This window comes from Harpia harpyja, chromosome 10 (genome assembly GCF_026419915.1).
Source record: "Harpia harpyja isolate bHarHar1 chromosome 10, bHarHar1 primary haplotype, whole genome shotgun sequence".
In the NCBI taxonomy this organism is placed as follows: domain Eukaryota; kingdom Metazoa; phylum Chordata; class Aves; order Accipitriformes; family Accipitridae; genus Harpia; species Harpia harpyja.
In genome coordinates this window covers 27,309,240-27,360,839 of record NC_068949.1, presented here as the reverse complement: position 1 = coordinate 27,360,839, position 51,600 = coordinate 27,309,240, and the positions used below count along the sequence as shown (strand labels likewise).

Genomic DNA, 51,600 nt, shown 5'->3' with positions numbered 1-51,600 from the left:
TAGGTAATGGGATTCACGTTAATTTAGCAGGAAGGAGAATCTGTGAGCCTGAAGATCCGAAGAAATACTTCAGAGATGACTGTGTTGGTGGGGGTAGATCTTACAAGAGCGGCCACTATTAACTCCCTAAGCAGCAGCCGGGGTCCTGCCGGACCCGAATCTTTCAGCACGCGCATTCCGATAGCAGAGACGGAGGCACGTCTGAACCCGCCGATCTAGAAGCCGGGCTGCATCGCGGCGGGCACGCCGAGAGGCTGTCACCCGCCTCCGGCCGGAGCAGCTCAGCCTGCGGGCGCTTCTGCTCGAGGCGCGTCCACCCGCCCGCAGCTTCTCGGGTGCGACCTGTATATCCGTATATGTATATGTATACGTATATGTATATGTATATGTAGGGGGTCCCGAAGCGTCCCCCTCCGCTTGGGGCGGCCGCGGAGGAGAAGCCGGAGGAGAGACCGGCGCCCGCGGCCGCAGCGCAGACGGGCCGTGGTGAAGGGGAGCTCCCCGCCAGCTGCCGCTCAGAGGGGGAGGAGGGAGCGGGGGGGGCGGAGCGGCTCCCACCCCGTCCCCCGCCGCCGTCGGAAGAAAGCAGCCGCGGGTGGGAGCGGGCGGTGGGCGCGGGTGGGCGGGGAGCGGCCACCACCCCCGCCCGCCCGCCCCTCTCCCCGCGGGCTTGGGGCGATGGCGTCGCGCCCGCCCGCCGGCCGCCCGGGGGGCGCCGCGGGCGAGCCCGGCGGCTCCGGGGGAAGTTGAAGGCTGGGCCCCCCCGGCGGGCCGCTCCGCCGGCTGCGAGGGGGCGGGCGGCGCCGGGTGCCCGAGGAGGAGCCCGAGCAGCCCGGGCGGCGGGGAGAGCCGGCGGGCGGGCGGGCTGGCGGGCGGCGGGGCTTCATGGGCAGCTCACGCCAGCATGGTCCTCGCCCTCAACGGCAGCCACCTCTACGGTAACCTCCGGCCCGCGGTCCTGGAGGACCCGCGGGCGCTGAGCGGCGGCAGGATGATCGCCGGCTCCTGGCCCCCGCGCAGCCTGGCGAAGCTGGGCCCGTCGCCCCCCCCGTCGGCGCTGCCCACGGCGAGCCCCCTCCCCGCCAACGACTCCCAGTGCGGGGAGCAGATCCTCAGCTACGGCAACGTGGAGAAAGTTGTCATCGGGGCCGTCCTCTCCCTCATCACCCTGCTGACCGTCGCCGGCAACTGCCTGGTGGTCATCTCCGTCTGCTTCGTGAAGAAGCTGCGGCAGCCCTCCAACTATCTCATCGTCTCGCTGGCCCTGGCCGACCTCTCGGTGGCCCTGGCCGTCATGCCCTTCGTCAGCGTGACCGACCTCATCGGCGGCGAGTGGATCTTCGGGCGCCTCTTCTGCAACGTCTTCATCGCCATGGACGTCATGTGCTGCACGGCCTCCATCATGACTCTCTGCGTGATAAGTATCGACAGGTGAGACCCCCGGCGCCCCGCGGCCCGCTCTGCCCTCCCGCCGCTCCCCGCACTCCGGGGGGGGGGGGGCGCGGGACACTGGCACCGCGCCGCTGCCCGCCGCCCCGCGGACCGAGGGCGGCCGCCGGCGCTGGGGACCTGCCGCGAGCGGTTCCTCCAGGGCTCCCTTTTGCCTCCTCCGGGTCCCTTGGAAATGAGCTGTAGACACGCTAAAAGCACGGAGGGAGGCGAGCGCAAGCCTTGCAGCCTCTCCCGTTCGAAGGAGCCCGCCGGAGCAGCGCGTGCTGCCTGCCGCTGCCCCGGCCCAGGTGCCGGTTGTGCCCCCGGGTAGCTTCCCGGCTATCAGAACAAAACTGGAGCTAAACTGTATACGTTCGCTGTTGCTCTGGACAAAGAGTGGGGCGTCTGCAGCCGCTTTAAAATCTGCAACGTATGTCTTTAAACTGCTTTATACAAGAGCTAGATTTGAGCTGATTCTTCTGGAGCTGGTGCCGGTGTAACCTCACTGAGTTCAGCCGAGTTTTACCAGATCAGAGAAGGCGCAGGCATTATAGCTTATTAGGGTTTTATCATTATTCTAGGACAATCCCAGAACAGCTCCATTTCAACTAACAGAACCACTTTTGACAAATAGTGTGTTGTTTGAAGGAAAAATTGCTTTCAAATATTTGCTTTTTAAAAAAATTTCTTCTGCCCTCTTAAAAACGAAGCTATGCTCATTGACATTTAGATCCTTCCAAAAGATACAGGCACTGGAGCAATAAGGAGGTCTATACAGACTGCAGAAGATGATCTTAGGCATTCATTTCTCATGTTAAGGCCGCACCTGAGATCCCGCATTTGCCCACGTCTAAGCTCTCCTCTGCAGAGGAAGGCTAACAGATTCCTGTATTCCGTGCAGGTCCCGTTCTAAAGTAAGTTGCAGCCCGTAACTTCCCTCTTCCACAGCCTAAATCCATGCCAAGAATTTTAGCATCTAGAGGGGGACTATTTCCATTACAACTCAACGCAATTAGCAGAAATTGAAGAACTTCCTAACTACACTGTAGAAGTAGTTTATCAAGTCTGATATCCAACAGTAGCCTTGACCGTCTACTTCAGAAAGTTTTTGGAAAGAACTCTGCCTTAGGTTTCTGCAAAGAAACAGTCTTTCAAAAGAGTTTCCCACAATAACTGGAGGTTGTTTCATGCCAAGGAGCATCACAGTTTATATTAATTATTTCAGAACTTTAATTTCTGTATAAGCAGCCCCTGCTCTGGTGCTCTTTATTTACTGACTTCTATAATGGCTAGCAGTTATCTGAATGCTGCAAAGCATCTTGTAGCAATGAAATCCACATACAGACTTTAACTGAGTATCAAAGGGTGGGATTATTTTGTTGTTGTTGTTTCTGTTGCCTTGAAATTTGCTGTCTTTTAATTTAATTCCAATATTGTAAGAAAATATGAATAGGATTATCTACCTTCCCAGTGTTATTCACTGGTTTTCTATCCTACCTGTTTTTAAGATAGGTGATTTTGTTTTTTCACTCTCTCCACATAAAGTATTTCCATTCTTTGATTGTTCTTGATGTCCATCTCTGAGCTCTCCACCTCCATTTCTAATAACCTTTTGAAGACAGGTTAACATAATTAAGCTTTCTCACCCAAGTAAGGATGTGTGACTGATTCACACTGTAGCACTGGAGTAATTTAATTTTACTTTTTTAATCTCTTAACATTTAAGGTGACTGCTGTATGCTGAACAGGGGCTTTGACTGAACTAGTCACAGTGATGATTACGTCTCTTTCTCTTGCGGTCTTCCTTCCATTCTCCCTCCACTCCCCTGTCCCCCCAAAATACCAACAAGAGATATGGCTATGTATTTAGAACAGAATATAACCTATTATGAATGAATGGTTTTCATTAACAAGTTCTGGTTTAAACCAGAATTATTCTCCTCTTGTCTTTGCATTACTACTTCTATCCCTGAAAGTTTATTGAACAGGATCTCTTCATAATTCATTATATTGTTGTCTACTCCCTACTTGAAATTAAGATTCTGTGAATCATGATGCTATAACCTCTGTCACCGAAATCTGTTATATAGTTAAGATAGGTGATATCATAAACAAAAGGAGACAAGCCAGCAATTCATTAGCAAAATGTCTCTACCACTTGGCAATAAAGAATTAAAAAATCTCCATGATTTGTAATCCTCTTTAAAAATAAATAATCTTATACTGTTGTAACGCTGCTCAGTCAGGCCAAAGATTAGTTTGGGATGTTAACTAATCTTTGAATAGCATATATGTACAAAATATGCAAACCAGGGAGAAATGATGAAAATTAAATGTGAATGATGAAATGTTGCCAGTGTAGCATTGATTGTGATGGTGCTCTTTTACCAGCAGTTGTTCTTACACTTCTGTAGTTAGGAAAGCCTTGAATGATCAGTGAGGGAGATTTATCTCTGAAAATGAGTGCCTCTGGATAAAGTATTGTATGTGATGCAGGAGCTGCAAATCACAATGTATATAGTGCGTTAGAGGGTCAGACCATTTTCACGAGGACCATTCTTCATGGGTTTGATGGAAACACTTGCATGTCTTACATTATCCAGAAGGAGAAGATCTCTGATGATAGAGCCCTTATTAACTCAGTGCAAAGAATACAAATACAAGATGAACCAGGAAATCCAGAAGCAGGGAAGGAGTGAATGAAATTCACCATCCTTCATCTTGGCCACTGTCCTCGGTGCCATTTAGATAACTTAAACTTTGTAGCACAATTAAGTGTCCTGAGGTCACACAGGAGACATTTGTTTAGGGAGAAGGGTTAATACAGAGCAAAAAGGAACATTTTTGAATAATAATTATGAATTGCACTGCCACCTGGCTCTTTAGGACAGTTTAGGAAGCCTTTGTTGTGATCCAGTAAAGTCTCTTCTGAAGAGAAAGATGAGGCTGTCGCAGGCAGTGCAGAGACAACAAATAAGTTGGATATTTTAAATTTTTCTTTGTTAAACCTCTAGGTTCTTCCTGAAGCAGATATGAGAATCAGTTGAAGGTAAATAGCTGAAAGAATGTTATTATTCAATTAATCTTTAAAAAAAAAAAAAAAAGTTTGTTACAAACTGTTAGGCAAGGTTTGTAAGGAGAGGTAATATCTTTGGTAAACAAACAAATATAGCTGGTAAAAAAGAGGCTTTGAGACCCTTCCAAACAGGATAAAATGAGTAAATTGAAGAGGCTTTTTGATTTGTTTCCCTTGCACAAATATGTGCTACTCAGCTCATGCCACTGAGAGCCCTGAAATGCCAGCAGCTGGCAGGCCTATTGCACACAGAGATATTTTGCTGTACAGCCCTTAGTAGCGGATGCGTTTTCCAGCTGAATTTATCAGTTGGAAAGCTCTGAAAGATGCAGATTAGCATGGAGTCCACAAATGGGCTGGTTTCATGCTATTGAAAAAAAGCCCATCTTTTTTTTCCTAGTCAGACACATCAAGCACTACTCATGCTTTTTCGGTTGCTTCTACTCTACGTTGTGTAAATGTTAAGACTGCAAAGTAGATGCTAGTATGCTTTTATGGGGATCTCTAACTTTGTACAGGATGCACAAAAAAAGCAGCTAGTCTGAAAAGGTCATTGTATTATCCACAAAGAACTAAATTCTTGGAGATCATGAGACAATGTCCATAACGATACCAAGATTTAGACTGTTATGCTTTTCTTCAGATCATATCTTTCCTTTTATTTCACAACACGAAAACATCCACAGATCTTTATCAGGGTGACCTGAGATGAGCATCTTATTTTTGAGGTATCCCTATCTTATTTAAGCCTCCACTTTGGAAGAAGACTGTCTGCCTACAGGCAGGTCTGTCAGAACTAAAACAGATGTGATGGAGAGACAAGAGTATTTCTCCCTTTTCAAATTTCATAAGGATTAAACAGGCTAGACAGCTTGATACCTGGACAATCAATACTACCTTCACTGTACTCACCATTCATAATATGAGAGGTAGCTCTGGTGAAAGGTAGGAGTTATAGAGACTTTGGCAGGATAATTGTGCCTCGGTGAATAGTAGCCTTCTTTAAGCATTTCTTATTAGTGTGTTTGTTTTTTTTTTCTCTTAAGGCTCCACTTTTCCGGTTCTGAATTAAATAAATTATACCACATTTAGATTCCTTTACATTTAAGAGTAAGTGAACATTGGGAGTGAACTATGAGGGACGGATGCAAACCACATCTTAGTGGGTGAATGAACATATAAAGGGAATTAATTGAATTTAAACTGGTGGTGTTTGCATGCTGATTCATCATGTTCTTCTGACCCAAGATAGCTACAGAAATCCTGTTTTGGAGAGTATCCACTGCATAACTGCATAAGTAGCAATTTTTAATTCAATTTAAAAATAGCTCTTTGGCTTAGAAAGTGACGAAGTAACATAACTACTCAGATACAGTTGACGAATTATAACACTTTCCCGACACCCACACAAGTAATGAAACGCTTTTTGGGGAACTTTTCCAGTCTGTATCTTAGCCAACAATTTGTGAGTATTCCAGACTTCCATTAAATTGATGAGGATTTAGAATTTGTATGCAAATGATACCAAAGCGGGCCTTTTTCTTGATCCTGAGATTTTATACACAAGGATCAGTTCTCTCTCTCTCTCTCCCTGTTTAGTATCTTTTGCCACACTCCAGGTAAGTATGAGTACCTATGCTTCACCTTAGAATATGTCAGTCCCTAAAAGCTCACCCATTTCCAGTGTCCTTGGTGCATGCCTGGGAACTGAACAGGCCTCAGAGTGTGCCTCACAGGAAGAACTTGGGACTAAATTTAAATAAAGACTTAAGCACTTTCAGTAGAATCCAGGTGTCTAAATTCTGCCTACATCCAAAACTGATAATGTGACCTGAAAACCCTGTCAGCGATTTCCTAAGCCTAATGGCACCTAAGAGCCCTGTGTATCTTCCCATTCAGTGTGAAACTCTTCTTCTGCTTTCAGGCCATGGGTGGAAGAGGCTGCGGTCTGTTCTGCCAGCCCTGCTCAGTTCCTTCAGAATATACATGTAGAATATACATATAGAGATAGATATGAAAAGATCCAGTATGTAATATATTTTGGATCTAGAATATAGGCACCCACCAGCAGTGCCCCCCATGAGATTTTGTTCAGTATATATATTTAAACAGAAATAACTGAGGAATTAGGAAAAACCTAAAAGGAACTATAGAAAAAGTGTGTGATGGAGTTACTGCAATTAAGGTCTATATTGCAGAAGAAAGTTTTGGAATCAGTATGGCAGCTAATTCCTAACCACCACCACCAGCACAAGAACCATTCTTTCCATTATTCAGCCTGATAAACAACTCTTTCTGAGTCTGTAAATAACTTGTCTAGCTTATGAAAGACACAGAAAGCATTGATACACTAAAGTGGAAAAAAACCTAGATTTGTTCTTATTCCTTTCCATGTAGTTTTTCTAATTTAGTCCACTTAAAGAATGTTCCTCAAGTTGTTGTAGTTTCTTTTTGCAGAGAATTGCTTGCTGAACACTTCTGCAATCTGTATTTTATCATTTACATTGAAAAGAGGTACAACATAAATTTTTGCTCCCAAATCCTCGGATGAAGAAGTTGAATTGGAAGTTGGATGCATTAAGTAGTATAAGGCAGTGCAATGCATATCTCTCACTGAGAGCCAGCTCCAAAAGAGTAAATGAAGCTGGGGTGTTTTGCTGTACTAACATGATCATACTTCTTCAGGTACCTTTCTGTGGCATCCTCGGGTATCTTCTCCCATGTCATACAGAGAGCCTGCAAGAGATGCAGTTACCTACACTGTAACCTGGTCTTGGCCATAGGAATTGTTTTGTTATGTCTTTGCAGAGACATTATGCTTCATGACTAGACTGCCAGATGCACAATAAGTATGATGGGAGGTAGCAAATAAAAGATATTTTATCAAACAGATGGACTATTTCGTGAAGACATAACTCAGGAGTAAAGGGGGTTCTTTTACCACCAAAATGAGTGGAAGTTTTGTCCTTCTGCAGTGGGAACAGGCTTAAGATCTGAAGTTTGGTAGGTGTGTCTTGTGGCTGCACAGTAGAAGCTGACAAAGTTCGGGAAGCTAGAAGACGTTATGCAAAAAAAATCTGTAGATTGATTATTCTACTGCTGTTATATACTGGATGCATTTAAGTAGTGTTACTGAAAGGGAGTCATGAAGCGTGGAGATGCAAGATAATCTAGAGGTGGCAGTGAAAAGGTGACTGCCATTGGTAACATTCCAAGGTATGCATGAATGGGTAGTTCAGTCAGTACCAGGAGATTTGCAATTGCACCGCATTTACATGAAAGCCTTTTTTTGAAATTGGATGTTGCCTTTTCCCCCCGCATTTGAAACTATCTTCTGTTTGCTCCTACCAGGATTTAACACTGGATGAGTTTTCAGAAGTGATTTTGGGGTCTCTAATTCTTGGGGGTTCATCCAGACATTTCAAAGGAGCCTGATAGTCAGAGGTAAGGGAACACTAATTCACATTTTTGCCAAGCAGGGCATTCTGGAGACATTTAAAAAGTGATTTTTTTCCTGTCAGGGTCACAAAAATAGTTTCCGTAAGTGAGGTTGGATTTGCTTCAAGATTCACAGGAAAAATACAGTTCTAGAAACACTCCTTTTAGTTTTTGAAGGGAGCTTTCAGAAATATCTCCTAATGTAAATCACAAAAATGCAAATACATATCATACTGGCATGGTGTAGTGTAACCTGTGTACATTGGTATCAAACTATATTTTCCTGGAGTGTTTTTCTTGAACTGAATGAGTATCATAGAATGAAACATCAAAGCATTTGTAGTCATTATACTGTGTTTGAAGCAAGGTTATTATATCACTGGTAGCATGCTCTCACAACCTTCTAGAGGAACAGAAATTAATCAAGGGATGTTCTTTGACTTTTCTAGAATAATTTTCTCTGAAACTTATTGATAAAAATCCCTGTAAATTATGTAGGGAGAATATCTGATTTCTTTAAAAGAAATCCAGTATTATTTTTCATATTCTTGTTGAGTTTGAAACATTTTATCAGAAACATTTGTGGCAACTTTTGAAACATAATATCCCATTTCATCTGCAGTTGATATTGTACATATGGTGCTGTCTTTCATCTACAAACACCTCTTTTTTTTCCCTCTCAGTATATCACACAAAGATCTGGTCCTTCCTCTGTGGACTAGGAAATCTGAAGAGCAAGCTGGCCATTGTAGGTCTTACATGAACATAAAAGAGCTTGAGAAACAGTTTAGTCTGCCAAGGCACAGTTGTCATACAGGAAAGACTGGGGAGGAAAATTACAAGTTCTGATATCTGAATGTACAAAGCACAAGCATCATAAAGCAATGCTCATTGCACTTTTGTCCTAATGGTCACTACTATTTGTAAGGTGAGGATAATTTCTTTCAGCTGGAAAGCTTACAAGTTTTAGTTTTCCATGTTGTACTGGATAGCCAACTATTTCTAAATGATTGACTCATAGTATATCTATTCCTATGTATACTGAAGATAGAAAAAAAAAGACAAAATTTTCCGAGCAAACTCTTACAACGAAGGTTAAGTTTTCCTTTCCAAAAGACTCCAGTAATTAAATATGTCATAGGGAAAATTTGTTTCTATTCTGTTTGAACTAACACAACAATATTAAAGAGTGCAGCAGCTTTGCTTTTCTTCTTGTACCTTGCTGTTTACTCAGGAGGCTTTGTATAGAACATCTAGATTGTCTGATGATATGGGTGGTTCTGTACATGCTAGCATGTATACAAAACAGGCAGTGATTCACCTCTAACAGTAAACAAGTTTTTTGGGTAATGTACAGACAAGAATGAAATTTCTAATAGTGCCAGCTGTTCTAATAATATGCAGAACTGAGATGTGCAGGGAAGTCAAGTCAGTACTGAGTATATTCTTTCTGTCTTTATCCTGGCCCCTGCTATCAAATTGTAAGCTAGCACGAGACCTCTGAGGGGGGTTAACATCATCGTGGACAGCTATTTCACTGCAAAATGGTCATGATTGTTAAAAAACAACCCCAAACACAAAACCAAGGAGGGACGTTACAAAAATAACTTTTTTTAAAGTAAAGAGAAACCAGGGTGAAGTCTATTCTTAGAGGTACATTGTGTCTTGATGAGAAAGCTGGCAGCAAAGTTTTTTCCTGAGATATATCAAGGAAATGGGTGGTTTTTTGGTACTGTCAAAAACTTGAAACCAAGTGTTTTAGCTTGTGGAAGTGTAGGTTAAAAATATAACCACAAGGAAAGTTGGTTATCCATTTTCGTTTGCAGTTTTTTATGTTCCTTTAAGGACATTGTGGGAAGTGGAGGTAGAGCCACATGAAAGGTAACACTTTTCTGACATTGGGAGATATTTGTCCTGCAGGGTGTAGCAGGTTGAGGAGCAAGCAGCAGCTTGCCTTGTGTTAAGTGGTGGAAAAGCTGCTCAGGGACCAAGGGAGACTGGGCAGAGTTTGTCGTATGTCAGACATTCACTGAGTTGGGTAAAATCAGAACTGGAAGCAAAGGCTTGCCTGCAAGGGCACTGTTCTTGTGGGAGAATTGTGTACAAATCTTTTTACTCCTAACTCACCATGTGATGAGTTTTCTGTATTTAAACAGACCAATTTTCTAGTTTTCATTTAAATAAACTTTGACTTTTTTGAGTTGAAAACTCTTCAGTCTTTTGGGGAGAGCTTGTTATTGGAGATCTAGGCAGACACATCACGAGGTCTCCTCCCAATAACCTGGCATACAGCTGTGCCGTCTTCACTCCCACTGAAGAATACTGATCAGTAACCTTGCTGCCATTGGAATCATCATTTCTCATCAGCTGTACAAGTACCTGCAATCAGAAATATGGCATATTGCTGCTGCAAGTTAAATTGAGCCACAGATACAGAGCTTTTTTAAAGTACATTATTTATAAAACTGCTTTTCATGAGAGATGTGTTAGAGACTAGGGACAATGTATTTCTACATATGGTTTGCAGATCTCCAGAGAGGGACACGAAAGGCAAAAACCCCAAGTCTGTTGTCAGTAGTGTCTGTTACTAGTTAGAGGACTGTTCCCATACTAGAAAATGTAGGGATTTTTAAATCAAAGTAGAGAATAGTGGCCTAGAAGATTTATTCTGGTAACATGTGTTTATAAATTGGCAATAGGCATAAAAATGAGAAGGTGAAAATGGAAGGCATGAGCACAGATAACGGAAGTATATGCTATTATCTAAACTTATTGTAGAATTTGCAACATAACTATCATCATGAATACAAACCGTGAAAACACGTCGTGATTGTCATGAAGTATTTCAGATGCACAGCACCATTTGCCAGAATAATTTTCTGTAAGCAGTTTTCCATGTGGGGTATTAAATTTTGTTTATTTGCTGTAGAAGTTGACATTTAACAAATAGTTGAAATACTAAATCCCTGAACAAAATCAGAGTATGTTCTCTGGCCACAAATTACTTGGAAATATTTATACCCATGACCCAAAACAGCTGCTGACAAGATGCAAAGCTTTCCTTTAATAGTCTAATAAGATGTTTTGATGCTAAAAAAAGCACAGCTTTGGCTCTAAAGACTTAATTTTTGAATTGTTATGTACTGCAGTTTCCCTTTTACTTTAAGAGTCTGCATTCAGAGACCCACTTCTTAGCACAAGCAGTTTTAGCAACAATACCGATTGTAGTCTCTCAAGAGTGTATTGTCCCATATTAAAAAGCTATTTTTGCTAAATAAGTTTGGTCATTAGCAGAACACAATCTTCATTTTTTCAAAAATAACTGAAATTAAAATAGCACAGTGGACTGTTTGCCTGTGAATTAAACAACACAAGAAGGAGCTTAACATTTCCAAAGCCTGAAGCTTCTACACCACTGCCCAAGTGTTGAATTGAAGGGAGCATCTTATCAAATATCCCAAACACCTGCAGTTTGCAGTGAGCTCCCTAAGATGTCCACAGGCTAGCTGTGGTAATTCATCTCACACTGGTGCCAAAGTTCTGCTCCTTAAATTCAAATGCATGTTTGAAATTGTCAGCCTGGCAATGAGGACTGATATTATTGGAAGCTGTAGGCATAGCAATAAACCTTAGGTATTTTAGTCTTTATCCACATAAAGTTGATGCCAACACATCTCAGAAGAACCTTAGAGTTGCCATCTTGCTGCTCAGAAAAGCAAAGGAAAGACATACTTGCTGAGAGATGAGAAGAAGGTCTTCCTTCCACTGATCCCACTTATTTCACTGCTTTCCTGTGTGGTGTAGCACCTGTAAAATGAACAGAGAAGAGAGGTCTGGGATCCTTGATAATATCCAAATCCCGTTATCTTTAAAGACTTTGGAGGAGGAGATGGTTTATCATCAGCTCTATCTATTTCTGTTTTAGCATAAAGGTGTAACTCTAAATTCTGAGGAACACGAAAAGGCATTGTAAAAGAATTGTGACACCCCCCCCCCCCCCCCCCCGAGCTGGACAAATGGTCATCTGTGGATAACCAGTAGTTGAATATGGCCTCAAATTTTGTCATTCTGTACAGAAAGCCCAGGGGAAGAGGGCCAGAAACTCCTTTCTTGACAGGAGAAAAGCAAAAGGTTTATTCTGTAGATTGGATGTACTATGTTTTCATGCCTGTGAAGTTGGTGGTAGCAGTTTGTGTTGTGTTGAAATTTGTTCTATATTTTTAAAATATTTAGTGTTGCAGATTTTGCATGATTTTAAGAAGGAGGAAAATTACGAAAGATGCTGCTGAAGGAAAAGAAACTTGTTGTGGGCAGGCCCTTATTCAACAAGACAGAGGACACATTATCCTGGCTAATCTCCTTTTTTCCAGGTTTCCTGTCTAGCGATCAATAAGCTTACTTGGAGCTGCCTTTGCAAAAGTAGACCTGGTGACATCTAAAATGGGGAGTATGGACTTCTGGATTTGGATTAAATTTTACTGAAGCAGCAAGCTGGAAAAAGCCAGCTACATGGAACCACAGCCTGGCAGGTCTGAGCAAGATCCAGGAGGTTCAAAGTTCATTAGAGTAGAGGACTGGCTAGCTGGAAAGAAGTAGTGTCCGTTTGGCCATTACGTTCTTCATTCCCAAACCTGCTGGTAAAAAATGAATAAATATTGACAAATGAACTATTAAATACTGTGGTAGTGAAGGGCTGAACATACAGGTTTATCCACCGCAATTTGGGGTTTGCTGCAGTCATTTTCATCACTAGATGTTTCTCCCCTTCAATCTTCTCCTCTAGTTAAAGGGCACCTGGGACTGTGTATTTAAGGATTGAGTGATTGCAAAGGGAAGAAATATTTGTGAAGTAATATTAAATTCCTACAAATTTTCTATTTCCAGTTTATAGAGGAGAGCTTGATCTGACCAATTTATTTATTGAAATTAAATTCCAAAATATCACTGAATGAGACATTTTCTGAGGAAAATGACAGCAGGCAGGAGGATTACATGTGAAGGGAGAACTTGGGATCTGGTATATAAGTATGCTGTAAATACATATGTTAGTTAAAATGAGTGCTAAGGAAATAAATGACATATGGTTAAGAGATGTGGTAGCTACAGTAGACCTCACATTGATTGACATGAAAGATGATGAGACATGATAACCTCATTCTGTACCACATACGGAGCAGACAATATACTGCTAAAATATCAAGAAATGGTAAATAAATATCTGTTTGTATAAGTTACAGGGAAGGAATCACCTTATTATCTTCTGATAAGTCCCCATTCCAGAAGTTTCTGTTGGAAAGGACTGTGAATAGCAGTTTTCTAAAAGGTTCGTGAACTGCAGATACAGAATTTGATCTAACTTCCTGCCTGCCTTCCTTGATACCTTCCCCTCATGCTGTGCTCTCTCCAACCCACTGCCTCCCCTTCCAAAACAGGTTATGATTTCTTCCTATGATAGGACCTATTCATATTAGGAAGCGAGACATGCTTTTACTACTGTGGAGGACAAGCAACTCCAGAGTCTGCATCTTTAAAAAACTACTGGTATTGTAGGGGATCAGAATGGGATGTTCTGTTATAAAAATATTTTATGAAATTGAGATGATTTTGCTAGAATTTTTTTTTTTTTTAAAGTAACGCAATTAGAGTTACTTTCTGATGATGTCCTCTTCTGATATTTCAGAAGAAACTAGTTTTGTATGTGAAAAGCAGGGTTCAGTGCACCATTGTGGTTCTAACCAGTCAATTCAAGATAAAAAAAACTTTGGATTTTTCCTCCATAAAATTCAGAATGAAGGCCAGTTTTAAAGCTTTTCTGAAACACGGCGTGGCTTTTTTCATTGTTCACACAGCACTGCTAGATACCTGTCAGTATGTGACTTTGAGCAGAGGTAGCTTATTCTTCTAGTGCTTTGACTAGAGTCGTACTTAGTCACTCATACTCTGGAAATTTATCACAAACTCCCTACCTCATGTTTTGGGTAGTTTAGTTGTTCAGTTGTTGTTTTTTTTAATTGACTCAGCCTTACAAAAATTCTTTGCTTTGCTTGCTGCTATTCTCAAGTAAAGCATCACTGATCTAAGTTAGTCAGCCAGAATATATTGGTGTTTGAGGAGATAGTGTCCTCTTTCACCTTGGACTTTTTTATGAAACAGAATTACTTAGATGCTTTGGCTGCTTCAGTACCTCAGCTACAGTCCCAAAGTTGCCATTTTTCACTTTTATTCCTTTAGTGGGTTTTCTTTTTGCTTTCAGACCTATTTGCATTAAGCATTCCTTTGTGAGAGGATTACGTTAGTGAAAAGTGTATTTTATGCTGAACTACAATGACAATATTTAAAAAATGTTTTTCAGGAAAGGAGTGAAATTAAAACCCACGGTGCCCACTTTCTGGGAACAGTAGGTACCTCTAGCTGACATTTCGACAGGTAATATTATAGTAAAACCCAGACTCTATACAGACTCTATACAAGATGCTTTGCACATCCCAAAGTTTTAGAAATAAGACTTCTAATTAAACCTACTTTGGACTTAGATTTTCCTGTGTCTCTAACACAGTTTATTGATATACTGTGGGTTTTTTCCTGCTGATCTTGGGCAAAAAAAGTAAAACTTGAGGTGAACATTTACAATTTTTACATACTTGATCCAGCAGAACATAGCAAAATCTTTGTGTGATTTTTGAGAAATTCAGATCTGCCTTCAGGCCGATACAGTTATGGACAAAGCCAAAAACATCCAAGTAGATTAATTCTGTGTTGAGGTTCACCCATAGTGACCATAGAGGTGTTCATTAGGGCTTTTGCAATATTACTATCATGGAGAAGCAAAGAGGAGAATTTGGACCAGGTGCTTCCAGTATTTTTCCTGTCTCTTCAGAGAGAGGAAGAGAAAGAAGGGGGAGGAGGGAAGAAGTATTCTAGAGGGGGTTGTTCCTTATGTGCTTTGTCAGGAGATATTATGTTTAAATTGTTTGTATTCAAGGAAGGAAGAGAGGGGACATAAATATCAGCACATTTAAATAGCTATTCCCTGAAGATACTTTGTTTTAATATAGTGGTATTATCAGTTCAATGGGCTGTGATTTTTCATTTCATTCATCACTTATACTGTGGAAGTTTCTGAAATGCTTCATTTAATTGTACTAAAGACATCAGTCATGATTTTCTAGTTAAAGTTGTAGGAGGCTTTCATTTTGAAACACCATTATAACTTTCAAAATAATTCCTTTTAAGCTGATGTTTAGTGTCAATCCAAGCGTGACTCATGTAGTGAAGCTGGAGAAAATCACCTTAGCCATTTCTACTTTATGGGAGTCTGATGAGGATTTTCTTTTTTAAAAAGACAGTTTTTCATAGCTCTGAAATCAAGCCCCCTCACATTTTAGTTGAAGGTATCTGTTAGCTTACCTCAAGTAACACAGAAAACGCTGGTTATGCAACTGAAGCACCAACCTTGGCTTGTGATGACCCAATGATCAGGGTCTATAGGTTTATTTTGTTGTTCTGGGTAGGCCACTTAAGCTGCTTCTAAAGTGACAGCCTGGCATGCTCAGGGCAAACCCTGATATTCAGGTTCCCTGATCACCCAGAGCAGAGCTCTCTGCAGCTCCCTGTGTTTAGGCTTTCTCCTGCAAAAAGCAAGGGGCACAGGAGGCCTGGCTCTTATGCCAGTATGGTGCCAGGGAACAGCCAGAGCGCTCGGCTGGGCGCAGGGACTTGGGAGTGCTGCGTTTTTGTATTGTTGAACTGGACATCTCTGTACTGTTTTGGCAACCTCCTCCTCCTGAGAACCATCTAAAGGCCTGGTGTCCCGTCCCCAATCTGAGTCTCCACCGCTTGTCCTGAGAAACTCTCCAGGCTGCCTCAGCTGCACCCACATAGGCACCCTCCCACATGCAGGCATGTCTGCAGGCACTTCAGTACCGTTTCTGAAGGTCCCTCCTAGACTTTGCTCTGGTTTCAACTTGTTTGTAGCACATACATCCTGGGATCCACCTCGCTGCCAGATGCAAAGGAGTCATCTGGGGGGTGTGTGTGTATGTGCCCGCACACACATGGAAGAAGAGGATGGCAGACTGATATATTGGCCAAAATATAGACACAGATCCTGCAGGCTATCAGCCTGCCTCGTTGCTCACCTAAGGGATATTTGTGCTGCTGTCTGGCAGAGTACAGAACTGAGAGAAAACACATTGCAATTTTTATTACAGCCTACTTTTGTGCTTGCACAGAACAGGACGGTTCCAAGACTGAGGCATGTCTGGTGGTTGTCTCCTGGCACATCTCCTCTGGCCTGGCTGAAACCAGCAGGCTGGCCTGGAATCATGAGAGCTCATCTTTGCCACAGGGCATGACCTGTCAGGATATGGGAGGTTGAACGATCTGAGCTCTGTTAATAAGTTGCGAGTCTGAGAACTAAAACCCTTTCTGAAGGCAGTAAGGGGGAAAAAATAATAGGTAAGAAGTACTGCAGACTCTGACAAAACCCTGAAATCTTCATTGGCTTTGGCAGTACCCCTGGGCATGAGGGAGGTAAGATGGGGGGAACCCAGAAGAGGAAAATGAGGACTTTCCAGTTCCTAATCTGCAAAATGTATTATTTTCCATTGCTCTGTTTTCTTTTGCTCAGGAACTGCCTTTATTTAACAGAGTAGGGATTTCATCTCAGCTGGTGCTTCAAGAAACCACATCTTTTCTTACTCTCCCCCACAGGAAAGGCAAAGCAGCAAATAAACCTTTTCCTATCAGCAAATATCAACTGTATGGAGTGCTTCTGCCTATCAGCTGGGCAACTTGGGTTATCCTTATGACATCCAGCTCTCATGCTTTTCTCTACTGGTTAGCCCATAGGATCAAATTAAGTTCAGGGACTTGAACCTTATCTTCAGTTGCATAGGTGGCTCAGGCCAATGAGCAAATGAATCATCTAAGGCTTTAGATCCTCTAAACATGTAGGCATTCAGCAAAAGATTATGGTTAATGCCTGTCTTCTGGCAGACTGTAATTGCCAGAAGGACAGTGAGGTTTATTGTACAGGAGAGAGAAATGCTTGGGAGTAAGCATCAGAACATGAGATTAACTCCTCAGGAACTAAGGCCATCGTAAAGACTTCTGGTGTTAAAGCATTCCTTCCCAATTTCTTTGTTATGATGAAGAAAGAATAGAGCTATGTAATTCCTCCTCCAGTGCCTTACCAGCACCCAGTGGTCCACTCCTTCATCCAATCCATTCACTGTTTCAGATTATCTAGACTGATAAAAAGAGGAAAAACGTTAAGTAACTCCCAGTACATCTCTTTTTCTCTTGAGTCCCATGTAACACCATTAAGCAATATTTCAAGTCAAGCCTCATTCCTCCTCAGTAGCTTTTGGACTATATGCATCCATGCTCAGGGTCTCTTCTGCTGCTCCTCAAGCTCACTGCCAGCGCCATCTCCCTCCAGTCATGGCAAATCATTTACTTGTCACCCTCAGATTAATTTTTCCTTTTCAGATTCAACCAGTTCTCTTCTACCATACATGAGATAAAACCTCTTTCCTAGCTTTCTGCCAACCTGAACTTTTTTACTGCACACCCAAACTCAAAAAAACATTGCAACACAACCAGACAGAAATAAATGAGAATGTGACTTCTCTCTAATTCTTTTCTAGAACAAAGCTTTTCCTGTCTTAGTCTTCTCAGATAGTATCAGAAGGCTAAAATATCTTCTTTACTTCCTCAAAAAGGGGCCAGGCATCTTGTAATAACTTAATAAAATGAGATACTGCATCGTACACATTAAGATGAAAAAAAAGTCACATCAGTGACAGACATTAGTCTACATGTAATTAGATACTCAGACAGGTACAACAGGTGATATGATGCAAATGCACTGCATTTGTTTCTATGAGTCTAAAATATTTTGGAATAATGAAAAGGCACTCAATGTGGAATAAACTGAAATGTGAATTTTAAACAAGATAGTGTTTTCTGATATAAATCACCTTACTGAATATAGCAACAAACAGCCATTTTTGAAGATGTTTTGCTTTTCCTTTTTCTCCTTGATTGATAAAATGACTTAACAACTAGTGTAAATTATACCATAGAGTATGAAGCTGTAACAGTGTACAAGGGCCTGGCCTTCTGTACTTGTGAAGCAGTTGTGTATATACTATGATGAATACCATGAAGAATTTTTCAGTGAAGTGAGACATTGCTTAAAAAGCCTGAGAAGCCCTTCTCTAGGGAGTATTCCTGAAATGTTAGTAATATGTATTGTGAATTGTACTTTATCCTATATTTTGATTAATATAATTTTTTACTTTGGAAAGAAAGAAAAATTTAGGAAGAACCTTTTGACTCTCTTCTCACTTCTTCTTCCACAAAAAAATTAGATCCATGTTAAATAAAGGGAACTTGCAAATCTATGGAGGGGTGAAAGGGCAGAAGTGGGTAGTGTGTCCCCTGACACAGTTACACATTTTCTTTTAGAAAAGCATGAAATTATTTTTTATTTTCCCTCAGCCTTGCACATTGTTGAACAGTGTAAAGAAAAATGGATTCTTCCTATGTGTGACTTGCCCAGATTTAGAGAGCTTTTGAAGTGTTACAGATTATCTATCAAGAAGTGGGGTGAGAAGCACTTTCGAGCTCTGTATATAATTGATCCTATTGCACTCAGTAAGCAAACTACACTTATATACAGGAAACCAGAGATGACGAAACCCACAAAGATGGAGTTCAGACATTTTGAAAAAATTTAAAAATAGGAAGTCTTCCATTACAGTATGCAACTTAATTCTAAATATTTTGTTGCCAAAACCTTTTCAGTTTTCAAATGCATTTAGATTCTAGGAGGCTGGTGAAGGATGGAATGGGCTGAAATCCATTTCCCTTCTTATGTGTCCTACCTTTACGTCACTGGTGAAGATAGAAGAAAGGAAAATATACAGGTACTGTTTTCTTCAAAGGCAGTTAATGAGAGTGTTTAGTCTATAATATAAAATATTTATTTGGGTAATTACAAAATATTGGCTAGGAAATACATATTATCTAACATTCAGGCAGTGTTGCAAGATGAACATCAGCAACTGCACGTTTCTTCCAAAAAGCATATTATTTGCAGTGGAATTCTAAAGGCTACTGCACTGTTTTGTCAGGAAGCTAAGAACAAGGCGGTGACCGGTGACAAATAATTTGACCGTCATGCAGGGGTAAAATGAAAGACAAAGGGTGAGGACAGGTAAAAGAAATTTGCCAAGGTCTGAAAGGAAAGAGGACTATGGTTTCAGAAATTATGACTAACGTAATAGAAGTTGAATGGAAAGACATTGCACACCTCTTTCTGGCAATACAGTTGTTATGTATTTCTTAGAATGAGAGCAGAATACATCCCCCCATCTATGGGATGGATGTCTTAGATCGGTAGGCAAAAAACAAGAGAGAAAAATACAGAGCTAAGAGAGAAATAGAAATAAGGCAGGGCAAGAAAGTGAAGTAAAAATAGAATGAGTTAAATACAAGAATGAAGAATGATCTAAAATAAATAAGAAAAATATGAAGCTGTAGAGTTATGCAATATGAGAGGAAGAATGTCCATGCAACTACAGAGAAACTGAAAGAAATGTAAGAGAGGAGAGCATAATCTTCTACTATGCAAATTACATTCCTTTAGAATGAACAGATATTTAATTTTGATTGACTTAATCCTCCCCCACTGCCAGAAAAGCCTACACTTCTTGAGTTCCATCAAAAATAAACCCCTACAATGATTTCTGAGAAAAAGAAAAATCAAATCAGAACATTTACTGTGTACAACAGAAGTATAGTAGTGTGTTCAATATGTATCCACTGTAACAGTGGGAATGAATGCCTTCCTCTTGTAAAGAGAATTTAAGGAATTACATTTAATTGAGAGCAAGAAGGGGGATAATGGAAAGTGTTAGCCTTGCTGAAAGCAAAACAAATATTTCATTCTTATTCTTCCAAGTATCAAAATTAAAGTATCACTGTTTCAATAATAAGAATCATGTTGAAATTGTATGAAACACGAAGCATAAGCATCTAAAACAATAGATACCAAAACACACTTTTAAGATCTTTCACATTACCGCATTCACCATCAACTGAGAAGGATGAAGCTTTAACCGTTTCTAGCAAATGTAATTAAGATGTGGAAGCTGGCCACTGTGTTAAGACTTTTTATAAACTATATACTAATTCACTACATAGAAAAGATGCAAAGTTTAACTAGGTGGAGCACAGAACTAGTTGAACAAAGTCTTCTTTTCTCCACTGAATAATAGTTTGATTTTGTTAGTTCTGCTGTCTCACTCTAACATTGCACAATATTTAATGTTTAGGTTTTAAAGTGATCTAATTCATATTCTGAAAGCTGTCATATATGCAATGAAATCAGTAACTTTGTTCACTTCTGGGAAGGAGAAAAGTATTTTACTGCCTCTGAAATATCCTCCTCTTCCCAGACAATAAACTGGCAGTTATCATGATGTGATTATGAGGCCAGTCTGTATTGCAGAAAGGCAGGTATCAATACTATCATACAATAATTAACAAGGTAACTTTTCACATTATAACACCATAGTTGTGCACTATAATGCTCATGTCTCAGCACTTAATTTTTTTACGTTTCTATCCCTTTCCTTCCATCTCAGTTACTGAAATATGCAATGGGAATAGTATTTCCCTGATCAGTTTGTATACCTTACTCTATTTAAAAGCAGGTCTGTGGGACAGAGCATCTCTTGCTTAGTGTAAACACAGTATCTTTGAAAAGAAGAGAACAATTTCTGTTAAGCGGTTTGACATAGCCATAACAGAAATAATACATTTGATCACTGTTTCAACATGCTACATTTACATTTAATTTGCTGTTTAACGCATCAAAGTATAAGAAAAAAAAATCTAGATTGATCACTATACTAAGGAGAATATTTCTGAGCGCTGGATAGCTTTTAGGAATGGCATCATGCTCCTATTCTTGTGAAGCATCTCTTAATGTTGCACTGAATTAAACAGAAAAATTATGAAAGATCATGAGAGAATCACAGCCACTGAAGGAAGATCAGTAGATTAGCATAATTCTTCAGAATAAGTTATTATTGCAGGTGAATCATTAGACAGGATTCTATAGCTGTGGGTTGGCAAAGAAACTAATACAAGGAGTTACGTATCAAAGCTGGAAAGCTGCTGTAGAAAAAGAGCACAAAAGCAAAGAAGTAAGCATTTTTGTGTCTTTGAAATAAAACAGTTTTATGATGCTCTTAAAATACAATAATAGGAAGAACTGAAAGAACCTCAGGTTAAGCACAACTCCTAGCCAAATTGTAAGTGGTAACAGAACAATATGTTGAGACTCCTGGTAGAAATAGCTATACTTCACATCTATATCATTTCCAGTGCAATGTTTCTAGTTCTATTCCCTAGTAATCCAATCTTCTTCGTAAAAGCAAAGTCAGACAGTGAAAGATGCTAATCTGATTTTGGAATAATAGTCTGTTAGATCAGGTCAGTGAATTCTGAGAAAGAAATGTGGACTAGTTAGAATGGAATTCTATCTGCCTAAATTTGTTATTGGGTTGAGCAGGAGTCTTCAAAACAGTTTTAATGCTTTTAGCTGTTAGGTTTTCTATGACTCTGTGACTTTGCTCACAGTGAGAAGCAAGTCCTTTTACTTTTTTTCTTTATCTTTTAGCCATATAACAGAGGTAATAAAGAAAGATTTTGGACACAGGATCCCAAATTGGACCTTGCTATTACTATTTTCTTTCTGTTGTTGAAGTTGATGTAGCTGTTAAGTCTGGGTTTGCTTTCTGGATATGTCAAAAGGTGTGAGGACTAGGCCCATCTCAAAGTTTCCAATGTAGCTATGAACAATTCACCATTTTTACAGCTTAAGAATTACAGCTATGTTTAGCTTCCTCAGGAAAAAAAACACAAAGAAAAGAAAATGAACTTTTCTGCTACTGAAAAAAAGTCAGGTTCACACCACAAAAAAAAAGTCATGCCTGGTTAACCTGAAATACTACCATGCCTGGTACTACTGATTTTTTTTTTTTTCTTGGGAGAAAAACTGTTATCTTCTTCTACATTTATAGAATTACTAATCAATTCAGCTACAAATGGAGAGTTATTCATGTGAAGGTGATGAGAAAGATCTTCCTGAAAAGTTCTTCTAGTAGATGCTAAGTAGATGGCTATGTGAACTCGCTTCACGGTAGTGCAGATAAAGAAAACTACTCTTCACAACTTCCTAGATTAAAGTATGAAATAAATATATTTACAAGAAAAGAAACCATATCAAACCTTCCATATTTTTAAATATAGTAACATCTAGTGGGACACAGTGGCAGTCCAGTTTCGAGTTTGATAATCACTGTGCAAGCAGTAACATATGACAGCCATCACAACAAGAAAATAGCTAAGACAAACATGAATGGGAAGAGGGAATACAAAGAGTCACAGAGAGATAAAATGATGTGCCAGAAACAGACACCAGGGTCTGTGTATGCCTGTTTTTCCTCTGCCATATACCATTCTACTTTCCATATGCATTACATCTCAACACTTGCTGTAACATTTAATATATTGAGCACACTGTAATAAGAAATGCCTGTATGATCTACAGTTCAAGTGACAAAGGAGACTTTTTTTAGCCCTATAGAATAAAAACTATTCTCTGTGGTCGTTGTAATGCATCAGTATCAAAAAAGCCAGAATGAAAAAAAACCACAAACTGAATGATCCCAGGAGCAGTCCTATATAGTTATAATGGTTTTACATTAAATTGTCTATAACAGTTGCCTGTCATTAAATGGTAACAATTTAGAGGTACTGGGAAAGAATACTGGATTACAGGGAGCCAGATTTTTATTAAGCAAAAGGAAAGAAAGGACTTATTAATTTACCTTTTCCATTGTTGGTGGTCATTGGGTGAAAGTGGCAAACGGCAATTGTGCATGATAGCTGACGACAGCACCCCAAGAAGGAGCGAGTTCTTTACCCCCCACCCACGTTTGAACAGAGCTCCAGAAATCGGTCAGCAAAGGATAATTTTTCCTCCCTGGAGCTGAGCACACTGCGCATGCCTTACACCCGAATGGGACTGCGGCATAGGATTCAATTTCTGGTCCTCCCACGTGGAAGAGGAGACACTGAAGAAATCATAAGAAACCAACCCGGAATGGGGACATGCTTGCATATTTACACACATCCATTTTAAAAGAAATTTACTTCGTCCCTCGCCATTTGCCTCGTTTTTGGTCTCTGTTGTCTGCTCTTATTTTGAGTTCTTCAAGCAAGGGCCTGTTTTCCAGATTTCAGTGATGTAGTAAAAAAAAGTTCCCATCATCTTCTTCTTTGTTGTTGTTGTATAGATACTAGTGCCAGGTTCTCCCTTCTCATTTTTCTCCACTCACCCAGCAGCCTTTCCTCTTGGAATGGCAGCAGGACCATGACTGGAGTTTGTGTCGTGCTTCTCCTAGCGTTGCCTGACAGTCGTTTGCTCCTGCACTTTGATGTTCCACATACAGCATCAGGCAACACCGAATAAGAAATGCCATGACCAGTTTATAAGAAATAAGGGCTGTGCATCTGCAATACTGTGCTTTTGGGGAGTAACCTAAATATAGTCCTCACTGTGCTGGGTGTAATATGGATAGATGCCCTGTCTGGCAGAAGCATGTAGTCAAGAAACTCAGAGGAGGAAGAATAGGAAATAGCATTGCCCTTCTTTTATAAGTGAGAACTGAGGCACAGTTTCTTCCCCACCAAGGTCAAAATGAACATCTGTGGCACGGAAAGGAAACAAATCTCAGAATAACAAGTCTGAGACACTTCTTTCTTGTGGGGGATAGCTGAGAGACATGAAATGGGCCTTTTAGAGAATTTGACTTCATTCTTTCCCAGCAGTCAGGCCTCAAGGTGTTACATATTTTTGAATGACATGTGAAGTTCAGCTGATTTACCTTTAGTCTTTTTTTTTTTTGGAAGATAGTAATTAAAGTTTAAGCATTACAAAGCATATTTTTGCAATGAACTTGACACAATACTTTTGAAGTTCATGAATCTATTAATTCTTGGACACTCTCTAGTGTATTAGACAACAGTAGTGATTTACATTATTTTGAAGTTGCAAGTAAGTTTTCAAGGGTAATGGATTTCATATATAGAGATAAAAAGATAATGTTCCTCCATCTATACCTGCTGACTTCTTTTCCCTATCATACTATGTTTAGCAAAATGGATAAGGCAGAAAAGATGCTGGTGTATTTTTATGTTAATTAATGTATTTTAATTTCAAATAGCATTTTTGAAGCTCAGATAACTTCCAAAAAAGTGGTGCCAGGGCAAAACTAATGAATTTTAATTCTTTTCAGTATACTTCTGCTTTCATGAATTATTTTTGTAATATTCTGATGCATGAGAACACATCAAAATAAGCATTCAGAGCATGCAACCAACAGATCTGATTTTTACAGAAATCCCATTTAATTTTTTTAGCTACATAATAAAGCTCACCTCATAAGTGTGTTATTTTTAATGACCAGTTGGGTCGTAGCTAGAAGAATACATACCTCAGGAAGGTGGACCAACTTTTAAAAGATTTTTTTAAAACAACAAGTCATCTTTCTGCACAAAGGATGTGTTTAACTGTTTTGTAGCTAAATCATGCTATTCAGACAAATTTTAAGGGTGTGCCACTCTTGTCCCAGAAGGGCTGCAGGTAATAACTTACCCTTGCTGCAGTTATGTTACTTAAAGCAGTACGGTGTATCCCTTAGGTAGTTAAACTCTTGAAACTTCACTGCATTAACCCTGCTCTTCTACATCATGGAGTGCCTCTGAAATCTCTCAGCTCCTTGGGAGCGCAGTTTTGGCCATGATGCTGTAAAGCAGAAATCTCCGTGGACTCTACAGTATGCCCACGGTCGCCAGAGCTGGTCTGGTGACTATATTTTAATGATGATGGTGAGGGGCACAAGAAACAGCCTTTTTTTAATAGCATGGTCCATGTATTGCACTGCTCTAATCCCAGACAATTTTAATAACAGTTCTTAGCTCATTGCCCCACCAGGCACAGCTTCACTGGCAAAATACTGGCCTGCTGTAATTCACTTCTGCATGCTGTAGAGAATAGGGCACAATAAACCAGTTCTGTCCTTTGTGTAACACTTGCCATAGCAGTAATATAAAATCAATGACATTGTTGAGAGGGGTTGTTGCTACTCATCAGAACAGATCATGAAATGATGCTTCTTTTTACTTCCAGAACTGTAGCATACCTGGGTGCTTGTATAAAGCAGCAGCACTGGCTATGATTTACTGCATTGCAGTAAAATCAACAATGCAGCATTCTGCAGAGCCAGGCAAATACTCATATTTGATTTGCTAGGTGAATAGAGAGAGAAAAAATGCTCCCCCAAAATATTTTTAATCATGTTCTTGTTTGTAACCCTCCAAAACCTTCACTGTGTAACTAAACACTGGTACCTCTTTAAACCATAATGTTTTTCTGAAACCTCATTTGAAACCATTTCTTTTACGAGTAACAAAGTGAATCACACTGATTTTTCTTGATATTCTTTCTTTTGGGGGGAGGAAAAAAGAAGAATTTGAGAAGTTAACAGTGACTTATAGGTAAGTTCCAGTTGAGCAGAAACCAAATTTCAAAGTGAAAATGTTAGATGTAAAAAAAAAGCATCTAATTCCTTCTAAGAGAAACTTCCCATAGCTAGAGAGGAAATAAATTTTCTGTAACTGAGGATATTGCTGTCCAGCTATATAGGGCCACAGTGATATTTTTTTTAATTAGAAAAAAAATACATCATTTATACTATGACAACGTGGGAAATGTAGAAGTTGTCAACAGACTTTTTTTTTTTTTTATGAAAGCTTGACACATTATAAACACTTTTCTTGTCTGTTTAAAATTTACCACTCTAAACTTAGCTTCTGGTAAAACTATGTGTTTTCCCCCCGGTCTTCTTGAACTGACACTGTGATAGATTGTTATTTTCTTCAGTAAAAGTTTGGGTATTGAATAAATATAATTTCTTTCTAATTAAATAATGATGAAAAGAATTATTGTAGTATTGAAATAATCTACTCTTGGCATAAGTTTGCAGTTTGTTGTTCCCATCCAAAACATGAAGGTAGGAAAGACAACTCATCATCTCAGTTTAGTGGCAGGGATCTTCATAACTGCTGAACACAGAAGAAGAATGAAGATGAATGCATGCTCGTTTTAACTTAGCCATGCACTCAATAGAAAAAGTGGTAGGCTTTGTGGAGCAAGCATTCATCTATACTCCAAGATTTCATAAGTTAGACAAATAAAATTTAGGCTTCAGAATTTCCTTAAAAGCCAAAAAATGAGTTATCTGCGTGAAGATTGTACAAATTCATTAAAATCACACTCTGTTATGGCTAATGGGAGATTTCCTTCTAGAATAAAAGAACTTTTATACAGAATATCAGCACTATAAATTTTAACGTGAAAGACACGTGAATTTACAAGTTTGAAATAAATGCAAAGAGAGGATTGAAAAACGTAAAATAGAAACCTTAGCCAAAGATGTTTTGCTTTAGGGCAGACTATATGAAATAACTTTTATCAGTTAACCACTGCGTTATATAGTAACTCTACATTATCATTCTAGGTACCTGGGAATAACAAGACCTCTTACGTACCCTGTAAGGCAGAACGGGAAGTGTATGGCCAAAATGATCCTGTGTGTATGGCTCTTATCTGCCTCTATCACTATACCCCCGCTCTTCGGTTGGGCCCAAAATGTAAATGATGAAAAAGTTTGTTTGATCAGTCAGGACTTTGGCTACACTATTTACTCCACAGCAGTTGCATTTTATATTCCAATGTCAGTGATGCTTTTCATGTACTATCAGATTTACAAAGCTGCCAGGAGGAGTGCTGCTAAACACAAGTTTGCTGGTTTTCCCCGGCTGGAAGAAATGGAAGGGATTTCTATGAACGGAATTGTAAAACTGCACAAGGAATCTGAAGAATGTACTAATTTTTCACGGCTCCTAAAGCATGACAAGAAAAACATTTCCATCTTTAAAAGAGAACAGAAAGCTGCCACTACACTTGGGATTATTGTTGGGGCTTTCACTGTCTGCTGGCTGCCCTTCTTCCTCCTCTCAACTGCCAGGCCCTTCATCTGTGGTACAGCATGCAGCTGTATCCCACTGTGGGTTGAGAGAACATTTCTATGGTTGGGTTATGCAAACTCTCTCATTAACCCTTTTATATATGCCTTCTTCAATCGGGACCTGAGGACAACTTATCGCAACCTCCTGCAATGCAGATATAGGAACATCAACCGGAAGCTATCAGCTGCAGGGATGCATGAGGCTCTGAAGCTTGCAGAAAAGCCGGAATTTGTTCTGTAAGGTCACTCATCCTATACTATGATAATTTATTGTTTTATCACATTAGTTTTTTCCCCACAGATTGGAAAGAAGAGTTATGGGAAGAACCAGTCTTCTTGAACACTGTTAACACAGTCATCAAGAAACTGGGAGGTAGCAAGGCTAATTCTTGTACAGCCCACCAGTCCTAGCAAGCCTGGAGAAACAAGACTACCATCTAAAGAATTTGGGTGTAAGAAGAATACTGAAAAGGGGGAGGATAAAAGGTGGTGCGGGATGTTTGAGTTGCTAGTGAGGAAAGAGCAAAGTTGGCCTAAACCATTTGTTTGGCCCTTGGCCCCAAACAACTTTCAGTAGGTCTGAATGTTGGATGCATCTTGTATCCTAGAGATTTTTTTCTGTAATAAAGACCTGAGAATGGTGAAAAGTTTGGTATAATTCATTGCTTTCCACTTTGTTATTATGAAAATAAACCATTTAAGAAGAAACTGGATGAAAGAAGTTATATTGCTTAGAAACACTCTTTATTATAAAAAACATAGGTCCATTAAATGTTAATTTACTGGATTGCCTGGAAATAAACTACTTTGTGAAATTTAATGTTGCCTTTGCACAACAACTAGGGCACTGAAAGAATACGTTACACTTCCAATGTGAATATAAGAGTTTGAGTAAAGTCACATGGACGAACATCTACTGCTGCATACAGTCATGCAGCACAGTTAGCTGCAGTGCTGCTATACCGATTACACCAGGTAAAGATCTTGTCCTATATTTCTAACATAACAAATATGTCTGATTACAGTTTATTTCAGGAGCTGTGTGGTCTTTGTCCAACTTTTCTTTCTTTAATTCTCTTGGCTTTGTCAGTTGAGCCCTTCCCTAATCTAAATGGAGACCCTGCCTGTGCTCAAGTCGTTTCTGTTGACGTATGGCTAGTCTTGTTCCACTTCAGTAGTTAATTTATTGTCTAATTGAAAGCTCTTCTAGCTTCTTAGGATTTCTTTCCTTTCTGAAGTCAGTAAGGAAAAAATAAATGTAAGACATTATGACGTTCAGAGACATCTAGACTTTATCCTTACAAACTGGTTTTGGTCATCACTTCTGCTTAAAATGATTTAAAGCTTTGCCTTGTGTAAGAATCAAGATAATTTACTGTTTCTAGTTCTAGTTGTTTCCTTCATCACTGCAGCTCATCCAAATACGTGATTCTACTTCTCCTGACTTTGGTAACAAAGCTCTTCTGTCGCTGGAGCAGGGTCAAAAATTATAACAATATTTGTAGTTAAATTTTAATAAATGCATTAATTATATTAATATATTAGTAGTAATGTATTAATATAAAATGCACTGATTGTGTAATATATTACTATAGTAACCTAAAATAATAATAAACTTAAAACAACTCATAAGAACAAGATGCATTTTCTGGACCGAGTTTGCACTGCACACCATGGTCTGGATGAAGCACAGGGTACATTAATGAATGAAGACTGTTTCAGAGCTCGATCTACTTTTTCAGATATTGAGACATCGATGAGGAGACAACATGTTCATCATCAAATTGCCTCAGCAGCAAGTTACACTTCAGGCTAACTTCTGTCCCCGTTTTCTCAAGTATGAAGCCAAAATGACTTAAATGAATTCAGTGATGTTAATTTGGACTAAGTAGTGAGAAGTTTGTACCAGATCCCTTGTTCAAAGCATACAGACATCACTGCAAACACTTGAGCTTCTAAGTGGCAGATACACAAGGCCTGGATTGATGTGCTGAGCTGTGTGTACTGAAAGAAGCTTAAGCCATTTTAGATGGATTTATACACTAGGATAGATACAGTAGGAAGTATATTTTGGCCTCATTTTTAGAGAAGGATCATGGTTTTGTAATAGTAAGAGGTAGGCTATAAGCCAGCTTCAAAAAAGTTTTCTAAAGAAGTTTCAATTTGATTTGGAACAGCCCGATTTATTTTAAACATTCCAGAAGTATTATGGGCAGACGGACAAGAAGAGATTTTGGCCCAGAATATCCACAAGCTCGGTATTATGGAGTAGAGCTCATGTTAATTCAAGCGTATTTTCCATATTTGACATGAAATTAATGATGTTTCTGACTTTGTTAGCTATCAGAGTAGCAATTTTTGAGTTCCTAGCATAACAGGAGTTTTCACAGGCCTTCTGTAAATTTTTTCCCTATATGAGGATATATAGGAGAATATACAAATAAATGTATCTGTGAAGATTCCAAGTGGGATTATAAAACTCTGAAGCTGACTTCAGAATTCTGGGCAGAAGTTTCAGCCATCTTTATTCCGCAGGAAAGCCTGAGAAGTTGTGTTTCCTCCAAATAAGATTTTTTTTTTTTTTTTTCCCCAAATGAGATATATGTCTTACAAGTCAGAAATTGACATTTGCCCAACTGTCACTAAAGGCAATTGCTTTCCTCAGGGAAAGCATCCTGCAGGACTCCACCTCTCCTCTGCCATCTGTTTCAGGTAATGAGAGCCCAGGAAAAAAATGAGTTGTTATGGGCTGTGTGTCAATCCTTGAAGTTTTTGGAGATAAACAGCCACCTTTCATATCTGGATATGTTTGGAAAGAAAAGCCAAAACAAAACAGTGCTATGTGGAAAATGGAAGCTGTTGTTAGATGGAGCTGTATTTGAGGGAAAAAGTAAAGAAGTTGAGAAGATTAGAAGAATGTCCCATTACCTAAGGACACGGGTTACACAACACTGACAAGAGGAGAAAGTTTTCACAGACAGAATTCTAACTGAAAGAGGTTTAGATAAGGAGCACAACGAAACAATTGCTTGGGTTCAAGAACAGGAGTTTTTACTTTTAAAAAAAGATAAATAAATAGAACTGCATCAAAATACCTAACTGCAGCAGTAGTATTTTTTTTTTTTAATTAGATAATTCACCACTCGTCTGACAAAAGGGTAACACATGAATGGGTGAATGAGAAGTCTGCATCATCACATGTGCAGCCTGGTATGTGCTAGTACCAAACCCTAGAAGAGATTGCACTCTTGGTCTGTGTGTCCCTCCATATGTTTCTAGGATAGAATCAGATAGATGGGGTTGTGAGAAAAAAAAAGGGTAATAAAAGACTCCCAGAACAAGCCAGAGCACAGGGATGCCAGCATAACACTAACTGAGTGAAGACAGAGAAAGAGAAAGGTGAGACATCAGAAGCAAGACATGGAAGCCATTCTAAGGTTCAGGCTTGTGATTGGGTAGTTACTTTTGGGAAAACATGCAAAAATGTAGAGGCAACAAGGGTACATAGCCAAGATTTTGAGGCTAAAGATGGAAACCTTTCTAAAATATGCTTGTACAATCCCAGTGAAAAGACTGTTTCTACCTCATTGCTTAAAAGGGAGCTGGGCTGTGCTGGTCAGCACTGCTCTGGATTTAACAAAAGTCTGTTTTTTTAAAAATAAATTTTTAATAGCAGCATGAAGTGAATCTTGACTTCAGGTAAGATCTCTTGAGATGTAAAAGCAATGAAATCTAAGCCAATCTTTCTTTTTAAGCAGTGCATATTGTCCAAATCCACACTCTGTAGTTGCAGAAGGATGTGGACAACAGTGACAGCTAACCCTGTAACCCCACTCCTGGGAGGTTTGGCAGATTTCAGCCATCTCATCCTTAAGTCACAGTCTGAGATGTGAGAAGTCCCACATTAGCTACAGAGTGTGAAAGGCTTGAAATATTGGACAATCTCAGGTTTTCTCTGAAGGAAGCTGTCACTTTGTGTAATTTTGAGTGTTTGACAGGAAAGGTTGGAGTTGGTCCTTAGGTGCACAGGGCAGCACAGTCTGGAAAACAAACAAGTGTGGAAAAAGCTATCCTAGAGAATAGGATTGCCCATTAACTATAGTGCAGAACTCATCTTACCCCAGCTGGATTTTTCTGAGGAAACTCAGTGCAGCATTTACTATTAGCTGTAGTACCCACATGCAGTATCTCCAATTAGAAAGTGTAGTCATATTGCTGTACACCCTAGACCATCCATCTTTCTACCAGCCACTAGTTCTGAAATTGGTTTCTAGCCACTATGTGATTTCTGGATAGTGATGTTGGCAGGAAAATGGAACCAAATTTTGCTTCCATTTACTAGACTGACAAGTTTTTTAAACAGTTGCGCTTAGTTCATGCCCATGTTGCACTTGTGTTTGCTTTCCAGGATCTCATGAGGCTGTTCAGCCTTTTTGCTTCCTCTATAGCTCTCAAGTGGGAATTTACCTCTCCTTATTCAGGGAGGGAAGGAGTCACCACAATGCATTTTTAGGTTAGGGCTTTTTTTGCTTTTCTGGTTGGCGTTTCTGGGGAAAGGTAGCCGGCTATATTGGCTTGGGGGATGATCGCTCAGCTATACCATGCCTAAACACTGGGATAAACAAGGTGATACTGGGAAATGCTCAGGCAGCAGTTTCAGAGTGATTACCATAGTCTGTGCTAGGAGCTGAGGAAATCAGGAAGCAGCTGTGCAGCTGCTGACAGCATTTGGACCACCTCTTCATCCAGCACAAGCAGCCACTTGGCCGCAGCCTTCAGCTGCAGCCCAAGATCTTCAATTGCTGCCAGAATTACCTAGATACCAACACAGAGAGATGCCAGTCAGACCTTCTTTACTCTGTACATCTCTTTGTTCACCTCTAAAGTGTATGTAAAGGTCCTCAAGAGCAGCCACTGAGTGAGGCAGTTTCCTAAAAGGAGTTTTAGTCACAGCTGTGCCCGAGATCTTTTCCTGAGCCCACCTTTCAGTATCACAAACACATTTCACCTAAGATAAATGTCAGCTGTGGCCAAAGTAAAAGTCAAAGAGCAAAGCTCTGAAAGTGACACCCCCCCCCCCCCCGCAACCTCTTACACAGCTTATTATATGCTATTAGCAATACCCTATCTATAATTAATCCATAAAGGTAACACTAGCTCTCAATGGATCCCAGGTGAGGGGGTCCTGGATGAGCTTCCTTTACTTGAAACAGTCTTTCCATAGCATGCCTCATGCCAGTAATATGGCAGCCAATGTACAGGTTGTACTTTACCAGCACCATATTTATGTCATATTTCCTCAATAAGCAGGGTGCAAAGCAGCTTACTGTAAGGGCTCTAGATGAATAGTCTTAGACTGAACAATTCTCAGTGTAAGCAATACCCTTGGAGCAGAATTTGAGATAATGATTTTGTGAAGGGTTTAGTTTGGCTAGTTTTGCAGCCTTCCTTGCCCACCTTGCACCCTCCCATCTCTGTTTCTTTCTATTGAGTTAATTACCCAGAGTCAAATCAATAACTGTTGCTCAGAGGTTCTCAAGTGTCACATACGACTGTATTTCTTCATTGCCATTCCTGCTGACAACTGCCATTGTAAATGTGCTGCTGTAAACCACTCTCCCATTTTGCAGTAGCAGTTAATCTACAGTAGAACTAGGCACTAACAACATACAGCATTCCCCATTGTATTTTTCCTCCTCATTCAAATAAAACTCAAGGTTTTGTTGTAGTATCAATACATTGTGAAGACTCTACTCCCCTTGCTCATTCAGTACTGCTTTTTTGAGGGAGACCACCTGTGGTAGAAGCCTTATTCCTAACATTTTCTCCCAGCTCCTGCAGTCTACCAGCCTGTAGGTTTAATACTATAGCACAGTATTGGCACTTACCAAACTCCTCTGTTTAGCAAGAGTCTAGCAGAGTAGTAAAACATGTGAATAAATGATAATATCTCATTATTATATGTCTATTGCTTCACACTTCAGTTTCATGAAAAGAAAAGCAATGTTTTTTGTTCAGATGATTTACTAGCTAGCACCACCTGCAGAAAGATATGTCAAACAGTGGGAAATAAATCTACTACAATAAGACATAGAGAAGAGAATTATTTATCAATTTAATACTATAAATAATGCAGACAGAATCCATGCAGTCCCTCCCCCCTGCTTCATGGCAGGAAAATGGATTTCCAGGCAGCCCCTGCTCCCGGTACTGGGGTCAGCACAGCAGCATTAGAAAAATGTTATTGAGGTAAGATTTGGGATTGCTGACCAGGACGCTGCAGGTACAGAACTGGGTGGTGTTTTGAAGCAATGCCATTTGTTCTGTTGCTTTCCGCTAGCTATCAACTTAGCTTTCCCTATTATTTTTCTTATCTTTCAGGAAAAACTATTCAAAGTGTAATACTCTCAGAAAATGCGCAAGATCAATGTATCATCAAAACCTGTCCACAGTTTGCTTAAGAATCAGTTCTTGTCTTTTAAAACAATGTTTCTCAGGAAGACACAGGGAGAGAGAAGGGTGAAAATTCAGAGACATGGGGAATAGTCTTAATGTGCAAAATTATTAATATCCTGGAACAGAAGACACTCACCCCTTATTTCAGAGTGAGGAGCTAGGAATGGTGAGGATTGGAATTTTTTTTTTTTTTTAAGAGGGCTCGAATAAATAAATAAAAAAATAGCCTAAGAAACATTGCATTAGAAGAGCAATCTTTGCAATGTGCAAGAAATAGAAACTTACATCCCTCTTTACTGATTTTAATCTTTTAAGTAGTTACTGCCACTAAAGAGTGGGTTCAGCATGAGTCTGAAGTGAACTAATACTGTTTTCTATACCTGCTTTCTAAACATTTTGCTAAATAGGCCTGTCATTCTCCACACCCTCTATTCTGGCACCCCTTTCAGCTGCCCTGCTGCATTGCCAAACCCATTCTCACATAGCGATGTTTCCAATAGGGCAGAATGGCTTTTACTTACTGAAAACCGAAACATGCTTATGGTTGCCAGATTAATTTTTCTCTCCTGCAAGCAAAAAAAACCCCCACTGAGATATTGTATTTTCTTAAAGATATCAATATATGGTTACTGTAGGAGATAATATTTTGATGATTTGCAACTTTGTGACTTTACTGATTGAAATTATTATTTCTGTCATTTGTGATCTTTCACATAGAACTAGTCAAGTTACTTCAGAAAAAAAACGCGTATTGATGTATCAACATTTCCAGAAGAGACCAACGCACTTTTATAAACCAACATACCAGACTGAATAAATATTTTGCTTTTAGTTTTCTATCTACTCAGTCAAAACCAACAATATTTCATTAATTCAGTAGCTGTGTGGTCTTGCGTGTTCCAGAAAATTGTGTTTACAGTATACTCATTTTTACTTTCTGTGAGAGAAGAGAAAGCAAGCCACTGTAGTATACTTAGTTCAGCCCTTCTGGAGAATCTGTGTTTTAAAGCATGGAAAAATATACCAGAATGCATCTGGAGCAAGTCACTAATGTATCAGAAAACTTTGCATCTTTGGCTAATCTAACCAGGATTTCAGCAGGTCTGTGGATAAAACAGCAGAGATTCTCCAGTCAAATCTACTTGGTTTGCAAGGAAAAGATGATTGCAAGGAAAAGATAAAATTAGGCAAAATAAATGAACATTTACTTCCCAACAACAGTTGCAAAAGCAAAACTACCCCACCCAGTAAGTAAAAACAATGATATTTTTGTAATCTCAACACTTAAACAGCACAATGACAAAATATTACAGCTGCTTCATAGAAATACAGAAATTAATACCTTGATAGTATGTGTTTCCAAACTGAGCAAGAGCTACTTACCAACAACTTTAGAGACTGTTCTGCCTGCATATTTAATTAATGGACACTTTCACTAAGGAATGCCGGAGCAGGTTGCTGTGGTTTTGTGGTCTAGTAAAATAATTTTACCTTAGCTTGTGTTTGCTGTAAGGAGGATGTACACCACCTGTATACTGATGTCCTATCAAGGATCTATTCAAGGTACCTATTGCCTGTCCAAGCCAAAGGCATTAAGAAGCCCAAATGTTTATGCTGATAGAGAAGAAATAACAGAAATAATTAAAAAGTAACATGGGAACCAAACAAGCACAGAGAACTTGAAATCTTTTGGATATTTCATTGTGAACATGCAGAGAGCCTATCTGTTCCTTACAGAATACTTATAGACTTTTTCTTAGCTTGTATACAGAAAGTATTTTTGACAAATCCATGTATTATATTTCTCTCTTCAAACAAAGCAGTAAATAGAGCAAGTGAAAATCATGCCAACGACTCTTAACTTGCAATTACAAAAAAATAATAATCAGATGTTCAATTAGACAGATGAAGTTAATGCTATAAAATAACTATTTTTTTTAAGATTAGTCCAGAGAAGGGCAACCAAGTTGGTGAGGGGTCTTGAGCACAAGTCTTATGAGGAGCGGCTGAGGGATCTGGGGTTGTTCAGTCTAGAAAAGAGGAGGCTGAAGGGAGACCTTATCGCTCTCTACAACTACCTGAAGGGGGTTGTAGTGAGGTGGGTGCTGGTCTCTTCTGTCAGGTGGCTGGAGATAGGACAAGAGGAAATGGCCTCAAGTTGAGGCAAGGGAGATTTAGGTTAGATATTAGGAAAAATTTTTTTACTGAGAGGGTTGTCAGGCATTGGAACAGGCTGCCCAGGGAAGTGGTTGAGTCACCATCCCTGGAGGTATTCAAAAAGCGAGTGGACAGGGTACTCCAGGGCATGGTTTAGGGGGCATGGTTAATGGTTGGACTTGATGATCTTGAAGGTCTTTTCCAACCGAAATGATTCTATGATTCTATGATTGTCTTTCCAAAATAATCCCCTGTCATCCCAGAAAACAACAAAGATCATCAGCACCAGAATGGTTTGGAATTACAAAGATATATAAAAACAAACTTCTAGCCATAATAATGAAATAACTAGTTGCTTTTTATCCACATATTTTCTTTAAAATTGTTCCTCCAATGAATCCAATACACGAACAGAAAATAACACTTCCTAAGGCAAATTATACAAAGTCCAGGATTTTATTCTGACTTTAAAAACCACCTACAATTAGCTAAAACATAACATTTAAAAAAATCCTTGCTTTCCTTTATATCTAGTTTCAAACTTGGATATAGTTACCTGGTCAGTTCTCAAAAGTTCCTACCTACCTGCCTTCCTTTAATTTGGATCCATTTCTGCTAAGATGTGTTTTCACGTAATAAAATATTTGAAATGAGTGAGAATGCAGGTTTTTCTGTAAAAATGCCTCCTCCTGATACATGTACTGATGTGCCTTGCTGCATGCTATAGCCAGGCAGAACTGGAGTTGGGATGGCCTGAAAACCTGTTTTGTAATCTCACAGATGTTTCGGTTACAACATTTCAGCCTGGTTACTGTAGACGATTGGTTCTTCCCTTCACCAAACCTGAGAAGAGAGACAGGAATTTGCCCTAATTATAATTAGACTGTTGGTGCTACAGTTTGGATAAAATACAATATCATTGCAGCTAAGATGTATATTCCGCGCAAAGCTTTTACAGTAATTATTTGGCTAGAGACAATTTTATGAAATTGAGGGAAAAGTCTTCATTATTGCTCTCGCTCCTTTCTCCCTCCCTTGCACGCATGAGGTCTCCATGAGCAGTGACATGCAGAGGCTTGTGCTGCCGTCAGAGGCTGGAAGGCTGGGCTAGATGTGGGACTCTCAGTAAAACCAGCTACATTTTCTGAAGTAATTTTGGGCTTTTGCCACCGAATTGTGTAAAATGGACTGGGAACTTCCTCAGTTCTCACAGCAACCCGAAATGTGATGAGTACAAAGGACTTAAAACCCACCAGAATCTTCTGCTTTCCCCTAGCTTCCTCCTTTTTACGGGACCTCTGAGAATTATCTCATTAGCCATGATCTAATTGCCTCTTAAGAAACGTTTCCATTTATTTCAGTGGTATCTGGATCAGGACTTTTAGTTGCTCCAAGAGATTTCTCATCTAATTCATCTACTTTTTTAAAAACAGGAGAAGTTCTGATTTCTCCAGGGAAAAAGAGTCATGACCAAATGTACATCAAAGCAGCTAGAAAAAGCCAAGCCAGAACTGGAAGAAGAAAAATGAAGAGTTGGCTTCTGAAAAACTGGATAGATTTATGAAATGTACTTCATCATCTTTTGATGGGAATGTGCTAAAAATACTGAATGAGCTCAATACATTACATTAAATACATTTCTATTGGAAGTAGTCACATCTTGTTTGTTATGGAGAAAAGTGCTGCTACATACAAATGAAAATAGTTTTCTGCCTGAGAAAGCCAAATCATTTGAGCAATAAGAGTTTGGCACATAGGGTGGGGAGAAACAAATACAACTAAAACTCAAAGATAAAGCACTGTACAGATTTCCAGCACATTAAACAATGTAAAAGAGCATTCATTTATGTTTACCATGCTTGTGGATCGTAACATTGGTATTAATATTCAGGGATCATCAGTGATACCAAATGTATTTTGTTGTACTACAAAAAGAGGTTTTCAGGCAAGTGGTGGCTCTGTGGATGTTTGCAGGGCTTGTGTTAAAGAGATGCTACGCACCTGGAATTGGTTCGAGAAAAGCAACAATAAAAGACCAATTTTTGTAAAAGCATTCTGTTGTACTAAGTAAATGTCTGCTTACTTGTTAACATACACTTTTTTTTCTCCCCAACCTTTTGAAAAAGGTGCCTTCAGTTACACTGACAGAAGAGACAGAATTAGAACACACACGTATTGCATCACAGTTAATTTACAAATATGATTGCTTTGCTTTAATGTAATTTTTGTGATCTGCCAATTTATAAGAAACAATTTTCTCTCATTTTAACTCAAATAACTATAAAAGGATGGAGAATTTCCATAGCACTTTGCTTTTTGTCTTACTGGCTGGCCAGACTAGACTAAGAATTACAATATTTTTTAAAATGTGTTTAAGAAGTGTTATTTCTGCCAATGTTTGGTTATAATTAAAAGAAACCCCTTGACTTGACAAAAATTAAATAGACAAGTGTTAATGATCATTTTTCCCAGGGAAAATTGATTCAAGGGATCATTCCTTAAATATGCCTTTGAACATATTTTTTGAGCTTTTCATATTCATTTGCCCTCAGTGTTTCTAAACTATGGATGGTTATACAATCCACAATGCAGCAGGATATATCATTCCTAAAGGCTATCTTCTTTAAAGGTACATCTTGATGAGCACTTACCTTATTTCCATAGCCATATGATTTGTGGTAACTTAGTCTCCTACTTGCAGTTTAACCAAAATGCTGCTGGTAGATCATCCACTGACTCCACATGCCATTACAGCTTTGATTTCCTTTGTTTAGATTAATACACAAGTTCACAATAGTTATCTAAATAAGGACCCAGGCATACCAGCACAGGCCAATTCATTACTTATCAACAAGAGATAAATATGGAGTGCAAATCAATCCATGTTAAGCCTATGTAAAACCTGGGACAGAGCCTAACCCATCTTCTGCTCACTGTCCTGACACTCTAAGCTAACTCCTGTAGTTACACAAGAGAGCACCGGAGTCACATATTTTCACTGTACTAGGTCAGCAAGACTCTTTTCAGTACTTCACTGGTAAAACTGATCACTGTGAACTCTGCATTTGAAACAAAACGAGTCTTATAATTTGCTTAATTTCCCAAAGGGAATGACACGGCAATGCTTTTTACTTGGTTAGCCTTAAGTATTTAACAGGAAATGGGACATGATTGTCAATGGACCAGTTCTAGTTGACTTACATGAGAATACATTCAAAGAAACTCAGCTGAGGTCAAAATTACACTGGCAAATAATATTATAACTGGGCCTAATGAGAAGGGCAGATGGTAGATCCATAAATATAACAGTAAGAAGAAAAAAAGGTCTGTTTCTTCTTTTAAAAACCCCAAACCTTAAAATAAAAGGCAGTGGTCATACTCTGAAACTCATTTTTAAGCTTTATGGTCTCACTTGCACGTCCATTTCACAAAGGTAACAAAATGATTTTACTTAGGTGAATTAGACCATCACTTTCCTTGTGCATGATGTTGTGTCAAAAACTTAACTTCAAGTGAAATGGAAAAATTATACATCATATGATCAATTTAAATGATTAAAAAAACCCCTAAATAAACAAACACTACCAGTGACACCTTTCTGTGAAAATTCATGTGTTTTTTTAATGCTGTTATTTTAAGCTTAAGTGAAAGTGTATGTTTTAGGAGAAATATAACGGAGAGCAAAACAGTTGGAAAGAGCTTTTAGCTGTTAGAGATCTACAGTTCTAGATAGATATATGTATACATATATATAACACACAGATCCATCCCTTATATTTTAGAATGGTACTACCTAATGAAAAAAAGGCAACAAATATATTATTATGTAATAAACATATGTTTCTTTTAATATCTATTAAATTCCCAGAATCTTGTAGAAATTATGAGAATATTTTACAACAAGCTGCTGCATCACAGACCTATAAAGTTGCGGTTCTTCCTAATTTTTTTTGTGAAGAGTTTTTCATCCAGGAGTTTTCAGACACATAAACAACACAAAGAACATTGGGAACTGCAGAATACTGATACTTTGTCATATAAGATGAAACTCATTTTTTTCCTACTGTAACTGTCAGGTCTGTCACCTCTCTCAAACCAACGCATAAACCCACGCAGTAACTAGAAGAGTCATTCAAGGCTAAGTACATATTCAAGACTAACAAATAATGCATAAAATATTTTAGAGGATTACAGAAAAAAGTAGGGCTGATCAAAAGAAGTCAAGAGATTAGATGGCATACTGGGATAACAGGTTGAGCTTTCAATAGTTTCTGTAGCCAGTAGTAGGAAAGCAGCACATGGACCTGCCTTACACTGAGATAATCCAAGTCCCCAGGCTGTAGATACAAGCCTGGCACAGTGAATAGTGCCAGAAACAAGGCTCAGACTCACAGTTCTGGATCTATAGAAGATGGCTTTCTAGCTCTGTCACCAAATCTGTTCCAGGATGTGATAGTGAGCAGTTTGCATTTTCACAGGGCTGCCTTATGGTAGTTATCACTGCATAATAAATAATTAATAATTTCCCCAAAGGTTTGCAAAACTTTTGATCTTTCACTATGCACCCCAGCCTGTCTTGTTCTCCACATGTATTCTTGGGGTCAACAGACAGCTGAGATATTTGGTGGGCCAACCTATTACACCTTTATTATATCTCTCCTGTCGTTCCCTCATCATCTGTTTCTTGTTCAGGTTGATCTGTTCTTTACAAACTTAAAGCATTTTCCCAGCTGTCCCCTTGATTCTGGTGTAAAGTAAAATTGCTAAATTAGCTGGTTTTATTCATATAACAAAGTGATTAGTTTGCTTCAGACCTGAGCAAAAAATAAATACAATGATAAAAGAAGAAAGTTTTTCTTATTATCACAAGATGCAGTGTTGAAAAAGTTATGTGAAAGCACAAAAAACCATATCTATCTATAATATGAAAACAGTCAGATGTTCTTGGTAATTTTAATACATAAAAGTGAATTTTATATATTAATTCTGTCAGCTGGGACTTTTAATATGCAAAAGTCACCAGAGGATTGAGCTGGAGCTCTATATAGTTTAAGTCATATATTTCTCCTTGATGAGATCTAATAAAACATAAAGATGGTTAACATAAGAGACTATTTCCCACAAATAGCTTGCCAAGAAATACAAATACAAGGAAATTAAGCTCTTCACGTTGTAAATGGCTTGCACTGAAAATGCTGAGTGTCTTTGGTTGTAATATGAGTCTTATTTGTAAAAAAAAAGAATTACTGCCACTTGCATTGCAAATGATTCAAATTTACACAGCAGACTAATTGAGTAGAAAAGGAAGTAGGGTTCTTCTGTATTAGGTACTGAGTTATATTATGCTTTTAAAAAGTACAAGCCCAGAGGGATATTAAAATATTAATTTGAATAGTATTTAAAAGGTAATTACTTTTATACAATAAAATGAGAAGTCTACTGAATACTTATCCCTGTGTCATGTGCTTTCTCTGAACTAATGCTACAGAAAATAGAAAATCCATTTGTTTAAGTGATTTTAATTTAGATTCATAGAAGACATTGTCATCTACAAAAAAAGTCTTATTTTTTTCAGCTTGACTCATTTAAAATCCTTACTGTATCAAAATCAAAGTTAAAGAAAAGTACCTACACTTGTTGGATATCACTGAACTGAAAGAATGAGAGGTGAGAAATTTTAACGACTCTCCTGATGAAAGAGTGGTTTGGCTTGTTCAGCACAAGCACAGCTACAGAGAACACTGGCTCAGGCCCTACTGAACAGGTTGAGATTAATAGCTCCTAAGCAAAAGCTGATTTTGTCTATTCAAGCTTTTCAATTGAAGGGCAAATGCTCAAAAATTTTAGTTGCATTTTAGTCCAGAGAAGATTGCTCAGACCAGAGAGAATATTTTGTCCAATTTTTTGAATAACAATCTAACTATGGATTTGGATTTGCTTCTAGTTCTATTTAAAGAAGTCATGTAGCATATTGTCTAGGAAATCCTCTGACATTAATCTTGTTTATTAAAAATGGATGACCTAACATTTCTTTTAAAAAAAATCTAAAGACCTTGGCTAGTGTAGTCAAAATTATTTTCATTTTAAATGTTTGTATCTTACTTTTATTCACACCCATTATATTTGTTTCCTTGCAGGGGTGCATATATGAATACTATATGGTTTGCTCTTTTCTTTCAAACATTTTTTCCCATAATTTGCAGACCACTTTCAGGGTTTTTACTGATAGTGATAGTTCAAAGGCCACAGGCTAGGTAACACTGATCTACAGCATCTCAACCGAAACAAGCTTTAGACAAACCAGACCTTTAGAGTACATACTTGACATCTGTATTATGCCTCTAATGACCTATTCACTGCACAGAGGGCATCCATCTTGGTAAAACAATATTCAGACATTTTATAATATGTTTTGTTTATGCAAGTGTTTTCTTCCTTTTTCCTCTGTTGTATCAATGCTTATTTCTTTAGCTAACATAATCTCCTATAGCTGACTACCTATCTGAATTATTTTGTTAAAAATACCATGTATCTCTGTATTTACTCAAATAAGAAGAGATGATTTCCAGCTGAATCAAAATAAACCAATAAATGAAACAGCCACATATGATCATTTAATTACTTTTTTCAGCATATCATAAAGGACATTTTGAGAGGAGAGAGTATTTTGAAACTGCTCTCAAAAAATCAGTTTTACGTGTAACCATTTGAGTTGTTCTAAGCAAACCCTTACGGTTTCAATTATCAGATTCAGAAAAGATGAAAGACACAAACAGCAACACAAACCATGATGAGAAATCACATCAGAGAAAAGCCGGTAATAGAAACACTTGAGACAGTAAACGTATGTACGCAGTTCTCCAGAACAAATGGAAACCAAACAAATGGGTTATACCTGCGTTCTCAGTCTAGGGTTACTTCCCAGTGCCTGAACCCAGATGGACATCCAGGGTGCGTACCCCAAGACTTGAGTGCGTGTTTCCTCCCCAGCACTGTTCTCCCCACCGTGTCCATGGGGAGGGGAGCAGGGCGCGTGGGCACTGAGAGGGATGGGCCATGTGCCAACGTGCCTCCTGCTCGGGTCAGCTCTAGAGCACGCCACAGGGCACGTCTGCCCCCCCCAGCGCACAAATTGCCGAGGCACAAGAGCTTGGTGAGGCCTACAGACCCACACCCAAGGTCAGGTCACCAAACTTTTTCCCAAGGCACACCAGGTCACAATTAACCCTCTCTTCTTGGAGAAGTGTCCCCTGTGAAAGGTCTCATCCAGCTCCCTCTGAGGAGGTAGTTGGTGGGAATGGAGCAGAGCCAAAAAGGCTTACCTTTCCAGTTCCCATCGTTCTCAGTCTAGCTGTCATTTCACTGAATGGAAAGGAATCTTTGTGCTATCCCAGTTCTTAATTTGTTCTTGCCAAGCTGGACATCTATTAACCATTACTTAATTTTTAGCAAGAATATGAAGCCCTTCTTAAACGATTTCTGTTGAAGTTACAGCCAGGGCAGATGAACTCTGTAAGTTTCTTTCACACAGTGAAACTTAGGTTGATCTATGCTTGAAATGAGAAATGCCAAGAACCAATCTGCTCTCCTAGGCCATTTACATATGCCCACTCTATATTCATTAGTTTGACATTAACTACTCTTATTCTGTCAGCAGAATGTTGATTTGATTTTCACTCTCGCTATTACAATGTCACAGGTATAATAGCCCTATGAATGGTGCAGTAGATTTATAGATTGAATAAAATATGATTTCTGAGGAGTAGTTACTGGTAGAAAACAAAATTTTAATAACAACTTACAACTGGATAACAATTAGCTAAATAAAATTATTTTATTCCTCATCATGATTTATAGATGAATCATTAAAGAAAAATGCCCAACTACAAGCTTATGTCTCATCTAAAACGTTATTAAGATTAAGATGTGGAAACTGATCAGTTCCTTGAAAAGGGCAGCAAGGGCAAGAAGAAAGCAAAGAGAAAAACAGCAGAAAAGCTGCTGCCTGTTTCAAATCACTAAGACCTCCCACACTGGAAAACCTTGCTTTCAAATTTGAGTGTGATAACAAAGTGAAACCAAGCTCTAGTTTTGCAACACATATGACCAACAAATAGTAATATTTGAACAGGAATGCAGTATATCTAATAAAAACTTACCCTAAAGGAAAAGTTTGGTGGGATTGAATGAAGTATTTCTAGAATTGTGATCCAATAACGCTCCAGCTAGCTGCTACCACAGCATGGACATCTCTAAACAGTCACTTCTCTGACTGTAAGCTCCTGCAAGGCACAGGGGTCTGCTCCTGAGCCAGAGGACTGCAGAGCCAGAGCCAGCCCATATGAACAGGAGATCCTCTGCCCAAGTTGCCAATCCAACGAGCACAGACTGAGAACACGGACTGTGAACCCACCAGAACTAGAGCTCTACATGCCACAGATCTGGCCACCTCCTTTAGAGATGGTTGTGACAGTGGTAGTATCTATGTTTCTTATAAAAATGTCAGAGGGCTTACTCAGCACGTGGAAAATCTGGCATCAAGGCTCACATCAAATCCACAGCTTCCTTAGTCTCAGAGCGCTCCAGCCAGCAGGCTATTCAAAGTGACAGAAGCACTGTTTGTCCCTTCTGGTGAAGACCCTTTGCAGAAAGCAATTCAATGTTAATTGGACCAAAATGGAACTGAAGGAGTACATGACTCCATAGCCTAGTACTTAAGATGTTAATTTACATTTAAGGAGTTTTTATCCAGTGGATGTATTGTAAAAGTACAAAGTTCTGGATAAAATTCTGGGAGCAGAGACTGGGACTCAAGTTTACTGTTTCCCAGATGAACTTCATCACCCCATCCTACAGAATCAAGCCTCTAGAGATTCTGTTTGGCCCACAGATCTCAAATGTTTTTCCCCATAAAAGAGCATTACTTCAATAGCAGAAAGGCAAACCATTCCACCACCAAGTCAAAAGACCTCGGTAATTTGGTGCTTTATCAAGAGACGTCTGAGGATCAGCTCTCTTAGGGTAAGGATCACTGTCCATAGCGAGCGTTATAAGCACTAACTTTTCTCTATAAAATGCCCACAATATAAGTGCCCTTTCAGTGAAAATAGAGAGCTTCACTGAGATCCTTGAAAGAAAAGAGCATAGATACCCATCTCTAGTAATGAACCCAATAAATAGTAGGCGTATCCCAGTTCCAGAAAGTAGTTTCAAGTATAACTGTAATGGGTTAACCCTGGCTGGATGCCAGGTGCCCACCAGAGCTGTTCTATCACACACCCTCCTTCTCAGCTGGACAGGGGAGAGAAAATATAACAAAGAGCTTGTGGGTCAAGATAAGGACAGGAGAGATCACTCACCAATTACCGTCACAGGCAAAACAGACTCAGTTTGGGGAAAATTAACTCAATTTATTACAAATCAACCAGAGTAGGGTAATGAGAAATAAAACCAAATCTCAGAACACCTTCCCTCCACCCCTCCCTTCCTCCCAGGCACAACTTCACTCCCAGATTCTCTACCAACCCCCCCAGCGGCACAGGGGGACAGGGATGAGGTTTACGGTCAGTTCGTCACACGTTATTTCTGCCGCTTCACCATTCTCAGGGGCAGGACTCCTCACACTCTTCCCCTGCTCCAGCGTGGGGTCCCTCCCATGGGAGACAGTCCTCCACGAACTTCTCCAACATGGGTCCTTCCCACGGGCTGCAGTTCTTCACAAACTGCTCCAGCATGGGTCCTTTCCATGGTGTGCAGTCCTTCAGGAGCACGCTGCTCCAGCGTGGGTCCCCCACAGGGTCACAAGTCCTGCCAGAAAACCTGCTCCAGTGTGGGCTCCTCTCTCCACAGATCCGCAGGTCCTGCCAGGTGCCTGCTCCAGCATGGGCTTCCCACGGGGTCACAGCCTCCTTCGGGCACCCACCTGCTCCGGCGTGGGGTCCTCCACGAGCTGCAGGTGGATATCTGCTGCACCGTGGACCTCCCTGGGCTGCAGGGGGACAGCCTGCCTCACCATGGTCTTCCCCACAGGCTGCAGGGGAATCTCTGCTCCGGCGCCTGGAGCACCTCCTCCCCCTTCTTCACTGACCTTGGTGTCTGCAGGGTTGTTTCTCTTACGTGTTCTCACTCCTCTTTCCAGCTGCCGAATACCGTCTGTCCCAACTTTTTTCCCTTCTTAAAAATGTTATCACAGAGGCGTTACCACTATCGCTGATTGGCTCGGCCTTGGCCGGCGGCGGGTCTGTCTTAGAGCCGGCTGGTATGGGCTCTCTCAAACACAGGGGAAGCTTCCAGCAGCTTCTTACAGAAGCCACCCCCGTACCCACCCCCCCCCCCCCCCCCCCCCAAACCTTGCCACACAAAGCCAATACAATAACACAGAGTATTATACTGGCTGGTTGAAGGAAGCTTTATTGCTCTCAGGTCCCACCCCGAGGCTCCCAGGCCCTCCTCAGACACTGCAGAAGAAGTGTATATACTAGCACAGGCATTAGCATTTCATTTTGGACATCAGGCACCTGAGAAGTTAAGCCTTACATTGGATTTGATACAATTATTTTCAAAGTATGCTGGCACAAACGTGGATGAAGTCATGGATATTATATTACCAGCTTTAATTAACTAAAAGAAAACATATATTGTTCTCTCTGAGGATCAACTAAGATGTAATGAAAATTATTAAGTCTGTAGAGCCACTGTGCAGCTAGCACAGGGATAAAAATGTTATTTTACAGTGAATGATTATATTCATTAATATCGCTTACCAGACAGTGACTTAAACCTTCATTTGCAACTTTTCATTTTTGTGTATTTGAAGACATGTTTCTATTAGCAACAGTAGTAATTCCTTTGTTATGATGCATTTTGAAGTTATGGTAAATAAGAAAAATCCCCAGTGTTACCGGTAATTTGCATATATATAGTGAACTTCTGTAAGATGAAAACCAAAATCAACCAATATGTAAATTTAAGTAATTTATCTAAAGCCTTTAATTCTGTGTTCATCTTGCTGCTTGAATTACTAGTTCATATTTACTTTTCAAAGGCTTTAATGCTATGTGTCCATTAGCTCTACATATAAAGTACTCACTGCATACAAAAGTTTTGATCCGTTATGGATATTTTGATCCATTATTGATTATTCACTTAAAACCTGAGAAAATTAATTTATTCAAAATTGTGCTGAGATAGTCAGCAGCTATTTATTGCTACACACATTACTCTGCATCTCCGAGCTGCCACCAGATGATAATAAATGCCTTTTTTCATATCATTTCATCCTATGTGGATGCATATATTCCACTCAGAAAACTAACTTCTTAGTTAGACTTCTAATGTCTTAACAGGTCATTTCTTCACATCTCTCAATGTGTTTTTGCAAGGTTATTTTCTAACCCTATAAAATATTGATGTTTCTTATCAAAGTCTCCTATCTTTTAGGACTCTCCTGGAAACCCTTTATCTAAATTTATTGCTATGCTTTACTTCCAAGTTCTCCTTGCACGCACCCCCAAGGCCCTCTTTTCCAGACCAACCCAAATACCCAGTTCGAACTCGCTGCTATAAAGCCAGAGCCTGTAAGCTTAGACATCTTCCCTTACGCTGCAGTTGAATCACTGTGTATTTGACCTTGTTCAGCAGTTGACATCTGCTGTACAAAAGTAACCACATATTTATTTTAAAGATGATCTTACTTTATATTATTTATTAATTCAGTTTTACCTCAACAAGACTAGGATCTCTTTGACCTATATGCTTTATGAAAATGCAGGACAGCTAATTTCCCACTAAAACCAGGCAGCATGGGAAGTGAATTTGCTGTAGCAAGGTCTGCAAGGAGGAAAGCAGGCCAGATCAACCCAAAGAGGGAACCCAGAGAGGAAGACCAGTTTAGAGAGGGCTGAGACATTATGATTGTGCTCTGATTTAGTACAGTGCTGTGCTACAATTAGTACAAGTCTGTGCTACAATTAACAAATATACTCTCAAAATGCAAAGGGAAGTTCCCTCACATCTAAGTGACGGCTGAAATGTCACAAGACTTTAATAAGAAAGCACTGATATTTTGCCCATTAATGAAAAACAGAGCAGGTATTATGAATATGCATTAAGTGCAACTTGAAAAATATAACTCACAGGGAGGGCTTTGGACCAGAGGCACTTATTCAGCCATTACATTAATACTGATGTGCTATTACTTGCTTCAGTGAGGGCTTATGAAGAACGTTCTGCATCCTAACACTCAGCATTTGGAACTCAGAAATTGGGCAAGCTCCGTTATTTGGATTTGTCCTAGTGAGTTTATCCCCAATTCCTAGCTATCTACAAAAGTTTAGGTTGCAAAAATACTTTCACAGAGCATAACTGAAGCTAACAAAGTACCTGCTGCATATCATATATTAATATTTTACATAGTATAAGCTTGGATTTGGCAGGGTAAGCCTAGGTAACAGTTCAAAAAATATCAAAATACAATATTGAAAACTTGAGAATTGAGAGCAACTTTTACAATGTGCTGCCTCTTATTCTTCTGCTCCAGTATGATTTTTCTGGGTGAAAGATCTTCAGACTGTTAAACATAAAAGCTTTTATATCAAAGCATATATAAAATGTTATTAAAAATTATTCTATTGCCACAAAGGAATATTATAGCCTTTAAAATGCTCCCTTTAGAACTGTCCCAGATAACTGACAGAGTGAAAGAACATTGTTTAGTTTGTTTAATTAACACATAGAAGAGACTGTAAATAGATCAAATTTTCTCCATTTCCATGAATTGGCCTACCTAATTAACTGGTTAAACAGCACAGCAGGTTGCAAAATGCACACCTAGAAGAAAAATAACCTGAATGAGCTCCAAAAACTTATTTCTCTTTATCCGCTATAGTTCCATAAACTGCAACTCACACAGACATACCTTTTTTCATTTAGACTTCAAACTCTTATCTGCAAGTTACAGTCTGTAGAGCCTAAACTGTGGTTTACTGAACAAAGTAGTAGAAAAGACTGACTAGTTCTGATAAAACACAGAGAGAGATTAAGCCTTTATTTGAGAAAATGGTCCTGAGATTACTTGGGATACAAACTCATAGAAGTATCGCTGTCCTCTAACTAAAATTTGGTAAATATTACAATCTTTTTATTTGTAGTACAGAATTTTACTTCTTGGCTAGCAAAGGCTTTGAAAGAAACTGGAGCACATCAACCCTTTGTGGATTATAGTGGAAACAAACAGCTGTGTCTTTTGCTGGTGCCATACAAATACAACTGCTGGCTGGGTATTTTGAATCCACGAGGACCCATGAAGCAAACTTGTTCCAGTTATTGTTTACTAGAAGATATAGGATTAATTTTCTCCCTCTTACAGGAAGAGACAACCTGAGCACACTTTTTTTTATGATGGTTTTTTTTCAGCACACTCAAGATAGAATCATAGAATCATTTAGGTTGGAAAAGACCTTTAAGATCATCGAGTCCAACCGTCAAGCATGCCCACTAAACCATGTCCTGAAGTGCCTTGTCTATGTGTTTTTAGAATACCTCCAAGGATGGTGACTCCACCACTTCCCTGGGCAGCCTGTTCCAATGCCTGACAACCCTTTCAGTAAAGAAATTTTTCCTAATATCCAGTCTAAACCTCCCCTGGTGCAACTTGAGGCCATTTCCTCTTGTCCTGTCTCCAGCCACCTGACAGAAGAGACCAGCACCCACCTCACTACAACCCCCTTCAGGTAGTTGTAGAGAGCGATAAGGTCTCCCCTCAGCCTCCTTTTCTTCAGACTAAACAGCCCCAGATCCCTCAGCCGCTCCTCATAAGACTTGTGCTCCAGGCCCCTCACCAACTTGGTTGCCCTTCTCTGGACACACTCCAGCAACTCAATGTCTTTCCTGTAGTGAGGGGCCCAAAACTGAACACAGGACTCGAGGTGCGGCCTCACCAGTGCCGAGTGCAGGGGGACGATCACCTCCCTGCTCCTGCTGGCCACGCTGTTTCTGATGCAGGCCAGGATGCCGTTGGCCTTCTTGGCCACCTGGGCACACTGCCGGCTCGTGTTCAGCTGGCTGTCAACCAGCACCCCCAGGTCTTTCTCTGCCGGGCAGCTTTCCAGCCACTCTTCCCCAAGCCTGTAGCGCCGCATGGGGTTGTTGTGACCCAAGTGCAGGACCCGGCACTTGGCCTTGTTGAACCTCATACAGTTGGCCTCGGCCCATCGATCCAGCCTGTCCAGATCCCTCTGTAGAGCCTTCCTACCCTCGAGCAGATCAACCCTCCCTCCCAACTTGGTGTCATCCGCAAACTTGCTGAGGGTGCACTCGATGCCCTCGTCCAGGTCATTGATAAAGATATTAAACAGAACTGGCCCCAGTACTGAGCCCTGGGGAACACCACTTGTGACCCGCCGCCAACTGGATTTAACTCCATTCACCACAACCCTCTGGGCTCGTCCATCCAGCCAGTTTTTCACCCAGTGAAGAGTACACTTGTCTAAGCCATGAACTGCCAGATGGGTCTGTAATTGATAAAATATGCTATAGGTTGCCAAGTCGAGTCTGGGTGCATGTCTCTTCATCCCTGTATCCTGTACATCATGTTAGCAGCCATTAGTAAGTTCTAGTTTGTGCTGGCTATGAAAGGTCACAACGGACCAAAACACAGAAAATTTTCTCCTTCTATACTTCCTTTGATCTGCCGTGATGATGATTCAGCATAAAAAAATTATACTTTCAGAAGTTCACTTTCTCTTCAAAATGATTCTAAAAATTGGCAGTTAAACTAATTTTTAGTGGTTGTGCAATACCGTTAAACTGGAATTCTTAAATTGCCTTTTTGCTTAAGATTTAAACCAGCAAACAAAAAAAATCTTGGATTAAAAGATCAGTTTTGGTCTTTGCATTTGTACTTTCTGCTACCTGTCAAAAGGAGTAATTAATCTCATGAATTAGAAATTATTGACATGTACAGATTCACAGATAAATAGAGCCTTTACTTTAAACTTGATACTTGCCTTTGCTGACCAAAAGGATATGATGTAGATGTTCAAGAAGTTATATAGTTTAACGCACATGTATTCAGAATCTTAATATTTAAATTTTGTAACAGGTGAATGACATTTCTAATTAAAGATTAGCAGAACTGAGCTACAGATTAAACCTGCTTTAACTGGTGTTATATGTCAAACTGTTTTGGAATGGAAACTAAAATTTAATGAATTTGAAGAAAAACGCTATTTTGTAATTGACTCGTTATGTAACACAAAGGAGAAAGGATTGTGTTTTGCACTTCAAAAACTAACTGATTTATTAACCTAAGGTAATAGGATCTGTATTTAATAAGCTGAATCAATGGTTTCCTGGTTCCTCTGTCCTTCAGTGTTTCAGAACTCACTGGTAACAATTAATTGCACACTTTATCCACGGATTCAAAGAGGAAAAGAAGCTTTCCTGGTTTTACAGTGAATTAAACTGAGAACACTCAAAACAGGGCATCTTGTCTGAGATCATATTTACCAAAAGCTGGCCTGGCAGTTAAAAACACTGTGGTGTCAGATTTGTAGTCTGAGACTTCAGCTAACTCAATAATATGACCCCTCTGTAATGCAAAGTGGCAGTAAACATACACCACAGGCTGCCACCGATAAAATTGTAATTTCATGAATTTTAAAGGAATGTTCTTGCCTAATACATGTTCTTACCTAACACTGTAGGTTTCAGACAAAGGATTCACTCCATCATCATTCTTTTGTTTCAAGCATTGTTTAGGATATAACAGTATCAGAACAAGTTCTTCATAGCCTGTTGAGGCTGACAGATAGATTACCTTAAAGGCTTTTTTACCATACAACTACCATAAATGAATCCCCCATTGATGTT

The 51,600-nt window shown here is 39.6% G+C and overlaps 1 protein-coding gene across 2 annotated transcripts; it reads left to right on the top strand.

Annotated features, from left to right (window-relative positions):
* The first annotated feature begins 770 nt into the window (after positions 1 to 770).
* On the top strand, positions 771 to 37,783 carry HTR7 (5-hydroxytryptamine receptor 7). 2 transcript variants are annotated; one of them, XM_052799942.1, is made up of 3 exons: positions 771 to 1,431; positions 26,608 to 27,354; positions 37,164 to 37,783. In XM_052799942.1, the coding sequence occupies exons 1-3, from the start codon at positions 905 to 907 to the stop codon at positions 37,198 to 37,200; spliced, it is 1,311 nt and encodes a 436-aa protein (XP_052655902.1). In that variant the 5' UTR covers positions 771 to 904; the 3' UTR covers positions 37,201 to 37,783. The 2 variants fall into 2 exon arrangements, with proteins under 2 accessions (XP_052655902.1, XP_052655903.1); XM_052799943.1 differs by lacking the exon at positions 37,164 to 37,783 and having other exon boundaries at positions 26,608 to 28,395.
* The last annotated feature ends 13,817 nt before the right edge of the window (positions 37,784 to 51,600 follow it).

What these genes read in the sequence shown, in the direction of transcription:
- HTR7 (XM_052799942.1), top strand. Translation starts at nt 905, where the DNA reads ATGGTCCTCGCCCTCAACGGCAGCCACCTCTACGGTAACCTCCGGCCC. An exon ending in TGCGTGATAAGTATCGACAG is followed by an intron (nt 1,432 to 26,607) that starts GTGAGACCCCCG and finishes TTATCATTCTAG; the next exon opens with GTACCTGGGAATAACAAGAC. An exon ending in GAAAAGCCGGAATTTGTTCT is followed by an intron (nt 27,355 to 37,163) that starts GTAAGGTCACTC and finishes TTTTAAAAACAG; the next exon opens with GAGAAGTTCTGATTTCTCCA.